The sequence below is a fragment of the Monodon monoceros genome, unplaced genomic scaffold, assembly GCF_005190385.1.
Source record: "Monodon monoceros isolate NGI ecotype Baffin Bay Population unplaced genomic scaffold, NGI_Narwhal_1 Super_Scaffold_7, whole genome shotgun sequence".
Classification (NCBI taxonomy): Eukaryota; Metazoa; Chordata; class Mammalia; order Artiodactyla; family Monodontidae; genus Monodon; species Monodon monoceros.
In genome coordinates, this window is record NW_021703784.1 from 5,778,798 (window position 1) to 5,850,886 (window position 72,089).

General features: G+C 38.0%; 1 long non-coding RNA gene across 1 annotated transcript; it reads left to right on the plus strand.

Annotated features, from left to right (window-relative positions):
* Nucleotides 1–13,812: 13,812 nt before the first annotated feature.
* LOC114887460 lies at nt 13,813–50,475 on the plus strand. The gene is made up of 3 exons (XR_003791553.1): nt 13,813–13,835; nt 15,497–15,550; nt 50,422–50,475. It is a non-coding gene; the product is annotated as an uncharacterized LOC114887460 (long non-coding RNA).
* Nucleotides 50,476–72,089: the final 21,614 nt, after the last annotated feature.

Genomic DNA, 72,089 nt, shown 5'->3' on the forward strand with positions numbered 1-72,089 from the left:
CAATTGTCCCAACATCATTTGATAAAAAGACTACTCTTTACTCATTTCATTGCTATAGAACCCTTGTCAAAAATCAACTCACTATAAATGTAAGAGTTTATTTATGGACCCTTAATTCTGCTCTATTGGTGGGTATCTGTTCCATTGGTATAATTGTATATCTTTATGCCAGTACCACTCTGTCTTAATTGCAGTGACACTATAGTAAGTGTTACAGTTTGGAATTATAGGTTCTGCCACTTTGATCTATTTGGCTATTCTGAATCCTTTGCTTGTCAATGTCTGTAGAAATCCTGTTGAAATTTTGATAAGGATTACATTGAATCTATAAATCAAGTGGAAGACTGTCATCTTAATAATATAGAATTTTACAGTCCATTAATATGGAATTTTGATTTCTGAATTTCAATAATTTTGATTTTTAAATTTCTCTCAGCAATGTTTTATAGTTGTAAGCATACAAATCTTGTTCTTCTTTTGTTAAATTAATTCCTAAGTAGTTCTGTCTTTTTTATTCTACTGTGAATAAAATTGGTCTTTTAATTTATTTTTGAATTGTCCATTACTAGTATATAGAAATACAACTGATTTTTATATATTGATCTTGCCTATAGTGACTATAGATATAGTGATTAATATATACTGTATTGTTTACTATTTTCCTATTTGTTACTCTTTTTTTCAAACTTTCACTCTTTTTCTGACTTCTCTGGTTTTATTTGAACTTTTTAAAAATTATTCTAATTTTTCTCTTATCTTAGCATATCGATTAATTTTTTTAAAAAAATAAATCTTAAATTGCTCTAGAGTTTTCAGTATACATTTACAATAATATAAGTCCACTTCCTAGTGACACTGTCCACTTTGTAGTGTGGGTATAATTGAGTATTCCTACTTATAATTGGTCTACTTATAATTGAGTATCCTACTGTTTCTTTTCATCCCTTATAACATTGCTGTCATTTATTTAACTTATATGTATGCCATAATCACTCTAGATTGTTGCTATTATTAATTTAAGCAAGCATTTATTAGACTAATAAGAATAAGTTAAATAGAAGATTTTATTTTGCCTTCATTTTCCTAGAATTCTCTTTGTGTAGATCCAAATTTCTGACCTATATCATTTTCCTTTCCTCTGAAGAACTTTTAATCATTCCTGAAAGGCAGGTCTACAGTTTAAATTCTTTCAACAATTTAACTATTTCACTGCATGCTTTTCTTGCTAGCATGGTTTCTAAACAAAAAGTTCAATGAAACATTTAAACTTTTCTCCAAGGGTAAGTATGCCCACCCTTATCTATGGCTTCTTTGAAGATTTCTCCTTGTTTGTGGTTTGTGCAATTTGAATATTGTATGCGTAAGTGTACTTTATTTATTTATTTTTTTGGTATTTATCCAGCTTGATATTCTCTGAGTTTCCTGCATCTATGGTTTGATATCTATCATTAATTTTGGAAAATTCTCAGCCATTATAACTTCTCAATTGTTTTCTTCTCCTTCTGGTATTCCCATTACACAGATGTTACATATTTTTAATTGTCCCATAGTTCTTGGATTTTGCCTCTTTTAAAAAAATTTCTTTCTTGTTGATTATCAGTTTGGGAAGTTTCTATTGATATATCTTCAAGCTCACTGATTCTTTCCTAAAGGCATTGTTCATTTTTTTAGTGTTTTTGATTTCTAGCATTTCCTTTTGACACTTTCTTAGAGTATCAAGTTGTCTTTTTTACATCGCTCATCTGTTCTTGAATGTCACTTTTTCATCACTTTTTTCCTTAGAGTCCTTAACGTATGAATCATAGGTGTTTTAAGTTCTCCTTCTGATAACTTCAAAATCTCTGCCATATCTCTGTCTGGTTCTGATACTTGATCTAACTCTTCAAATTGTGTTTTTTGTCTTTTAGTGTGCCTTGTAAATTTTTGTTGATTACTGGATGCAAATTATTGGGTAAAAGGAACTGAGGGAGATAGGCCTGCATTTGTGAGGTCTTATGTTTTGGAGGCTAGAAGTTAGACTGTGTTAACTGTTTACTGTAGCTATAGGTGTCAGAGGCTAAACTTTTCTATGGTGTCCTTGTTTTTTTCTTTTTTTTTTTTTCCTTTTTATGTCTTTGGGATTTCCTGGGAACTTTTAAAAATATGTTCTGAGACTTGTACTTCTTTTATTTACAATACCTGTTACTATACTGGAACCCTACTGATATGGTAGTAAATGTGGGGAATGGGAAATTTTCTATAGTCCTGTGATTAGGTCTCAGTCTTTTAGTGAGCCTGTGGGCTTATTGTGATCTTCACAGTGTTTCTCAGTCTCTCTCCTCCTTCAGTGACACAGGGAAGCTGGAGAGGAATGCAGTTGGGTGTTTCTAGTTCCCCATGTGGAATGCTAGATTTGGCTTAAGTTAGGTATTTCCCTTTCCTTTGGTTGGTTAGGCTCTTGTAAAGCACAAGGTGGTTAGGCTCTGATGAAACAATTTCCCTTGAAGGCAGGCTTTTGATAAAGAAAACAGTATGCTCTGGGCTTATTTCAAAATGGTTACTTGTCTCTTGCTTCAGAAGGAAGCAGCGGGGGAATTTTTCTCAATTCTTCACCCTAACAGCCTGGTGGGGCACCTGGAGGTAAAACTCATGAACATGTGGTGATTCCCCTAAGACTGGAGCACCTGGAGTTTTTAACTCTCAAGATTATATACTGAGCCTCTAAAAATGCATTAATAACAGCGTAAATTCTCCCACCATGGTACTCACTCCAGAGGTAAATGTCTGTTCCATGGCTGCTATGGTAAGCCATGATTGTCTGTTTCCACTGATCTCTCCAATTTGGGGGCAGCGGTTTGAGCAAAGTTCATCCAGGAGGGCCCTGGACAATCTGAGAGCTCTCTGAAGGTATGGAAATTGGACTTCTAGGTTCAGAGTCTAACCATTCAGCTAAAGCACCTTCATTAACTGGGGTATTTCATTAAGTGAAGACTCAGTACTGTAGGGATAGCAGTGAGGTAGCACATGTCTGGTACAGGATACAAAGATGTTGCTAATGTTACCATGGCCACTGTTTGCTCACCAGCCAGTGCTCTGCTGCTGCATAAAGATCATGAAAAGATGATTGAATCTGATTTAATTTCCCAGCTTAAGACATCTGTAAGCATTATAGAAACCCTGAGCACATAATGGGGGTGGGGTTGGGGGTGTTATACTTGGATATATTGAACTTCTGGACTTCTTACTATTAGGGTCATGTGGTTACTTGATTACTTGGTGAATGGTCCGGAACATTCTATTTTTAATCCAGAACTTGGTAGAGGGATATTCCACTTAAATAAATATGTTGTAATGAATTGAATTTTTAAAAATTCACCTCAAGTCAAATTACACAGCTCTGTTTTCGACAGATGAGGAGCAGGCATATACTACAACAAATGAAACACAAGATGTAGGTAGAAACCATACCTTGTTTTCACTTGAGGCAAGGCATGTTGAGGGCAATGCTGGCTTGGTTATAGGACAATAATCCCTTGGGTCGAGAGACCCCATTTGGGTGAAGTTTTAGAACACCAGATGGCATGAGTAAGTGTGCAAAGTTAAAACATCTGCAGATTTTTCTACATGGAATGAAAAGCAAATAAAATTTTAAAAAGCAATGAAACTCATAAAGTTTATGGATTGGCTTTGAAAGGGGACAGGCAAGATATATGGAGACAGTGGAGAAGTTAAAAATGAGTACTTCAAAGAGATCAACAAGTGTTTTCTGGAAACTTCTTTTCCTCTTTTTATTTAAGAGGTTCTTTTTTTTCTGTTTCAAAAGTAATTATAGAAAATTCTGAAAACACAGAAAGAAATAAGACAATATAAATCCCACTCAATCTTAAGACAGTTCCCATTTCAGTGTATATTACTACATCCTTCCAGCAATTTTTTTTCCTTATAATGGGACATAAGCCAGGGGTATCAGGCAAGAGCTCATTGTGGATTTAAGTATTTGAACCAAGACCTGAATGGCATTTTAGTGTTAGCACACTGGAGATAGTACCAGCAAAGGGAATGTAAGTTTGTAAGAGCTTTGATTGAGGGTTCATCTGGGGCTTTGTTGCCTCTGAGGGCATCTTCGATTTAGTCAGGCACTTGAAATTTGGGAATAAAGAGAGCTCTTAGGTAAAACAAGGAATTCCCTCATCTGGCATTTTTTGGAAAGTATGTTCCATGAACAACCAATGCTAAAGGTGTTAATTAGTGTTCACTGGAAAACACAAGTGCCATGGTCAAGAAAGTTGAGAATTCAAGTGGGTTGAATGAAACCAAACAGATTTCTCTACTGCAGAATTTCTCATATCGTTTAATATGCTAGTATGCAGTGCTAATCTCTGAGACAAGAAGTAGAGTATGTAGTGTTTCTCAAATACTGACCGAGAAGGTGACCGTAGAAGGAGATAGTATCCAGAGTACCCACTTCGGGAAATTCTACCCTATATCCTTGTGGAATGATGCTTTGCTCTTGTTTCTAGAGACATAGGGGTGAAAGGTCAAACATGCTGCAAAGGACAGTCATGAGACGGTGTAGCAGAGCTACCAAGATGACTTTGCTGGGCATGGAGCAGGGCACCAGGGACTCTCCATCAGGTGCTCAAGAATTATTAAGAGGATCATCTGGGAAAGCAGTCCAGTGGCTATTGCCCTGGAGGGATTTAGAGAAAGAAGGCAGTGAACCAGGCATGAGTCAAAGAGGACCACAGAACTAAGGCGAAGCAGACTGACCCAACCCAGCTCTGCTTCTGCCCTTTGCCAGGAGAAAACAAAGCCAATAGGCTAATCAGAACCTCTGGGAAGCTAAATTGCTCCTGGGTTATCTCATTGGGATTAGAAGCTGCTTTTTTGCAGTTGAATTTATTCACAGCAGAGGTTCCTTTCTTGGTTTTAAAGAAAGCATGCCTTTGGAAAAGTGCCTTCTAAATTGGACTTTGATGATCCAATTCACTATCCTACAGAGGACTGTGTTGTTTTTAACTTCTACTTACACTCACACTATAATGTTCACGTGGGAAATAAGGAAAATTATGCAGTTTAGAGAGAGGTTAAAGAAATGAAGTCAAGAGTGTAGCAGTAATAACGCAATGTGTCTTCAAGAGGGTTGTAACTATTATTTCATGAACATATACTATCTGTAAAGATGGTCAACAGGTTTGGAAAATGGGCCCTGTGATTCCTATTCAGAGAAGAAGCTTTAGGTCAGGAGGAAACTTTACTGTGGAGGAATTGGCAGAAGAAGAAACAGTATGGACTTTAGGAGACAGATCTGGGTTTTAATACCGCTTTTCTTGAATTTCTTTTGCCTTGCACCCAGGCCAGGCCTGGAGTCCAGCCATATGTACACAGCCATAAATAGCTACAAGATCCCAAATCACTTGCCTTATGCTCTACGTTGGTTCATTAGCAATATGATGGGAGCAGTTTATTGTTCTCACAAAGCTTCAACTCCTCATCTGAAAAATTGGATTAGTGTTATTTAACTCATAGATTTCAAATGGGGTAAATTTTAAATATACATCAAGTATCCAGCAAGGTTCTCAAGTATATACTAAATGACAAGGACTCACAGAGCAAGTCATTGGCAGGCCAGGCTAATTTTGCCTTCTTTGGTGTTCAAGTTACAGGTTACCAATGCTGACATTTTCTTTAAAATGACAATAAAAGACCTTGATTATCAGTCACTCATGTTCCAGGGAAAAGCAATTTAATCTGAGATGGCTGTATAACTTCAGAAAAATTATTTAACAGCTGTTATCTGTCATGCATCTTTTGAAATAATTTCATCCCGTCCTAGAACAAAATAGATTTGGACTTAGGAGACCTGAGTAGGAGGCTCAACTTTTTGCACCCATGGACTAAGCCCCTGAATATTTCTGAATCTCTACTTCCTTATGCATAAAATGCCAGTGATATTTGTCTGATCTATTTCACAGTAATGTAGTCAGGAAAAAATTAGATAAAGTGCTTGGAAGTACTAGGCAGGATGTAGCTTTAAGTTGATGGAGAAAGAGAATTCACAGGTCTCTGCTGTGGGAGGCTCCATTAAGATGCAGGGACCTAGGGCTGGAAAGTAAGAGATCACGGTTCTCATTCTAACTGTATCTGTCTATATTATCTTTGACATGTAGTTTTACCTTCTTGTTCTCCATTTTATTATCTGGTAAAAAGTTTGGGGAGTGGAAGGGAAGGAGATTTGAATAGAATTCTAAGATTTCTCACTGCTCCCCATTCTAAGAGTCTGTGACCATCATAAATTCTCCTTTCTGCCACCATTATAAAGAAGGAGTCAACATTTATAAGTCTACTTAGATTCACTTGTTTGTGGAGAGATACCTGCCAGGACCATATAGTTTGATAAACTGGCTGTGTTTCTGTAACGTTACATCTTTTATATTTTCTTTCAGAGGAAACAAATACACAGGTTGGCCTCGTTCAAAAGAACTTTTTGCCTACATTCTTGCTGGTCAGATACCAAGTGCCAAAGAAGCAAGTGATCCTACAAGAATTTCACTTTGGTGCTACTGAGGACAAAGGGGTAATTTAAAAATTTCACCATCACAGGCAGGTTCAACACCTAGTTTGAAGCACGGAGACTGATTAATTGGGTTGTCACTTCCAACAGCTCTGAGCTTTGGCCTTTCCATGTGCCAGAAGAAAAAAAAAAAAGAAAGCAACATTCCTGTACTTAATTTTCACAAACTTGAGCCAACAGAATGTGACAATGTGGCTATTTCTCAACCATGAGTTCCTTCTCCCTATAATACTTAACCTCACTGGTTCTTTTCAGTTGTCAAATTGAGGTAACATGTAAAACTAAAATATGAATGCAAGAAACCACTCCCATACATATGGTCCCAACATAAAACACACACACACTCTTATAGATAGATGCAAAGACCTACAAATAAGCACTCACAACACCACACACACACAGCTTTGTGGAACAAGAATGTATTATTCTTTGTCGCTCTTTTTTTGGTTTTTTAAGAGACAGAGTTTTTGCTTCCATTATATGTTTCTATTTGTCTTCTTGTTTCATAATTAACTCTTAATAGTAATATTTATGATGACGGTAATGACAACTGGCATATAACAAGTGCTAATTATGTGCAAAGCTTTGCATTAATCTCTTTCACACAACACACTGTGTGAGATCAATATCATTGTTATTGTTTGAACTTTATAGATGAAGAAACCAAAGCATAGGGAGACCAAATCACTTACCCAAGGACACACAGTGTTTGAACTGGATCTCAAACCAAAACATGTCTGATCCCAAATCCTAAACTCTTGGCTACTCGTTTCTACTCCTTCTCATGCAAATGCCCAAATTTAAAATCTCAATCCACCAAATTTTTTTTAAAGCTAAAAGACATTGAAGCCTTAATCGAGCAATAACACTTAAGCACCTGTTGTGAATCTTGAATCGAGCCACTTCCTAGATATGAAGTAAAGAGTTAATAGAATCCATTCTTAGTCTCAAAGGAGGAAGGAACAGTATATTACAGGTTGAACTGCATGAAATGACTGATTGTTGACTATTTTTAACAACAGAAATGGCAATTTAATGTGGATTTATACACCCAAAGCATTCTATGTTCTGCACCAAACCAGGATATTTCAAACAAGAGCCAGGCAGGAAATGTAAGTACGTGAAGCATTAGACAAAAGGCTTGGGAGATGTGTAGCCATGAGAAGACCTGGAGAGGACAGTCATTGAGAAAAGGTATTAATATAAAATAAAAATAAAAGTAAAACCATAAACCAATCTACTGACTGAAAAATACATGTTGTCAGGTTTCCATCTCTCCTGTAGAAAACAAACCTGCTAGCAATTAGAAAAGGAAGAATTAATTGACAACCAGGATTTTCAGAAAGCTGCACAGAAATGTAGAAGGGCTTGAGGTAAGCCCTTTAAGAAAGGTAGAATTGAAATAAACAGAATTACAGAATTATGCAGTGCAATCATCACAGAGCATTTAGTATTTTCAAAGTATCTGGCCCAGTAATATTTTAGTACAATATAAGAAAATATAAATAATCTCAAAATATATATAATCATCTTTTGGGAGAAAGTAACACCACTCGTAATGCAGTCTCATCAGAATAGAGTCTACCCATTATGACAATAAATTAACAAATATTCATTGAACACTTTTATGTGCTCAGTGCTGTGCCAGATATTGGAAAGAGGAAAAAAAGACTATAATCCAGAGTTCTTATGTTCACAAAATCAACAATTTGAAGGTTTTTTTAAAATTAATTAATTAATTTATTTTTGGCTGCATTGGGTGTTCGTTGCTGTGCATGGCCTTTCTCTAGTTGTGGCGAGCGGGGACTACTCTTCGTTGTGGTGCGCGGCTTCTCATTGCGGTGGCTTCTCTTGTTGTGGAGCATGGGCTCTAGGCGCGCGGGCTCAGCAGTTGTGGCTTGCGGGCTCTAGAGCACAGGCTCAGTAGTTGTGGCTCATGGGCTTAGTTGCTCCACTGCCTGTGGGATCTTCCCAGATCAGGGTTCGAATCTATGTCCCCTGCATTGGCAGGCAGATTCCTAACCACTGTGCCACCAGGAAAGACCAACAATTTGATATTTATCCCTGAGTTTTATTTTATATTCTAGCTTGTGGTGATATCAAGGAGAAAAGCCCAAATCCTTCCCGGTGGGGAATTTGCTTCTTCAGCCTTTTGTTAAACTATTGGTCTTTTTTTGTCAAATGGTGTCAGCACTCTATATCCAAGGCCCTGCCTGCCTAACTGGGCAGAGATGACCGCCCAGCTCCTCCCAGCAGCTCTTCCCCAGGGAAGTTTGAGCCCATCTCAGGGTCATTTCTGGGAGGGGGAGGTGCAGTTCAACCCAAATTAAGGCAATGCTGGGAGTGACAAGTAAATGAACGCAGGGCTACTCCGGCTCTGTTCCCCTTTCAGAAAGTAATCAAGTCAAATTATCTATGAGAAGAAGCTAGGCTCATGGTTGAGGGGGTGTGCAAATGAAAACCAGATTCAGACGGAGGCTGACTTGAGAAAGCCCAGGAGCTTTATTTAAGAGAGAGAGAGGGAAAAGAGAGAGAGAGAAAGGAATACGTGTTTTCTCCCATCCCCAGACTCTACTTACTTTTAAATACTTTGCTTCCTCTCTTGTTCCTTTCTCCCCATCTCTGTTTGTTTCATTCTCCAAAGGGAGAGCAGAGTGAGCGCTCTGGCATGAATGTGCCTGGGCTCTGGGTGACCTTCCAGCATGATGGGAATGATAGGAAGGGGTCGGAACTGGTTTTGGTCTGAAGGTGCAGACTGCAGCTTTTGGTCTAGACTGCAGGTCATTGGTGGACCCTATAAAATACACGTGAACTCTTCAGGCCAGACAATGTTACTCCCCAGGGTACATTTGGCAATATCTGGAGACATTTTTGATTGTCATAGAGTTGAGGGGTTTTGCTACTGGCATCTATTGGATAGAGGCCAGGGAAGCTCCTAAACACACCACAATGAACAGTGCAGTCCCCCAGACATAGAATTATTTGGCCCAAAGTGTTAATAGTGTCCAGAGTGAGAAAACTGCTTGACTAGGGACCAAATAGTAGTCTAGAAGTAAAAAAATGGGAGACAGAGGACCCTTCCCAGCTGCCCCTGTGGAACCGTGGAGCCCTCTTCTTTACTGTGTGCTTGGCATCTCCTGTGCCCTCATTCGAAACTGGAGGTTAGATCCGCCTTAGAGCTGACCTCTCCGCTGATGATCTCATCCCCGTGGAGATAAAGCTGTAGTGAGGTAACCCCTCACGTGTGGGCTCTCCCACTGAGCTAGTCTTTATTCTTCCATTTACACCTGAGAACCATAGTTCCCTTTCTGAACAGAACCACCTCCAAGAAGCACCACTCTAGCAGATTTTGGGCACCCATCACATCACCTTCTTCTCCCCTCCCCTCCCCACATTTAGATGTGTGTCCTGGTGAAATCAGGAGGACTTTAAAGAGGAAAAGAGGCCCAGATATGGTCGTGTCTATGAAGTGTGTGGATGAAATGGAAAAATCCAATCACTTTTTCTTAAGGCCACATACTACTTGGAAGTGGGTCTCTCAACCCCAGGCATTGATAGATAGCTTGGTGATAATGAACAAATGTTCACACCAGGCAATACGGGATTAGGGAGTTCAGCAGCGGGAAGGACAGCATAGTGTTGGTGTCACTGCAATGTCCCTTGGTGCCTGATTCACTTTATCTCCTCACACAAGTCCCTTCATATGCCCATCTTTCCTGGTGATCAGCCCCTCTAAATTGTTTTTACTGTACCTAATAAAATTCACAGAGTCAATCTCTGCTTCAGACTCTGTGTATTCTGTGAGGGGCTGACCACCATTTCTATTTATAATAGAACAAACACAGTTCAGCTGGGCTGATGGTTTCTAAGTTCCAGAAGGACAGATAGAGGAAACTGCTTATCTCTGGAGCCTACACAGGGTTTGTGACGATGGAGAAGTGAACTCAGAGGGAAGAAGTGATGGTGTGAGCCCAGGTTCTAAGGGAGAGGATTCCACAGAGGGCTGTGGCAACATCAACATATTCCAGTAATCAAATGGTCACTTATTTGTACCTGATCAGGTGTATCTGGGAATGGACATTCCAACTCTTAGGGATCTCCTTTCCTCACATTGAGTTGGGAGGCACAGCAGCTCATGCCAGACTTTATTAGCGGTCAATGGGGGCAAGAAAACATAGCTTAACCTTAGAAAAAGATAATATTTAGGTGCTAATTCTTATTTTCTCCCTTCTGTTCTTTTTTTCCTTGGCTAGTACTCTCCCCCCTCTCTTTTTTTTTTTCTCTCTCTCACACAGACATTACTAAAGCCCTAGTTCAAAGTGATTTTACTTTGCCATGGCAAAAATACCATTTCACACTTCCAAGAGTCTGAAATGCCTGCAAAGAAGCTCAGAGGGTGGCTTGAGTCCTGACAGGCTCAAACAAATTGATTTTTGGATGCAGTGAATGTAACTCAATCAGAAGCATGCGGATTATATTTCTCTTAAAATCTACACCATTTTTAAATGAAAGGAAGAAGCATTAGATCAAAGAGATACTAAATTTTGTTCAGCCTCAAAAGACTGTGGGCAAGTTCTTCATATCACTTGTTTTCAATGTTTACTCTGTAGGGAAAAGAGGGTCGACTAGATAATCTTGTGGATTGTCTCTAACTCTGAAAGTCTGTGGCTTTCTGAGTCAGAATTCATCCTTTCAGACATTCTTTCAGCTTTCTTTTATGGTGAGAGTGGGGCTCATGATAGGTCCATGATGTCGAGACCTGAGACTAGGTGTGTCCTATTGGACAACTCCCACTGGCCTTTGCGTGCCATAAAAACAAACAAACAAAAAATAAAAACAAATGAAATTCTCCAACACGCAAGCCATTTGGAACTAAACACTTGTTTCGTTTTGTTTTCAAGGGGGTGGGGGAGGGCAGCAAGGCTGTTCAAAACAGCCTCTACGAATTCTGATGGAGCATCAGGAAATTGCATTGTTTTAAAGGGCTGAGTTATGCTTCATTGAATGAAAAGCACAAGGAGTTGAGGAATTTACACCACATACCACCCTGCAGCCTTTTGTTCAGTTAGCCTCTGCTGGCTTGCAAGGAATAGTGGCCTGAATGATTGCAAACAGATGCGGGAAAAATAACAGTGTGGTCTGAACAGGGGGGCAGCTAATATATGAAACTACACTTTTATGGGGGCCACTCACATGGCCTTAGGAGATGAGAAGATGGCATCCCACTTTGCTACAACCATTTTAAACTGGTGGAGAAGATGCTGTTCTGTCCATACGGACTCTAGGAACAAATAAAACCGCAAATAAATAGCTGGGATAAGGGAAACGTCAGTTGCAACCCTGGTTAATCAGCTACAATATCAACACTTCCTTAATTTATTGAAGAAATAATTATGGAGTGTCTATATATATCAGGCAGTGTGCTAAATGCTGGGGATGCAACAGGAAATAAAGCAGAAGTGGTCCATGCCCTCAAGGAACTTATAAAGAAGGAATTACAAAACAAACCCTTAAAGGTTTAATGTGACAGCTTTTTGCTAGGTGCTTGGTAGATCTGTCTTATTAACCTCCCACCAAGCTGCTGTTTTTTATAGTTGAATAAATAGATACTCAAAGAGGTGAAAGAGTGGTCAGCTTGTCAGTAGATTCCAAAATCTTTCAGATTCTTTCAGCCTGCCATGCTTTCACCCACAACATGAACTTAACTCCTCTGGGACCTAAGTTTCCTCATCTCAGTAGTGAAGAGATGGAAGATAATCACTTAGAAAGTATCTTCCAAATATAATATTCTATTTGGCCGCTAGCAAATTCCAGGGGCTCTTCTTCCATATTTGAACTTCTTTAAATGTTTGTCCTTTTTTGGATTCTTTGATTTTTTTCTTTCCTAGATCTATTTCTTATTTCTTGGAGTGTTCTTCAATCTTCTTTGCTGGATCATTTTCTCTGGATCCTTTGAAATGCTGGCATTGCCCAAGATCTCATTTTCGGGTTATTTTTTCCCTACTGTCTACTTTTCTTTGGTGAGATAATCAGTTCCAATATTCCTAGCCCTCTCCCAGGTGCTGATGGCCCCAAGGGTTTAAGTCCAGACACCGCTTCTATTCTAAACTCAAGACTGATGTTTTTAACTTCCCCCAGAACATGTCCATGTGTTGGAGCACAAGCACCTCACTCTTTGTGATGGCATGATGGACTGGCACTCAGCATCCATTCTAATCCTCTTCTGGTTTGCTTGTCAGTACTTCAGAGGCTGGGACCCATATGCAGTATTTTCCCGGGTATGAATCATGTCCTGTCCCACTCATTAGAAGAACTTGCACAATATTTGGAAGGTGGGAGATAGGTGGGGATAGCTTGCTGTTGTTTCCGATGTTACTGCTGATACATAGGCGATGCTGTGACATTTTGGTTTCGTTCTGTTTTGTTTTTTCCTGCAGTAGCATTGCAGTTAGTAACTTCATGGATGTTGAAAGGCATTTTGAGAATGGTGGCATCCTGAAATTTGTATCACAGATCCATTTGATACAAGCTGATACAAGTGATGTTTTAAAATATTTTATTGAAGTAGAGTATACTTACACAAAAGTACACCACCATGCACTTACGACTTGATACATTTCACAGCCTGAGCATATGAACACACATGTAATGGCATCCCTATCCAAAAACAGCATGAAGAAATCATCCCAGAGCCCCTTCCCCAGTCACCACATCTCTCTCGAAGGGATAGCCACTGTCCTGACTTCTGGTTTTGGACGTTATATAGATGGAATCATATAGTATATATTCTTTTGTGTCTGACTTCACTCAACGTTATATTGGTGATATTCAATTACATAGCTGTGTGTAGTTGAAGATCATTTATTCTAATTGCTGTTCACTTCCCATTGTATGAATATACCATAATTTATAGCTAAATTCTACTGTTGATGAGCAACTGGTGGTTTCCTTTTTGAAACCAGTATAAATGGTGTTGTCATGAACATGCTAGTACATACCTTTGGTAAACAACTACATGCATTTGTTTTGGGTATATACAAAGGAGTGGAATTTCTAAAATGCATGTTTAGCTTAAGTATACAGATACTGTCACACCAGTTTCCAAAATGTAATTGGCTCTACCAATTCACATTCCACTGGGTGAATTCCATGTATATGGATGCAGGTTGTTCCCTATCCTTGTCAACACTTATTATTTTCCATCTTTTTCTATTTCAGCTATTCTGGTGGGTACTAGTGAAATCTCACTGTGATTTTAATTTCTGTCTTCTTGGTGACTAAGGTGAGCATCTTTTCATATATTTATTATACATTTGGATATTCTCACTACATAAATGCCTATTCAAATCTGCCTTTTTTCCCTCAGACTTGTAAGAATTCTTTATATATTCTTGAGATTTGTGCTTTATTGAGTAGATGAATACTACTGTGCTTTGACTTTTTCATCTTGCAGTAGTGGTTTTCGAGAAACAGAAGTTAATTTAATTATAGCAAAATTTATTAGTTTCTTTCAATTTATGGTTAATATTTTTGTGACCTATTTAAGAAATCTTTATCCAATTCATGATATGATATTCTCCTGTGCTTATTTCTAAAACTTTATTGTTATATCTCTTATATTTAGATTTGCTACTACCTAACTGGATTGGTATTTGTATATATTGATAAGTAGAGATAAAGTTACATGTTTCTTCATTTAGCTGTCTGATTGACCCATCACCATTTATTGGAAAAATCATCCTTTCCTCCTTACTGGTGGCATATTTGTGATACATCAGGAGCTAAGTATGTGCAAGTCTATTTCTACACTTTCTATTCTGTTCTATTAGTCTGTCTGTGCACTAATACTACACTGTCTTAGTTGTGAGAGCTTCATAATAACCTTAATATCTTACAGTAATTCTCCTAGCTTTATTTTTATGATTCCTGGCCCTTTGCCTTTCCGAATTTTTGCAGATATCAGCTTATCAATTTGCATACACACATACACATATACCTGCTTGGATTTTAATTGGGATGGCATTGAATCTAGAGATAGTTTGTGAAGAACTGGCATTTTTCTTTGTATTGAGTCTTCTGACCCATGAGCATCATACATACTCCATTTATTCAGGTCTCATTTAAGTTGTCTCAATAGTGTGTCGTTGTTTCCAGTGTAGACACATTGCACGTATTTCTTCAAATTTGTTCCTGAGTATTTGATGCTTTTTAGTGCTGATATAAATGGCATCATTTAAAATTTTGTTTCTTATTTGTTTGTTGCTAGTTTATAGAATTGCAATTGGTACTGCACATTGACTTTGTATACAATATTCTTGTTAAATTAATTTATTAATTCTAATAGTTTTGTATTCATTTCATTTTTTACATATACAATCACATTATCTATAAATAATACCCTACTTCCTTTCCCATAATTGTGACTTATTTTTTCTCCATTGCATTGGCTAGAACCTCTGATACAATTTTTAATAGAAGTGGTGTTAGCGTAAATCTGGTCTCATTACTGATTTCAGAGAGAAAAAGTACAATATTTAACCATGAAATTGAAGGATTTTAAAAATATGGATTCTCAGCTTAAGTAAGCACTATTTCTAGCTTGCAAACAGTTTTTCTCATGGATGGGTGTTAAATTTTGTTGAATAATCTTGCGGCATCTAATCTATCAGCATTATAAAATGATTTTTTCCTTTCAATTTAGAGAATTACATCAATTTATTTTCAAATGTTAAACTTCCTGTATTCCTGAAATAAGCCTCAATTTGTTGGGCTGTATTATCTTTTTTATATATTGTTAAATTTAATTTGCTAATTATTTTTAAGGATTTTTTCATCTATGTTTAAGAAGAAGCTTGATCTATAATTATCAATTATTATTGTCAAGTTTTGGAATCAAGGTCTTATATAAGAAGTTGGAACATGCTCATTCTTTCTATTCTCTAGAATAGAATTCACCAGTTGAAAGCATCCATTTCTATTTCTTCTTTGTCGGCTTTGGTAAGTTAAAATTTTTTAAGGAATTTGTCCATTTCATCCAAATTGTTGAATATACTGGCATACGTGTTGATTATATCCCCTGATTATTTTTAATGCTTATAAGATCTATACATTTTTCATCCCCAATTTTATAATTCGGGTACCTCCATCTCCCTTTCATAATCGGTGTTGCATGCTATTAGCTTTTAGATCTGAGGTTTTTCTTTCTCTTGCTGTCCTTTTAGGTTTTGTTGTCTCATAAATTGAGTTGGGAAGTAATCATTCTTGATAACTCTGTAAAGTTTGTATACAGTGAAAATTATTTTTTCTTTGACTATTTGGTAAAACTGGTTCACAAAATCAGCTAAGTATGTAGATTTTCTTGTGGGAAGGTATAAAGTTACATATGGATTCATTACTTGAATAGAAAGAAAACAATTCAGATTTTTAATTATTGTGTTGTTAATTTTTATTTTCCTAGGGATATAGTACATCCATATAAATTTCTGAACTTGTTGGCACAAGGCTGTTAATAATATCATCTTGTTATATTGCCGATGTCTACACTGACTCTTTTTCATTTCTAATGGTGATTATTTGTGCCTTTTATTTTTGTCTTGTTCAATCTCACCACATATTTGGTTTAAAATTTGTAATTGTTTCATATATCAAATTTAGGTTTGTTGATCAATTTGTTTTCTTTCATTAATTTATGCTTTTCCTCTTATTTTCCTCCTTGCTTATGAACCGAACTTTTTAATATTTAGTAAGTTTGTTTTACCTTAAAGTGTATTTCATCTCATGTTAATATAATTAAACCACCTTTATCTTGGTTGAAATCTGCCTAGAATATTTGGGCTGTATTTTTATTTTTAACCTTTCTGTATCCTTACGTTTTAGATGTATATATTATAAATAAATAGCTAGAGTTTTAAAATTCAAATGTGATAATATTTGTCTTTTCCCTGAAGCACTTTATCATTTATGTTAATTATAGGTTCTTACAGATTAGCATATTTATATACAACCAATTATTATGTGCCTTCTATTCATACCACCTTTCTGTGTTTCTTTCATTTTTTTGTCCTCTTTTTATTAATTATGTACTTTTTCCTGATTCTATTCTTACCTATACTAGTTCAGAAAATATGAATTTTATTATTTTTGTTTAATGGTCACTCTAGTAATTACAACAAGCACACATAACTAATCCAAGTCAGAATTAATAGCAGCCTCACCCTCCTCCAGAAGGATCTTTGGTTTCCTTTATTTTAAAACAGCTTTACTGAGATACAATTCATGTACTATACGACTAACTATTTAAAGTGAAGAGTTCAATGTTCAGTATTATATTCACAGGGTTGTGCAACCATCACCACAATCTAATTTTTGGGACGTTTTCCTCCCCCTAAAAGAAACCACTTACTCATTAGCAATTATTTCTCACCTCCTAACACCTTCCCTCACCCCAGACAACCATTAATCTACTATCTGTTGGTATAGATTTGCCTATTTTAGATATTAAATGGAATCATACAATATGTGGTCTTTTGTGTCTTGCTTCTTTCATTTAGAATAAAGTTTTCAAGATTCATTGGTATTGTAGAATGTATCAGAACTTCATTCATTTTTATGACTGAATAATATTCTATTAGAGACATGTCACATTTTACTTATCCATCTGTTGGTTGATGGACATTTGTGTTGTTTCTGCTCTTTAAGTATTAAGAATGTTGTTGTAAAACACATGAAAGGATGTTCAATATCACTAATCATTAGAGAAATGCTAATCAAAACTGCAATGAGGTATCACCTCACACCAGTCAGAATGACCATCATCAAAAAATCTATGAACAATAAATGCTGGAGAGGGTGTGGAGAAAAGGGAGCCCTCTTGCACTGTTGGTGGGAATGTAAATTGATACAGCCACTATGGAGAACAGTATGGAGGTTCCTTAAAAAACTAATAGAACTATCATATGTCCCAGCAATCCCACTACTAGGCATATACCCTGAGAAAACCATAATTCAGAGAGAGTCATGTACCACAATGTTCATTGCAGCTCTATTTACAATAGCCAGGACATGGAAGCAACCTAAGTGTCCATTGACAAATGAATGGATAAAGAAGATGTGGCACATATATACAATGGAATATTACTCAGCCATAAAATGAAACGAAATTGAGTTATTTGTAGTGAGGTGGGTGGACCTAGAGACTGTCATACAGAGTGAACTAAGTCAGAGAGAGAAAAACAAATACCGTATGCTAACACATATATATGGAATCTAAAAAAAAAACAAGGTTCTGAAGAACCTAGGGGCAGGACAGGAATAAAGACACATACGTAGAGAATGGACTTGAGGACACGGGGAGGAAGAAGGATAAGCTGGGATGAAGTGAGAGTGGCATGGACATATATACACTACCAAATGTAAAATAGATAGCTAGTGGGAAGCAGCCGCATAGCACAGGGAAATCAGCTTGGTGCTTTGCGTCAACCTAGAGGGGTGGAATAGGGAGGGTGGGAGGGAGATCCGAGAGGGAGGGGGTATGGTGTTGTGTGTTTATCTGATTCACTTTGTTATAAAGCAGAAACTAACACACCATTGTAAAGCAATTATATTCTAATAAAGATGTTAAAAAAAGAAAAGAATGTTATAAACATTCATGTATAGGTTTTTGTGTGAACATATGTTTTCATTTCTTTGGGGGATATGACTAGGAGTGGAATTGCTGTGGCATATGGTAACTCTATGCTAGTATTTTGAGGAAATGCTAAACTGTTTTCCAAAAAGACTGCATTATATTACATCCTCCCAGCAGTGTATGAGCAGTTAAATTTTTCCAAATCCTCATCAACACGTGTTATTATCTGTCTTTTTTTTTGGTGGTGGGGGGTAGGAGTTTATTAATTAATTAATTTATTTTTGCTGTGTTGGGTCTTCGTTTCTGTGTGAGGGCTTTCTCTAGTTGTGGCAAGCAGGGGCCACTCTTCATCGCGGTGTGCGGGCTTCTCATTATCGCGGCCTCTCCTGTTGCAGAGCACAGGATCCAGACGCACAGGCTCAGTAGTTGTGGCTCACAGGCCCAGTTTCTCTGCGGCATGTGGGATCCTCCCAGACCAGGCCTCGAACCTTTGTCCCCTGCATTAGCAGGCAGATTCTCAACCACTGCGCCATCAGGGAAGCCCCCTATCTGTCTTTTTGATGATAGCCATCCAAGTGGGTGTAAAGTGGTATCTCATTAAGGTCTTGTCTTACATTTCCTTAATGGCTAATGATGTTGAACATCTCGTCATGTGTTTATTGCCTATTTGTATATTTACTTTGAAGAAATATCTATTCATATCCTTTATTTATTGATTTTTTATTTGCTGATACCATACTGTCTTGATTACTAGAGCTTTGTATTAAGTTTTGAAATTGGAAAATGTGAATCCTCCAACTGTATTCTTCTTTATCTAACATTATTTAAACTATTCTGAGCCCCTTGCATTTCTTTGTGAGTTTTAGGATCACATTGTTGATTTCTTCAAAAAACCAGCAGGCATTTTAATAAGGATTTTGATAGGAATGGTGACATTAACCTGAGGTGAGGGTGGAGTTTTGGCCCTCTCAGGTCAAAAGGTCATCCATCAGACACTTGTGCAGGACCAGTTGAATGGTCCGTGGCCTTGACCAGTTTTAACTGGTCAGGACTAACTCCGTGTTCCTGAAAAGCAACTTAAGAGATCCTTACTATAGTGACTCATCTGTCAGAAGTGTTATCAACAGGGGGTGCTCAAAGGAGTCTTTTGATATATTGTCTAAGCTACATGAAGCTTGGAGGGTATGTGATTTGTAAGAACAATTAAAGCAAGCTTGGTCATTGAAGACAAGTTACAGGATATTATTTATTAAGCAAGTTATAATTTAAGGGATCTGACTGATGACTGCCCTTGGTTTCACCCTCAGCCATCACTGCCTGGAATAGGGCTTCTGCAACATGGGTCTGGAGGAAATGAGAAATGAAGGCAGCCTGACCTTTCTGGGGTGAATATGTTAGCCCCAGACTGTAATCTGCAGGGAGAGAGACCTCCTGTCTTGTGGGTCTCACCTGCCCAGAGTAGAGGGCTCAGGTAAAGCGTCTATAACACAGACGTTGGGAGGGAGGAATAAGAGAGCAGGACATGGTTCAAAGGCAACAGACTGGCATCGTTCTTACTGACACTGAGTAGATTTTCTTGAATGAATTTTTTCATTTATTCTATGTCCTTAAGACAATTTCCAGATATTTAAAATTATTTTTAAAATCAAATTCATCAGTTAAATTGTTTTGCTGTGGGGAGGGTCTATTGAGCTCTTTATTCTATCATTCCCCAAATCCTGACCCCTTCTTTAGTTCATTTTAAGCTTCATTCACCTTCCCTTGCTTTGTATTCTAATGTCTTGAAATTATATTTTTCAAAACCCACTAGAAAATTTTTTTCTAATCCGTTTGTCTTTGTATCATCCATGTATTTATCACCCTTTCTGCTATATATTCATTCTTACATCTCAAACTGTTCCTCTCGGAACACTTCATTCTGCTTAAAGAATATTTTTAGAATTTCCTTTTGTGAAATCTGTTGATGGCAAACTTTCTCAGACTTTATTCACTTGATTTTTCTTGAAAGATATTTCCACTAGGTAGAGATTATAGGACGGTAGTTATTTTCTCTTCTTATATTGAAAATATTACTTCCTTTTCTGGCTTTCATTGCTGTTGATATGGAATCAACTTTCAACTAACTGTCTCTTCTCTCTGTCTACCTATTTCTTGTCTTTGGAGTTCTACAGTTTTACTGTGGAGTACCCAGTTTTGCACTTCTTTTCATTTATCCTGATTTGGATTCATCTGGCTTCTTGAATCTATTGCTTTGTACCCTTCATTGGTTTTAGAAAATTTTTAGCTGATGGATCTTCAGATATTGTCTACAACCTATTTTGGTCTCCCTTCTTATTCTTGGTCTTTGATAAGACCTTCTCATTCAGGTCTCTTAATCTCTCTTTCTACTCCCATTTCTCTGTTTACCTTTACAGGGTTTTAGGCAATTTCTTCATCTCTCTCTTTTAGTTTAATTCAACAATTGTGCTTAAACTTTAGTTTAACTTATACTGTTTTAAATTGCAATACTTATGTTTTTATTTCTAAAATTCCAGTAGGCTCCTTTCAATTTATCATATCCATTTCTATATTTCTTTTTTCTTGCATATATTTTCAAACTTGTAATTTTATTTCTTTAAAATACTAAGCATAATCTCTCTCTCCCTTCTCCTCCTCTTCCTCCCTCTCTCTCTTTCTCACTCTCTCCCCCTCCCTCCTTCTCTCCATCCCTTGGAGTATGTGTCTGAGGATTTCATTTTATGAAATTTGTACCAATCTGTTTCTGCTGTTTTTTTAATTTTTTTGCTAGTCCCACTCAAAAATACTTCACTTACTTGTAAGTTCAGTTATTTTTGACCATGAACTTCTTATTTTCCCTAAAATAGTTTTTAATACAAATTCTTTGACACATTAAATGTCTCTTGGTTCCTTCAGAGTAGATTTCATTCACTTCTGTTAGGTACTTGTGGACACTATACAGTCTCAAATCACTAAATGCTGAGTTTGCGATTCTGTATATTACCTGGGTGTGTGCATATGGACTACAAATCAGCATGAGGCTAGTTTTTCCAAATCCTTAGAGGAATATTTTTCTTCCTTTCACTCATTGCCAAGTTTTGAGATTGCTTTTTTTCCCTTAGCCTTGGGACAGGGATGGTGAGGGGCAGAACATTTCTTGCACACTCCGCTCGTGGTTTCAGGCATCCACTGGGGGAGACTACTATACTGTTTGTCTAATTGTCATTTAATTGCAAATGTATCTCTCTCATTCTCTCCTTTAGGCATTTAGATTTTCTGTTTATCACTGTTGTTCTGCCAATTCACTAAAATATGCATTGGAGTGGACAACTGTCTTTTTATTTCTTTATACACACCTGGACAATTCCCAGCTAATATCTCTTCAAATAATGCCTCTCATCCATTCGGTCTATGTTCTCATTCTGGGACATAGTTTAAGTATGTTAAAGTTCCTTATTTTATTCACTGTGTCTATTTCCCTCTTATATTTTCTCTCCCTGTTTTTCTGTGTTCCATTATGGTCAGTTATCTGGATCTACCTTCTGATTTACTAACTCTCTTTTAAACTTTCTCTTTTTTTAAACCTCCTATTTTGTTTTAGTATAAATTTATTATAAATTATATTTATTATAGGAATAGAATATTAATATAAACAAAAATTTAACATAAATATAAAAGTTCTATTGGTTCTTTTAAAATCTAAGTATGTTATATGTTCTTTTAACTTAATTGTTGTTTTATTGTTTATTTCTTTAAACATTTCTTATATTTTATATCCTGTACTAGATAATTCAATATCTTAAGTTCTTAAGTGTTTAAAATGATATTATATTTGTTTCTGCCAACTATTAGTGTCACCTTGTTTCTTTGGATTCCTCATAATTGATGAGTATTAACTCAAATTTGACATTCTAAGAGCTAAATTTCTGAATGGTTTACTGTAGAAACAGTTTTCATTTGACTCACCCAAGAGCTGGGGGGATAGTGTCAATCCAGGACTGGTTTAACTTCTTATTGGACAAAGGATTAATGTGGGAGTCCCTATTCTCCACCCATGGTGAGAGAGCTAGAACTTATTTTTCCATTTAGGCATAAACAGTGGCATTTATCTACAGGTCAATTCCTGATTTTGCATTTGCTTATTAGTTTCTGTTGATGTTGTTGGTGGTGGTTGGTTTCTGTTTTCTTTTGTTGCATTTGTATATTTTCCTTACTTGTTTGAGAGTACACATTTTTATTTTAGAAGTTTGTTTATTATAATTTATTTAGGCTCTGTTTTTATTGTTATAGGAAGATCTATCAGAGTTTCTGATCTGTGTATAATAATGGAAACGTCTGTATCTCCCTACACTTGTAGAAAATGGCCAGCTTCCATAATCTTTTCATTTTATAACCTTACTAAATATTATTTGGTGAATATTTATTTTACATAATAATTTCTATCTATATTTTAAAATTTAGCTTTGGTGAAGCATTAATCCAAGATAACTGAAGGCAATAAACCCTTAGGCATAAAACCACCAATATCTCCTTATTATAGTCTGCATAACTACTATGAGACAAAGATTGACTAAAGTGACCTACTTGTGTTTAGTAACTTGAGTTGACACTAGCCAACTTACTATGCTCAAATTCTACCATTTGTACAATACCTGTTAGTAACACTTGAGCTTGAATTAGTTAATGAAAAGCAGTAGAATATGTTATGATTAGAGAGACTATTGTATATTCTAATAAACCAGACCAAGGTGAAAATTCTTTCTAACATTTACTAGGTATATTATATTGGGCTTCAGTTTTTTCCCATTTGTAAAATGAAGATAATATAAGATCTATCTTGTAAGATTAATGTCAAGATCATGCATTTAAACACATAAAACACCCAGCAAGATACTTGAAATATAGTAAAAATTTTTAGTAGACTTTAACCATGTGTTTATTATCTCTGATTATCAGGCAGTTCAGGAATGGGAAACAGTGTAGGCCAGTCTTTAAGGAAATGGAGTTTGGAAAGTTAAGTTCAAAAATCTTCAAGGAAGACTGGTCACCTGCTAGAGAGTCAGGCAACATTTATGAAGGCACCAGCTGTCAAAAGGAAAGGCTAAGTGTGTGAGTGGTGCAGAGAGATTAATTCCACAGTTTCTCTGGGGCTAGTCTAGGAAAACAAAGAGCTTAAGGTCTGAGGTTCCTTGGGATGTATGTTCATACAAAAACAGTACTCTGATGACTTTCTTCAAGTGATAGAGGTTAGGTTCACATCTGAACAAGTACCTGGTTGATATTGCCTTATACTCATTTCTGCCCTTCCAGTCTTTGAAACATAACCCTGAGGAGGAGTTACTGTAAATTCCTATTTTAAGATGTAAAGGTAGGTGGCCATAGCCACAGGGGGAAATGGGGACAAAAGAAGAAAGCTGAACCGACACAGAAGTACCTTGGAGTGTGTGTGTGTGTGTGTGTGTGTGTGTGTGTGTGTGTGTGTGTAAAGCTTTAGGGATACTTCTAGATATGATTAACTACAAAGAAAAACATATCAATGATTGTAACTAGAGCCAGAATAGTGGCTATTTCTAGGGGAGACGGAGTAGAACAGATTGTAGGACAAGGGAATCCAGTTGTTTTGGTAGAGTTGTTTCTTACGTTTTGTGGAGTTACACTTATGACCATTTGTTAAACAGTATATAAGTGTTTTATTCACATTTCTGTATTATCTTGTGTTTCTAACTTTTAAAAATGAAAAGAATTAAAATGTTAAAAATTTAAAATATTTAATAGCACTTGTTTTTTTGTAAAAATGTATTACACATAAAGCTAGTTTTTAGTTATTCTCATGTGATTATCATCCTTAGCATGATTTATGAGGTTCTGATCTCCAGCTGGTTTATCCTTGATAACTGGCATACTTCCATGCTGTTTCCCATACGTTTAGATGCTGGAAGCAATGCCTGGCTTTTACCCATTAGCCAATTGAAAAGATAATATTCACCATCTTTCTTATACCAATCAATAAAGTAATCAACGTGAAAGATTTGTTATTATAAATCCAAAAAACCCTTATTATTGAGTCACGTCTATCCTACACCCTCTGACAACTTGCACTAAAGCCCTGCAGTGGGGAGGCTCAGGCGTTTGAGTTTGCTCCAAAGGGAGCCTGGCCTAACCAGGAATCTGGGAACGATCTATCAACAGAGACAGGAAGCAGCTAGATTCCCTAAGTGCAGCTTTTTTACTAAACGGGTTCAGAGTGTGTCACCTCAAAAAATCATGCCACTCTGGCATAGGGATTATTTTGAACTGAAGGCAGTTGACAAGAAATAGAGTCAAGCTCTCTGCCTTCCCCCATTTGCCTAAATACAAGACATAAATACGTAAAGGTGTCCCGCCTACCCTCTCTACCAGGAAGGACAGAAGTTTATCACTGGAGACAACTATAGACCCTTATCACCCCAGAGATGGCAGCAGAGAAATCTACAAAAAAACCCTTACAAAGTAGGCCTTATCTTCCATGAGTTTCCCTATAAATTTACCTTTCCACAGTTTGCCACCGAAAAGCCTAAATCCTCCTTCCTTTGTCTTGTCACTCCTCTACAAAATTATTATCTTTGTCAAGGTGCTATATAAGCCCCAAGTTTTAATCATCCCTTTACCTATCACTGAGTAAGCCCCTGTGTATGCATGATGCACATGCTAATAAACTTGTTTGTTCTTCTCTTCTTAATCTGTCTTTTGTCAGTCTGATTTACAGAGCCCTAGTTAGAGAATCTAGGAGGTTACAGGGAAAAGTCTATTTTTCCTCCCTTACACTACCTACTCCTAACAGATGTCCTTTCAATTCCCATTTTGCTCTAGTTTCTGGAGTTGGTGTATCTTTTTGGTTTACTACAAAGATAGGAGCCTATGGCTGGGGCCCCCTCTTGCCCCCTCTTACCCCTCATTGTCCCTCATGTGGAGTGTTTCTCCTGGCTTTTATTCCTTGGCTCTGCTCTTGGAATCAGTCCTTCCCTCTCTCAGTCTCTCCACTCTTGCTTTTTGAAAAAATTTGCTCCCCAAATTAACAGCCTACTTTTCCCCTCTCTTCTGAATTATTCATTCCATCAGTACACAGGCTGTAATAGTTTCCATCTCAAAAACAAAAAAAATCCTCCCTTGACTCCTAGTAAACCCTACAACCCCATCCTGTCTCATTTCTCTCCCTAATTCACATCAAAAATCTTTGAATGATTTGTCCATGTTTATTCCCATGACTTCCTTAAAATACTGCCGCCCGTTTATCCACCCGAATCAAAATTTCTTCCCACTACGGTATTGAAACCGTTTTTGTCAAGGTCAGTAAAGACACCCATCTCACCAAATCCAATGATCAATTCTCTCTCTTCCTCTTTCTCAATTTCTATACAGCATTTGACATGGGACCACTCGTCCTTAAAGGACTCTCTTCATCTGACTTTGGGAACACCTCACTTCCCTGGGTCTTCTCCAAATGGCTCTCCATTCCTTCCCATTTTTCTTTGCTGCCTCCCCTTCTCTTCCTGACTCCTAAGAGCTGGCCTGCTCCAGATCAGTCCCTAGTCTACTGCTCTTTATACGCTTTTTCTCTTTCCCTTGGCAGCCTGACTTCATAAACCATCGCTATGGTGATGTATCCCAGAATGACATTTCTAGCCCTAAACTCTCTCAGGAATTCAGACTTGGAAATTTAATTGCCTCCTTGACATCTCTATTTGGTTTTCAAATTAGGCATATCAAACCAGTCTTACAAAAACAAAACTTTCGTTTTTCCCTCCTAAGCTTGCTCTTTGCTCTACTGCTTCCAAATCAAGAAACATTTCCCTCATCCTTCCAATGACTCAGGCCAAAAGCTTTCTCTTATTCGCTGAACATAATCCATCAGCAAGTGCTGTCGGCTCTCTCTTCAGAGTGAGTTATGTCTCCAACTGCTTAGCAGCTCTACAGCTGCCTCTTAGTCCAGGCTGCTCTGCTATTACCTGGTCTCTCCTCCAGCTGCTGCTGTCTCGCCTGGTTCTATCTGGCCTATCTGACCCTGCTAGTGATTCCCTACAGATCTTTCTACACAGAGCAGACGCAACTATTTTTAAAAATGAATATAATGTATGTTTCTTTCCTTCATAAAATCCTTCAATGGCTTCCCCTTATACTTGAAATGCAAATTCCTTACCGGGGCCTAGAAGACATTATATGGCCTGTCCCTCACCTGTATCTCCTACTAGTTTTTCCTTTCTTCATTATGTTCTAGCAACACTAGCCTTCTGGATTTTTCTTGGATATGCCAAATCTCTGCCCATTTTGCAGACTTTACACTTTTGTTGTGCTCTCTGTCTGGTAGATTCAACCCTAATCGTTGCATGGCTACACTCTTCTCTGTAGAGGATTCTTTTCCAGGCTTTCCTCTAGAGTTTTTCCTTGACCTTATTTAACATACAGCTTCCCCTCCACTCCTGATGCTCTGCTTCTCTTTTCCAGTAACCTGGCTTTTACTAACTTTGTACATACTTACTTTGCTTTGTACATTCTTAGTACATGATCAGTATGTATCATTATCTCAAATTATATTATAATCTATTTTCTAATGGACTACTGTCTTCTTTAAAACATAAACTCCAAGAGTATTGTGTAGCATACAATAAAAATGATACAATTTCTTCTCAAAAGACATTGCAGACTCCTGATAACTCCACGGTGATCAGTTAGATCTCTAAGTTATATTAGACCCAGAGACCTCTTGCTCCAGGGAGAATAGTTTCATTCTCCTTAGTGCTATTCAGATAGACATTGGCCAAGATATTAACCTCTGACTACATCCTTGGACAAGAAAATGGAGTGAAATCAGTTGGGTCTTAACTCTCCCCAGGACAGATGTTTTCCAACCCAATGAAAGGTTTATTTACAGGTCTACTGAAACATCCTTCTTCCCTCTATACTCCTTGGGAAATACTGAAACAAGGTTGGTTTGAAAAGTTGGTGAACTATTTTAATAAGTCATCTTCAGGTTTGGATTTGAAGGTAAATTCATCAAGAGTAAAGGTCAGACCATGTTCCCTGAAGCTACTGGAAACCAGACTCCAGTGCTAACCACTGATAAACAAATGGTTTAAACCAAATAGCTCAGAGGTTAAACTTTGCCGTGAAAAATATGCCACAATATTCTAGGTGACTCAAAAAATATGAACATTTTTCTCACTTACTAAACCAAACATTTGGCCCACTAATTTAAAAAACAAAAACAAACAAAAAAACTAAAACCAATTTAAACTAAACTCCTATCTACCTTCCTTTGAATGAAATAGTGATTTTTTTTAAAGTGTACATATCCTCAAAAAAATTATAGAAGTTCAGAGGCTACACATAGTACCAGAAAGCAAGTAATATATTTGTGAGGCAAAAATCTTTACCACTTTTGGTGCTCAAACCACACTCTATTAAAACTCATAATTTTCAAATAGAATATATGAACAGGTTTCTCTGTTGAAGTTTGCATAGTGCTAGCCCTGGATTAAATATTAAGGAATCAGGAAGGAAGTAGAATGAGGAGAAGCTAAAAGCCAAAGGCAATCCACTCTCATAATATGTTGCTGGAAATCGCATTGTATTGAGTTTTGGGGTAAATGAGCAACTCTCTCTCACATTGATCACTATTTACCTCATTTTAAATAGGAGAATTTCAAATGGACTCTTCTGTGATCTTTTTCTAATAAGAAAGATTTCTGGAGGAAATCTTTGAGGTACACAGTGAGTCTTCTTAAAAGATAAAAAAGAAACATTTTTAAAAGTTTAGTTTTTCTCCACAAAAACTCTGAAACAAATCTATTTCATATTTTTTTGTCCTGTAGCACACATCCAGTAACTAAAATACATTTCTGAAATTCGAGCAGTTATTTGGGAAATACTGCAAGTATTCACCCAATGTGAAAGTAGGGTGTGTTACTGTGCACAAGTATTCCTAAACATTATGTTCCTGACACATCAAACACTTAATAATGTTTTATTGCATAAATGAATAAACCCTGTGACACATAAAGTCATCAAGAAATAAAGCATATGTTTCTTTCCAAAAAAAAAGCAGGAATAAATCAGTAGTTAGGCCATTTTTATTTCTAGTTATGCCATAAATGTATGTCAAAGTCTTGATCAAACTATATATATCCTTTAAAATTTAAATATCCCTTTTAGAAAAATTTTTACATTCATATAATTATGACTTTAACGTTTTTTTCTAGAATGTCTTTCCTGGCATATATAGAAGATGCAAAGATTAAAGGTACAATTCCACCTTCAAGGAGTTCATATCTGGAGAGAGAAAATAACAAGTAAACATAGAATTATAACATAGTGTAGTGGGCACTACATGAGAAGCATGAAAAGATTTCCATGACAGTACATCAGTAAGATGTCTTATCCATCCTGGGGAATCATGGCAGGCTTCTAAGATAAAGTGGGGGTCTAAGTCAAAATTTGAAGGACAAATAGTAGTGGCAAGGAAAAGAATGAGTGAGAGAGGAAAAGATATTTCTAGGAGAGGCACAAATATAGGAGTAAGAGAAATCACAGGGCAGGGAAATGAAAATAGTTCTACAGTGGCTGAAATATTAGTTGGAAATAGAGAAATGGCAAACTCAGAAGCCTTCCACGCTCAGATGGAAAATTTAGAGGTATGAAGGGCACAGCATAAAAGAATGGGAAATAATGAGAACTATGGCAGCTGGAGATTGCAAGCCAGGCTAAAAGCATTTATAGTGAAATGAATAGACAAGGAACTGCATAAACAAAATATCTACAGGTTGGAGATAAAGTCCGTGAATCAGTAGTGTGTGATTCCATGTTAATGATTTGATTTTAAAAGGCTTTGCATACAATGGTAAATCATTTTAACTTTATCTTCAGACCACGGGAAAACACTGAAGAATTTTAAGTAGGGCAGTGACATAATATTTATAATACAAAATAATGGCAAAACTACACTCTAGGTTATGGAGGGTATGGTAGGTTAATTGAGTACGTACATCTAAATGTCCATGTCCACAGTTCTCATCAAAGTAACCAAAAAATACATATAAAAATGAAAAGCTCTGACCTTCATTCTGAAAATTAGAAAAAGGAGAATCTTGATCCTAGAAAATTTAAACATTTGCTTGCAACATAATAAATATTGAACTGCAGTGGAAGAGTTGGCTGGTTATTGACTGTCCACTGGGAGAGGAAGACTTTGTCTCAGAATTAAATGTCAAACAGGAATGTTTAACAGGAATGTTGTCAGGAGAGACTGTGGGAGATGAAAAAGGAACATTTTTACATTCAGTAATTGTAATTGATTCAATGAACAAGAATTTGGATTTTGATTAGAATTGAACACATGACATAAGCATAACTTGAAAAATGCTTGCAAAACTCAGAAAAAAATAGGAGCAAAAATAATGAGAGACTATATAGTGTATATTTGGTTTTGGATATTTTATATAAAATTAGAATTTCAAAAGAAACAAGCACAGCAGATAAAGAATGAGAAGTTCTAAAATAAAAAAACAAAAACACTTTCCTAATCCAAAGATTTGAGTTTTCATAATAAAGTGGATTACTAAAACCCAGATTTTTAAAAAATAGAAGTGTTAGAGGTTTTATGTGAAATTTTTAATAGTGGCAACATCTTTAAAAATTCAAATAGAAAAAACTATGCTTATAAATGTAAAAAATTCATCTGATATCACTCTTCTCTGCAACATGTTATTTCAGAAACAATGGAGTAATGATACCCATAGGTCTTTGGGTAGAAAGAAGATGACACAAAAATTCTACATGAATTGAGTGCATAAATGTGGGCAGAGAAAATAATTTTAAGTTGTAATAATTCTGAGAAAGTATTCTACTCAATTCTGGAACTTTCTAAATCAAAACTACTCAAAGAACTACTTTTGTTGACTAAGAGATGGATTAAAATAAACTCAATAATGGGGAGGTTGTGCTATTATATTATTCATAGTGAGCAGTGGTACCAGAAAACAGTAAATGATTGCTGTTAATATGGCTACAATAATGAAATTTGTGTCAAACAAAAGTTTTAAAATAAAATATACATTATAAAGAAATAATAAGAAAGATCTAAAATAAGAGGTGGTAGTAACCAAAATTGAAAAGGTGTGGAAGGGAAGTTGGATGTATTACTGATTTCTTACTTCAAATAAACAGAAGTCAATATATTTTTTACAAATATAATTTTACACATTGAAACCAGTAAGTTTGAAAATATTTTTAAAATCTTAAAACCAACTTTTAATAGAATTTTAAAAACAATGCACTAAATAACTTTGAAAATGTCAAAGGAAAGCAAAAAGCAAAGGAAACACTGTTATAAATGACATGAATATTAAAAGAAGAAAAAAAGAGAAGACACCAGAGAAACCTAAAAAGCAAGGTATCATGCAAGTAACAAAAACAAAAACATAATTTAATTAAAAACTCTTCAAATAGAGGCAACGCCCACTTGGGAGAAAAGCAAAAAACCCAAAATAACAAAAAAAAGCCCCACAAACTTGTGTGCTATTTACAAGAGATACAAAATAAATAAAAACAAAACCTCAAGTCCACCCAAAAAAGAAAGGAAAATAGGTAATATTAATGGCATCCATAATCAAATTCAAAGAAATAAAGTTGTTTAAAAAAGTTATTCTTTATTAAACACTAATATACTTTGAAGATATAGTAGGTTATAGTGGCCATTATCTTTTATGTTCTCAACAAGAGCTAACTTATTAAAAGCAAAAGTAAAGAGAAATAAAAGGATTTGGCTAAATCGTAATTATAACGGAGGGTGTACATTATTCTCATTCTTTGTCACATCAAGTAGGAAAGTAATAAAATGGGTGGTTTGGGCTTCCCTGATGGCGCAGTGGTTAAGAATCTGTCTGCCAATACAGGGGACATGGGTTTGAGCCATGGTCTGGGAAGATCCCACATGCCGCAGAGCAACTAAGCCTGTGCGCCTCAACTACTGAGCCTGCGCTCTAGAGCCTACGAGCCACACTACTGAACCCCGTGCACCTAGAGCCCGTGCTCCACAAGAGAAGCCACCGTGATGAGAAGCCCATGCACCGCAAGGAAGAGTAACCCCGCTTGCCACAACTAGAGGAAGCCCACACACAGCAACGAAGACCCAGCACAGCCAAAAATAAAATAAATAAAAAAAATTTTTTTAAAAAGGTGGTTTGAAATATACTCTTAGATATGCTTATTTGGATAATGGGAAGTTGATTTATGAAGAATTTTACTTAGCATTCTATTTCAACTTTGTGCAGCTCACAGAGGAGCTCAAAACTGAGAGCAGAATAAAACAACTATGCAATCACGTTTGCAGTGTTATACTGAAACATGGTGGTTTAACTTTCCTCTCACAGTACCCGTGATTTGTTTGTAATCACGTCACATATCACTCTCTAATAATTTCATATATCAAGTTCCTAAAATATGACCTTTTCATTTATTTCTTTCCTTTCTGTTTTTATTATTTTATTTTTGTATTAAAGGTTGAATAATATGTTATGGGTATTATACATTATATTTTGTTTACATGATTTTAGGTGTATGGTAAGCGATAGCTACCAATGAAAGGAGAAAAACAGCCATAAGATAGAGTACTTAATTAGATGAAAAGTATCTATTAAAATTGTGTTTTATTTGACTATTGAGGGAATTATGTCCATTTAATAAGATTTGGTAATAATTTAACAAAAATTAGCATTGATATTGAATGCAGTTTTTCCCCATTGAAATGAATACTATTGACCTGAGATACTTAACCTATTACAGGGCTTTCATGAATTTAATATGTTTGAAAGGCAGAGAAGAAAATATGTGTACCTACAGTAGACATCCATAATTTCCCAAACATTCATAGAGCATTTACAAAATGCTTGCACTTAATTTTAAAAAATCATTATATTCCCCAAAGTAAATAATATTATCTTCTCTGGACACAATAAATTCAAACTAGAAAGAAACATAGAAAAACAAGCCAAAGCAAACTTAGACCTTAGAAAATACTGTCCTTGTGTCTTTGGATCATAATGAAAAACAATTCTAGAAATACATACCAATGAGGAAACAATATATTAAGTGTCTATCAAAACGTCTAGAATGCAGACATAGAAATGTTAAGATAAATCTTCATATTTCTAGATACTTTTATTCTTACTTAAAAAAAGGTGAAAATAGGGCTTCCCTGGTGGCGCAGTGGTTGAGAGTCCCCCGGCCGATGCAGGGGACGCGGGTTTGTGCCCTGGTCCGGGAGGATCCCGCATGCCGCGGAGCAGCTAGGCCCGTGAGCCATGGCCACTGAGCCTGTGCATCCGGAGCCTGTACTCCATAATGGGAGAGACCACAACAGTGAGAGGCCTGAATACTGCAAAAAAAAAAAAAAAAAAAGTGAAAATAATGAAACCAACCATTTGGATAAAGACATAGAAAAGAACCTCAAATGAGTCGGGAAATAACAGTAGGAAATTTCCTCACTTTGGCAAGAAATAATAAAAAATGGCATAAAGGGTAAATATTTGGGAAAATATAGAAAACATTCTATCTTTATTTTAATATAATGTTACATTCCTAAAGAAGATTATTGACAGATTAAATATAAAAACACCATAATATATTGTGAGGTATATAAATATGTAGAAGCAAAATACATGACAACAAGGTTACAGTGTGTGGGAGACAATTGTAACTAAGGTTTTTACACTGTGACATAGTATAATAGTTGAAGGTAGATGTTGCTATGGTAAAGGTGCATAATGTATTCTATTGAGCAATACTAAAAATAATAATATATTTTTAGCATATAGCTAAAAATGCTAAAGGGGATAAATACTAAATCCTCACTGATTCAAAAAGGGGCACAAAAGGAAGAGGATGACGAAACTGATGGGACAAATAAAATGAATACCAAATGGTAAGATTAAACTCAATCACATCAATAATTAAAAGAAAATAGACTAAATACACCAATTAAAGGACAAAATTCATCCGACTGGATATCAAAGCAAGATCCAGCTAAATGCTGTTTACAAGATACACACTTTAAATATAAGTGCCGACAGTTTGAAAACACAAGGATGAGAAAAATGTATAATATATTTTATATAAATATTAATCATAAGAAAGTTCTTATAACTACGGTAGAGTCAGGAAGAGTAAATTTCAAGATGAAGGGCAATACCAAAGATAAAGAGAGACATATGGTCAAGAAGATACAACAATCATATGTACATATGAAGCAAAAATAACTCTTTAGATATAAAAACAAATGAAAAGAATTAAAGGGAAAATTAGAAAAAGACACAATTATATTAGATGATTCTAACACTATTTGGTTAAAAATAGCAGAAAAATAAGTAAAGATATAGAAGATTTGAAAACAAATATTCATCAACCAAATTGTTCATTCAACCCAACTGGCATTACAGAAACAAAGAAACAAAATCAAAATACTTCAAAATGCACACTTCTTGCAAGTGTGCATGCAGTGTTCACCAAGACAGACCATGCACCAGGTCATGACACACACACCAATAAATTTCAAAAGATTGAAATCATTGAATATGTTCTCTAACCACAACATTATTAAAGGTAAAACCAAAAAGATATCTTTTAAAATCCTTAATCCTTGAAAATTGATTGTTGAAACAATCAAGAGGTCAAAAATAAATATTTTTTGAACTGAATTATAATGAAAAGCCAGTATGTCAAAATTTGTGAGATGCAGCTAAAACAAGGAAATGTACAAGAAAATGTATAATTTTAAGTGCCTATGTGATATTCATACCAACTAGTGTGGCAGCTGAATTCAATAAGACTGATGATATCAAAGGTTACTGAGAAATTGGATACCTTGCATAATGCTGATGAGGGTCGTACATGTCTGGAAAGATGTTTGACAGTTTCTTATAAAATTAACTCTACTACTCAGCTTCCACTTCTGGATATTTATTCAAGAAAGTCCTCTAAAGGACTTTCCTAAGAATATTCATACCAGTCTATTCATAATGACTAAAAACTGATAGCAATCTAAGTGTCCATCAAAAAGAGAATAGGTAAAAAATTTGTGGAATCATCACATGATGTAATACTACTTGACAATAACTAAGAACTGCTATAACCTGGTTGAATCTAAAAAACATTGTGTAAAGTGATATAAACCAGACAGAAAAGAGTATATACAATATGATTCCACCACACATAAAACTAACCTATAGTGATAGAAATAAGAAAGTCATTGCCTCTGGATATGTGGGTTGAGGGTGAAAGGTAAGAAAATTGCCTAGACAGGGGCAAAATGAAACTTACTGGGATGATGGAAATGTTCTATATCTTATTTTGGGCGGTGGTTACACAGGTGTATATAGCTGTCAAATCTCGTCAAACTAAATCCTTAGGAACTAGGTATTTTATTGTATATAAATTATAACCCAGTAAGATTTTAAAAATATATTAATGGAGATTTTCTATATCATTGTTAAACTTTTTCTGAAAAAATCCCATTTACTAAATATTTTAGGCTTTGATGGCAATACTGTCTATGTTACTCAACCCTACCATTATTGCAAGAAAGTGGCCATCAACAAAGGTAAACAATGGGCATTGCACCATTAAACTGTATTTACATGTTAACTAAAATTACTATGGTGATCTTTTTGCAATATATATATAAGTATCAAATCATTGTGCTTTACACCTGAAAGTAATATATTGTTATATGTCAATTACACCTCAATAAAATTCTTTTAATTTAAAAATTTAAAAATACACACACTTATATTTACAAAAGCAGGTGGCAGGTTGGTTTCATAGGCCAGAGTTCCCACCTTTGTTCTGTATTCTTACTTATTTTTTCTAATTGATCAGTTAATTATTAAAAGAGGTATTAAGGAGAGGTATTAGTGAACTTGTCAAATTCTTCTGGCTGTTCTGTCAAATTTTACTTTATGTATTTTGAGGGTTTTTTTTTATTACATGAATACATTCTATGTACTTGTAAACATACTGGTGAATTGACACTCCAAACTTTATTGTTGTTGTTAGTGTGTTCTTTATCTGTAGGACAGTAAATTATTGGCCTTAAGGTCTAAAACTAGTTAAGCCCTGTTTCTAATAGTAAAACACTACATTTTTAAAGTAAAATATATCTGATATATATTTTTCAATTTTTTTAAATTTTAACTTTTCTGTGCCTTTGTATTTTTAGAAGAATTCCTTATAAGCAGCATATAGCTGGATTTATCTTGAACAAGTTTGAAAAAAATCTTTTAATTGGAAAGTTTAATCTATCTATCATATTATTTTGGTTTCTCTATGTCCCTCATTTTATGTTTATTACTTTCGTTTCTGACTTTGTGTGCATTTATTGAACGTTTATAATCCATTTTGCCACTGTACTGTTTTATAAACTACACACTAATTCCATTCTTTGAGTAGTTTCTAAATACATGCGTATTTTACAAAAAATCAAATTTTAGTCATTGCCTCTGCAAAATAGGTTAATATAACATATTAACTTGAATTCCATTACTCCATCTTAGCATTTTATCCTTTTTCAATATTTTAATGCTATTATGTTTTATCTCCCAAATTAGACACGATTGTTATTATTTTGTAAGCCAATTTATTATTTTTCTTATATCTCAAAATCTCCTTTAAAATTATTTCCTTCTACCTGAAGCATTTCTTTCAGAAATTATTTATATGAAAGTCATTTGAGTCAACTCTATCAGTTTTTGTTTTAATAAAAATGTCTTTATCTTACTCTCTTTCTTCAGTAATAGTTTAGTTGAGTCTCCCTCAGAACCTTGAAATCATTATTTTACTGCCTTTTTCCTTTCACCTTTGCTGTTGAAAAGTCTTCTCCAAGTCTGTCATTTCTTCATAGGCAATTTGTTGTTTGTTTGTTTTTTTATTCTGGGAGTCTATGATATCATCTCTTTAACTTTCATTTTTTTAAAACCTTCTTAGGATTCATTGGTCTTCCCAAAGCTGAGGGATTTTTTTTTTTCCTTCCATCTTTTCTAGACAGTCTTTCTCTTAGCAAATATTGCTTTTCTTCCATTCTTTCTTGATCTTTAACCAACTATTTGATAATGCTTTTCATTCCTTCATCCATCTCCTTACCTTATAGTCAGACTTCATATTTTGCTCTCTGTACAAAATTCTGATAATTTCCCTAGATTTATTTTTCATTTCACCAACTCTGAAATATTGTCTAATCTGCTATTTGAAATATCCACTGATTTTACAAAATTTCAATGAAATAAAATTTTTCATTACTATAATTTCCTCTAAGGTTATTTTAAAATCTTTCTATAATTTATTTGTGTTTTAAATTCCCTGTTAAACTATTTAAACTACTTTGATTTTGATTACAACTATTCCAATATATGAGGCTCTTGGAGGTAAAAGTGTGCTGTTTATTATTTTGGCTGTCACTCATGGTGGCTAGTTTCCCTCTGTTTTGAGATCTGACATTGGAGGGGGGTTCTTCCTCTGACCTTTTGTCCTATGTGACTTATAATTCAACTTCCGCCTTACTACCAGTGAGAGCTCAGCCTGCCTGGTTCCCCTTATTACTCACTTGAGAAATAAGTACCTAAAGAAAATCAAGTTTTATTTATTTATTTTTTCTCCCAGAGACAACAAATTATAATCCTCTACTGCTGAAAGAATATTTCTCCCTTGACCATGTTTTTAAAATTTTAAATTTATTTTGCCTCTGGAACGAATACCTCGTCACATTATTCATGTGTGCTGTGTTTGGCCTTTTCCTACCCCTCCAGAAGGCAACTGCATGAACATGTTGGCATCACTGCTCTTTGCTACTGAGTAGGAATGACACTAGCTCTAATTAGATTACCTTTATTATAGAAACGGACAACCCTAAATGGCTACTTGTGCGTGTTTTTTAAGCAACGGTTTCTCCTACGGAGTGGCCTGCCTCATTATCTTATCTAATCGTATCTGGGCTTCTCAGTTCCCACCTCCTCAAGTCACCATCACCTCTTCCTTGGGTTAGAGCTGACCTCTTGACTCCCTTCAGACACTCCTCAAATCTGTTCTTCTTACAACCACTTCAAAAACCAGTTCTTAAAAATATATTTTTTTATTTGAGATGACCAATAAAACCAAGAAGAAACTGAAGGCTTTACCAGGCACTTTAGTCATACAGTAGTCTCAGTCTAAAGAAAAGGTCCTGGGCAGAAAGAATGAAAATTAAAATGGGGGTGAAAAGACATAAAGAAGAAGAAGAAGAAGGGTAAAGGGTTGCAAGATGCAGGAGAGAGAAAAGATAAAAGGAGAACTGAGAGCTGTTTGGAGAAAACACTATCCATTTTCATCAACTATTTTTTTTTTTTTTTTTACTTTTCCATTATGGTTTATTACACGGTACTGAATATAGGTCCCTGTGCTATACAGTAGGACCTTGCTTATCTATTTTATCTAGTTTGCATCTGCTAGCGATATTTGGCATCATCTCTTCTTTTAGTTAGAACCCACGAACTGAGCATAGGAATGGTGTGGAAATCACAGGGTGGGAGAAAAGGAAAACCCAATGCCTCTCTTGCTCTAAGCAGGCGCAGGTGTGATAAATCACATGCAGTCTGGCAGTATATCCCATTAGACCTTGCCTGGGCACTGGCTTTTGGGGCTTGGACAGGGTCCAGTGGCAACCCACGAGCACCACAAACCTCCCAGGCTGTGCTGTTTGCTTGAGCGTAAAACTATTTGCGAGAGAACAGGAGGGTGTCTGAAACAGCTGAGCTGTTTGGGGGCTGAACTGGCTTCTACTCAGGAAATCTGGGGAGAAAGAAGGTGAGAAAGAGTAGGAGGAAGAAATATACATGTATTGCCTGAAGAGAGAAACAGGACTGAGGCCCTGACATGATCTGATCCCTCTAAGTAAAACCCTATTTGCAAAACATGCATGGTTTTCAGAATTTACTAAGCTAAAGAAGTGTAGAGTATAAGGTCACACCTACCTGTCATTCTCTGCTGTCTAGACTAAGAGAGGGCAGATGAGGGACTCAGGAATAAGAACAGAGATATGGGGGCAAGGGAGGAGAAATAAGAAAGACTTGATTCTTCTGTATCTCCAAGTTGCTTCTTCTAACTCTGAGTGGTACAACAATGACTTTTGTTGCACCTCCTCCAATGCAGTACATATTTATCTAACTGAGCATTAATTCCAAATATTACCTGAGGGCAAGTCAAGAGCATCATCAGCATATTCCCTGAAAAAAGGTTTGTGGTGGAGCGGAGGGGGTCTCATCCAACATTCGTACATTCTTTCTTTTTCTTCAGCATCTAATGGATGTAAATCCTGCCTCATGGAAACGAGAGGCACAGATTCTGAAGCTTCACTGCTTGCGTTCTGTATCCTGGCCCTTCCTTTTACTAGTTCTGCTATCTTGGATGGGTTACTTAACCTCTCCTTACCACAGTTTCTGCATATGTAAAATGTAAGAATTCATTTTGTTAGTAAATATAAGTTCTTGCAACAATTCCTGGCACATAGTAAGCACCGTGAAGTGTTTGCTATAATAATCATGCCTCCCAACCCCCAATGTCAAGTCAAACCTGGTTCCAAGGACTCATTCACCAAAGTCCTTAAGATATCTAATACAAATCACTTTGGTGTCTCCTTCTTCTTTCCATGGTGGTACAAAGACTCGGAGATTATGCAGTCCAGGTGAGGATAAGCAAGGAGTCATATGGCTGTTAATCCATGCTCATCCCAGTCATCACTCTTCTGCCACACGATGCCCTGGTCAAGCAGGTCAGGGCTCTTCAAGGTCATTGAGTACACAGAGATGCTGGTCATAATCAAGTTCATTATGTGGATCCTTACCACAGCTCTCAAGGACATGATGCTCAGTGCCCAGCCTCCACAAGCTCCAGAGAACCATCCACAAGCTGAGGTCCTGGCGCCTCCAGGTGGTGTGCAAGGGAGGACAGGTGTTTGCCGTTTTATGTCCCATGGCCTGTCCTTCCCAATGAGCAGTATATCACCTCTGATAAGTCCATTTTTCCTCTAATAGCACAAGTTTACATCCCTTTCCTCTTCGGGAACATCCCTCCCAATCCTCTACATAAGTCTAGGATTAAAGCACTAGGGTTCTGTTAACAACCCTATGGGTCTGTGGGAAGCACAGACCTCAGCAACACAAAGTTACCCTCTTAAGATATTTTTGCCTATACCATTAGTCCATGGCAGAAAAAAATACACTACTTATCAATCTTAAATCACTAAAAGTGGGGAAATTACATATTATGTTACTCCTGCTAATGTAGTAAAAGGTAAACAGAAACACCTTTGAAGTATTAATGCCAAAAATATAGTTTGTGTGTTTGGGGATGAATGGGATACAGAGAGGACAGGAACAGAACCCTTTCCCTTACAGAATGTAGCTTCTAGTTTGGAAGTCACAATCTTTAAACTCAGCAGGCATGCCTTAGAATAATGGCATGCAAATACAGAATAATTCTGGCAAGCCACCATGAGCCATGTTGCTTTTATAACTCATACATCTATTCATCCCCTGTTCTGCTTTACTCCCTAAACTGACCCTTGTGATCAGATCTGTGGACAACAAGATAGCCTCATACTTGAGTGGTTTCTTCTCCTATTGGTATTTGTCCCCAAATCCCTATTAATAGAAACTGAAGCTCTGAGAACAAAGCTCTGGGAAGGAATAGACAGGTGTCTACATTTTCATAGGAAATTCACTGAGCTGCAGCCAAGGGAATTATTCAAAAACCCAGGTTAGGGCACCGCAGTCAGAGCTAGGAACACCAGAGTATCCGAAGAAGACTTTTATTTACATCTGAATACAATCTCCAGAGCTGCCTGACTTGCTTTCAGGCTGCTGTGAATATTTTGGTGGGAAAGTCTGCTTCGAATTCAGGGTAGCAACACACAGCTTCTTGCACCTCCCCTCCTGACACCTACCCAGGAGCCACTGAGAGAGGATTCCTGAAAAACAGGGCCGGCCAAAACCTTTTAGGCTTTGTTGCTATGGTAAAATGGCCTTTCCTCTGTGCTGCAGATATGGGAAAGGAAATACAAGGAAGTTTAAGAAGATGTAGTTTAAATAGCATTGGATTGATTCCAAATGGCTTCATTTTTGCATAAGAGAGTCCCAAATCAGATCTAAAACATAATCACTGCTATAGTTGTAGGCTTTCCTTCTAGCTATCAGCTTCTGCTAATTATACTCCAAAATGTGAGAGAGATTTGCTTTGTTTCTTGAATCAAAGCACCAGTCTTTCCTAAGATCAGTGCTGACCATTTCCAAATTCCTCATGTGGATCAAGGAATTTTCTCTGCAGAGGCAATATAGTAGAGTCGTTATGAAAATGGCCTTTGGGTCAGAACAAAAGCTGAGTGAATAAAAATTCTCTGCTGGCCTTGAGTAAATTACTTGCTCCTCACTGCTTCACAGGTTTGGATCAGAAGTGTGCTCTAAAGGCTAAATGCTATAATGAGTAAAAAGTGTTTGGTACAGAGCCTGGTACGTAATGAAGGGTTAATAAGTTAATGATCATTATCTCTATGTTGTTGGCTCACATCTAGTAAGTGTATTTTCCATTCTGAATTGCTAGACTCATCCCCACTCAGGAAAATAAAGTCATGAAGATTTTATTTATTTATGTGTTATTTAGTCAGCCACATGGCTAACATTTGAATCACAGACTTTGCAAATATAATTAAAGCCATGGATCCCCTTCTCCCAAAAGAAGAAATACAGTACCAAGATACACCAATGTTCATAGCAGCATTATTCACAATAGCAAAAAGGTGGAAACAAGCCAACTGTCCACCGATGGATAAATGGATAAACAAAAAGTAGTATATACATACAATGGAAAGAAAATACATTCCTTTAAACGGAATGAAATTCTGACACACACTACAGCATAGATGAACCCTGAAGACATTATGCTAAGTGAAATAAGCCAGACACCAAAAGACAGATATATGATTCCACTTACTTGAAGTACCAAGAGTAGCCAAATTCATAGAGACTGAAGGGGAAGGGTGGTTGCCAGGGTCTGGGAGAAGGGGAGAATTTGGAGTTATTGTTTAATGGGTAGAGAGTTTCAACATAGAATGATGAAAACCTTCTGGGGATGGATGGTGGTCATGCTTGTACAACAATGTGAACGTACTAATTGCCACTGAATTGTACACTTAAAAATGGTTAAAACGGTAAATTTCATGTTATGTGTATTTTTCCACAATCAAAAAATAGTAGTACCAGGGGACGCTGGTTTAGTAAGTCTAGAGGAAGACAAATATTTTTAAAGCAGCTTTATTGAGTTATTATTTACGTACATACCGTAAAATCCACCCACTTTAAGAGAGCAATTAGTTATTTTAGTAAATTTATACAGGTTTGCAACCATTACCATAATCTAATTTTAGAATATTTTCATCACCTGAAAATCTTACTTTGTGTCCTCTAGTTGTGCCTTTTCTACAAATTTCATAAAAATTAAATCCCACAATATATACTATTTGTGTCTGGTTTCCTTCATTTAGTATGTTTCTGAGATTCATCCACATTGTTGCATGGATCAGGATTTCATTTTTTCTGTTGCCTAGTAGTATTCCATTGTGTGGATAATTGTTTATCCACTCACCAGTTGATGGACACTGGGGTTGTTTCCAGAGTTTGGCTATCATGAATAATGCTGCTGTGAACATTCACGAACAATTCTTCACATGGACATAAGATTTTATGTCTCTTGTGTAGATACCTAGAGTACAGTTGCTAGGTTATAAGGTAAGTGTACGTTTAACTGTTTAAGAAACTGTCAAATTATTTTCCAAATTATGTGTAATTTGGAACTATAATTTCCAAACTATAGTTTACATTCCCACCAACATATATGCAAGTTCTTGCTTTTGATGTTGTTTTGTTTTATTGTTTTCATTCCATTTCAGATTACATTGGCATCTGATGAGCATCTGTGTTTGTGGGCAGAAAGAGTATATTGAAACCAGTTGATTATGTATTTAGTTGTTACCTAAAATTTTGTGGTCTATGTGTAACCACTGATAAAGAAATTCTTATTGCTCTCACTGTCCTTTTTTTCAAAAGATAACAGAAATTTTGTATTCAATCCTACAAGTTTTTTTTTTTTACCTTGCTCTTTTAACCTTTCTCTTGTCCCAGATCCCGGGGGTCTGTAAGTCTGGGTTACACCAACTCATAAGGAAATGTTTAATAGCTAATGTGCTACTTTTTCAGGATTATCTCGATATTTAGGAATAATTGCAGATTGGGGAAGAACATGTCTAGTTTCAAATTCTGGCTCCACCGCTAACCATCTCTGTGTCTTAGGGGACATTATTTAACCTCTCTATGTGACATATTTTTTTAACTTAAAGTGAAGATAATAATAGTTTTACCTCATAGAGATGTCATGAGAATTGAAAAAGAAAACACATGTAAAATACTTAGAACAGTGTCTCATATATTTTACATACTTCATTAGAGGCAGAATCCAGAGATATTGTGGCTTTGGTTCCAGAACATTCCAATAAAGCGAGTCACATGGATTTCTTTTTGTTTCCCAGTGCATAAAAAAGTTATTATACAGCATATTGTAGTCTATTAAGTGTGCAATAATATTATGTCGCAAAAATGTATACACTTTAATTAAAAATACTTTATTGCTGAAAAATGCTAACCATCATCTGAGCCTTCAGTGAGTCATAATCTTTTTCCTGGAGGAGGGTCCTGTCTCCATGCTGATGGCTGCTGACTAATCAGGGTGGTGGGCACTGAAGGCTGGGGTCACTGTGGCAATTTCTTCAAATAAGACAACAGTAAAATTTGCTGCATCAGTTGACTCTTCCTTTTACAGATGATTTCCCTGTAGTCTTTCAAAATTGGAGTCAATCCCCTCAAAGCCTGCCCCTGCTTCATCAACTAAGTTTATGTAATGTTCTAAATCCTTTATTGTCATTTCAACAGTCTTCACAATATCTTCACCGGGAGTAGATTCCATCTCAAGAAACCCCTTTCTTGGCTCACCCATAAAAAGCAACTCCTCATCCACGAAAATTTCATCATGAGATTGCAGCAATTAAGTCACACCTTCAGGCTCCACTTCTAATTCTAGTTCTCTTGCTGTTTCCACCACATCTGCTGTTACTTCCTCCACTGAAGTCTTGAACACCTCCAAGTTATCCATAAGGGTTGGAATCAACTTCGTCCAAACTCTAGTTAAAGTTGACATTTTTGACCTCTTCCCATGAATCACGAATGTTCTTAATGGCATCTAGAACAATGAAGATCAGAATGCAAGATTTCTCTGGTTCTCTAATTTCTTTGTTCCTTCACCCTAGAGGCACTCGTAACATGATCCTTTATCCTCCTCTGCTACTCCTGCTGCTCTGTCTGCAATACAGACACACACATGCACACACACACACACGCACACAGTATGGGATTGTAAGATCTAGTACCTATTCATTGGAAGGATGCAAGTGGGATAAAAATTCAATGGAAAAAGAGAAATGTTTTAATGATGCAGATTAATAAATGAGGATATTAGGTTAGGATAATTTTAAGCTTAATTTCACAAGATAAGTAAAGATCTATAGTATATGCAGGTTTGTATAAAATGATGGGACAAAGCTGTGGATGACTATTCTTCTTCCCACCCCCTCCTCAGGTGGTCACTATAGTCAATCTAGGCTCCAAAGACAGCAGAGAAAATCACCACCTGTTATGGAACAATTCTTTGTAGGCTTACTCTCAGTAGAACTCACAGGAATTCAGGGATTTAAAAAATTCAAAAGTCCAACCATCTCCCTTTACTAATGAATAAAACTGAGGTCTAGCGAAGCTAAATGATAATTTTGAAAAGACTGATTTGAGCAGAACTAGGGCTAGAATGCTGAAAAAAACTCTTTCTACTAAACCATGGTAGGTCAGCCAATCTTAGCCTCTTTAAACCAGAAGGAATGGTCATGAGAAAGGAAATAAGCAGGTGCAATTTTCTTTCCTATATCAATCTGACGCTTGTATTGCATCAGCTCATGAGCTCTCTAAGAGTAAGGGCCATACTTTCATTTAGGGGTCAAGCTCTCTTGTCCCCACTGGAACCCAGTTCTGATATTGCACCCCGATAGGACTGTGGCACCCCTTCATGCACACACTGCAAACATTAGGCAGCCTTAACTTCTGACCTCCTTTCATTCCACCCTCCTTTTAGGAGCACCTGCAAAAGGCCTCATCCCCCTCACTATCCTATCCTATTGTCCCCAGCCTCTAACTCCTGAAGATCCCGGTGGGAGGTTCATGACTAGGTCAACAGCAATAAGAGCAGCAGTTTCTCTGAGGCCCAGCCCAATTCTAGTTCTTCTGGGCTTTGTACCAGAGTATTTCTTGGTTAATGGCTTCTGTGAGAACCCAGTGTGACTGAGTAACAGGGAGGGATGAAAGACTTTAGTCTTGACATGAAACTTTCCTCCGAGATAGACATTACATGGAGATATTAAAAATACCTTTAAAAATTTAAGTATATTAAAAATATACTTAAATTAAAATACTTAAATTAAAAATACATAGCCTGAAAATACAAATGTATTATCCAAACACTAAAGCAGAGTGATTGACAGGATGAATGCCAAGGGGTGTTTAGACTTCTCGTGGCTCTACAACTATATTCCAGATCTATCGTTCTCTTACATTATCATCAATTTGGGAGTGCAAATCCTTCTAGTCCAAATCTGGGTTCATAACACTACACAAAAGAAATAAATGCAGAATAAGGGACTATATATAGTTAGCATTTATGAAGCACTTAAAATTTGCCAGACACTCTTCTAAATCTTTTACCTGGAGTACCTCATGTATCCTTCATAACAGTCCAAGATAAGGCAGTTTTGTTATCTTTATTTTACAGATGACGAATCTGAAGTTAGGTAGTAAGTGGTACAGTGAAGCATGAGCCCAGGATGCCTGGCTCTAGAGTCGGTGCTCTTATAACCGCAATATCATTGGTGCACATAATATACCTTAAATGCTATTCATAGTACTTGAATTTCTATAATCAGTGCAAGTCTTGCCTCTGCTTTCTGTCTTCTTCATTCTTTTTGCTATTCTATCCCTGACATATTTCCTCTTTCATTTTTTTTCCCTTCTGTGTCTTATCACTACTGTGATATCAGTAGACATACTTTAATCTTGGGCTGATAGGCAACTGACCCTTGCCTGAGTGCAATGTTGGCTGTCTTTTTTGAGATCTGTATGTTAGATGTTTCTCTATCCAACCTTTCATATATATTTCTTCATCTGTTTCCTCCTTTCCTCCCTTCCTTCCTTCCTTCATCAAACTATCAAGTTAAACTATATGCAAAACTGATCTAGATCAGTGGTTCATATGGGGTCGATTTTTGCTACTGCTTACCCCACCCCCAGAAAGAACACTTGGAAATATCTGAAAACCTTTTTAGTTGTAACAAATAGATAGGTCAGAGACAGTGTTTTACTGACATGTAGTGGGTAGAGACCAGGGACCTGCTAAAGATTCTACAGTTAACTCAAGAGCCAACCCAAACCAAAGAAATACCGGTCCAAAATGTCAGTAGTACCGTTGTTGAGAAACCCATAACAAGATGGAGAATAAGCAAAGATGTCACGAACAGTTCATTGGCTAGAGGAAGGAAAGATAGACAACAAAAATATGACAATAGTACATATGGTTAATTGCTGCAATTAAAATATGTTCAAGTTAGGAGATACAGAGGAAATAAGTGTGAGAATAAAGGAGATTGACTAAGAAGGCTTCACAAGGCATATACTAATACAACTGGGTCCTAAAAGTTCAATGGAATTTTCCCGTGGTGACAGAAGGAAGAACTCTGGCAATAGAAAGAATGAGGAATAAGCACAGTCATTTGGGGGAAACTCTCAATAATTTGGGTTGCTGGAGAATATATTACAAAGACTTAGGTTCCACATTACAAGTTTACTCTTTATTTTATAAACAGCAGAGAATCATCCCAGGGCTTAAACAGATATGCAGAATCAGATGTGCTCTGTGGATATTATAGTTCACAATGTAGACTCTGGCTTCTGTGAAGAAGAGACAGAATGCAATACTAGAGAGGAAGAAATAACTAGAGCCTGGGAACACAATATTGAGGACATCAACAATGACAGTGGGATCTGGGGTAGAGAAAGTGAGTGAAAATAAGAGAACCTTAATAGACAGACCCAACAATGTTTAATAAGCAGATAGATATTGAGAAAAAGTAATCGAGAAAGCTCCCTAGGTTCTGGCTTAGGCAGTTATGCAGAAACCATGCAATGCAATATAAAGAGAGGAGCTGGGGTTTATGGGGTAGTGGGTGGAAAGCATCTTTGAATTTTTTAATTGAGTGTATTAAGTTTGTGGAAAGTGTGAGTCGTGGAAATTGAGGCATTCAGGAAGCTGTTGGTTAAGCCTGGAGCACAAAGGAGAGGTGGACATTGCATAGGCAGGTGGAGAATAAGGGGAGATGGAACTGGGACATAGGGAGGTCCCTGAAGGGGACAGTCAGCACTTCACTACTCAGTGTTGAAGGAAGGAAAGCAAAGCAAGCTCAGACCTAAGTGACCTTGGTACCTATGACTTTCCATTCTGATGGTGACACCCCAATAGCACGAGTTTTCAGAAAGTAAAAGATGCTGAGTCAGGCTGGGAGATAGCATTAAGGTTCTGATTATGGGTGAAGAGTCAAGTGGCAAGAACTAGACCCATGACTCAGGCCTAGACAAGCAGGGTGTTTTGAGTAAGAACTCTGGGCTCAGCAGGAACTGAACAGAAGGACAACAGACCAAGACAGAAGAGCAGGCCAGGCTAAAAAGTTAAGGTTGATTGTGCACACAGATAGTGGGGCTCCAGCAATAATACCAGCCCTAGAACCACCAGCTGGTAGGTTGGCGAGTATTCCTTGCCCTGTGGATAATGGACTCAGATAGTGGGCAGAGCTGAATCTCTAAGAAGACAGCTTTGGGGCAAACAGCTAACGGGTCTGGGAAGGCAGGGCTAGCACATGTCACCCAGCCAAACCACGTGGAGTCAGAGGTTCAACCTGCATCAGAAGAGCGCTTTTCAGAGAGGGTCCCCTTCCATTATGTCTCACGCTTGTTATTTAGACTTTGTAACTTAGTGTCACTAGAACCTCCGTGTCTTTTGATCTGCCTTGTGAAACTGCATAACTCCTAAAGGGTACCAGCTCAAGATTCATCTTAAATGAATCTACCTCTGACAACCCTGGGAAAATTCAATCACTCTGTTCAGAGGGGACCCCAAATATAATTTTCCCATTATGTTATTATAAATGTGTTCTCCTGAATTGCAATTATTAATTTAAATGGCATGCTGTATTTTTCTTGATATTCCTGGTGCCTTGGGTGTAGTGAGAAATCAATACATATTCGTTGGTTAAAAATAACAATAATGATGTTCTCTTAATCTGCGTGTTGATTTGTGTGTCCTTGTCATTGAGTTTATTTCTTAATCACTGGTCTGTCCCTGTTTCTTAAATTTGTTATTCATAGACATACACACACACACACACACACATTTGTGTTTATTTAGCAATGAAAAACATTCCATCTCTATGAGGCTGGTACTTTCCTGTTTTAATAAGCTGTCTCATAACCATCATCCTAATATTATTTGACTGGTGCATTGGGGGGATAAAAAATGTTTAAGCTGAAATTCTCAAATTATATTTGGCAGACTATGACATGTTTTCCCTCTCTCAGCACCAAACTATACAGAAAAATACCTGATCAAATTTCTAAAATAATGTGTTTTAAAAATGATGTAGAAGTGGTCTCGGCTTGAGCCTGAGCTGTACCCACCACTGGGACTCAGGTATGTTTGGATTTGACTGGCAAATTAGTGGGACAGGCAGGGCTCTGGCATCTCACTGAATGTGAGAAAGGAGCCTACGGGAGGAAGGATAGGTGTGAAATGTCCAGAAGACAGAGTTCCCTGGACCAGAATTAGTGGCTCCTAGTTGAGCCCTATAGGAGACAAGGTGAAGGTATAAGATAAGCTGTTTGCACAATATCATGGTCTCCTGCAGGCTCTAGAGCACAACGAGTTCTGCATCAATGCTCTGGTGATACAGTCTAGGAGAGGAGCTTCTACTGAAATTTGTGCAAAATCCAACATAGGCTTGATGAAGTAAGAGCTCTACTCTGGTATCAAGAGGGCGTACAGATTTTCTGGCACGGATAGAGATTCTCGGTGGTGGGCACTGTTGGAGGGGCAAGAGTGTGGCTTTCTGCACTGGCTTACCAGGAAGCAGACACTGAAGAGGGTACTGAGGCAGGAGAGGAAGAATCTCACTGATACCATGTGGCCATTGCAGCCCAAGAGATTGTTTGCAAGCACAGGTGACAACCCTCCAAGTCACTCCTGGAAATGACTGGATTAGATTTTGAAGACTTTTGGAGATTTTGTGGGAGCAGGTGGGAGATGGCATTTATGCAGCTATTGCTATTGAGTCTTTACGAATTATAATCACAGCTGGAAAAGCCTGTAGAAATATACATTAAATTATTTGATATAGCTGCATTTAGATTCTAATCTATCAATAGATATATAAGTGATAGGTTAGTTTTCTCCCTCACTTAAACAATTTGTTCACTTATATTTTTATCTTTTCCACTTGCAGTTTTATTTTTTTCACTTATGGTTTTTCTTTTCTTCCCTAGATGTTTTAAAATGGGTATTTGGAAATATTTATCCATTTATTCAGTAAATACCTTTTCATAATCTATGAGACATAATGGGTAATTTATAGGAATCCAGATCAGGCAGCTATGGGCTTGAATTCTGTCCTTGCTACTTACTAATTTGGTGACCATAGTCACATTTCTTAAAAAATCTGTACCTCAGTTTCCTCATGGGAATAACACACACACATGCAGGCACCTACACACAGTTACCTTATTGAGTTGTTGGGAAAATATACGTAAGATACTTCAACATCTGACATAGAGTAGGTGCTCATCTGAGTCATAATTATGCGTAATTATAATTATTACCACCCTCAACATTATCAACTATTCTGTGCATGGCATCATGTTATGCCCTGTGAGGAAAACAAACACCTTCCAGTCATTGTCAAGGAACTCTAGTCCTCTTTTTACCTGGTTAAGTCTTCTTTTTTTTTTCTGGAACAATCATGTTGTCATTGAAAGATGGACTTTCTATCTATGATTCTTCTCTTCACATCAATCCTTCCTCCTTGGCGTTTGTGAATGAAGAACAGAGCCTTCCTTGCTAGTCTCTTTGGTCAGTAAAGTAGGGACTATATGGTTGTGCTTTTGCCTCACTTGGTTGTATTTCCTCTCGTTAATGTTTTCCTTGATTCCACCGGGGAAAATGCTGATAGAGATGGAGAAAAGAAAAGCCTAGAAAGAGTGACTGATCTGTGCTTTCTCACCAGCTGTATGCAGCGGAGGACCTTTTCCCCTCTGGTGTTCTCCAGTTCTCACCTGGGACATGTTCAGGACATCATTCTGGTTTTAGGGAAAGGATACGCATGAATTAATTTTTAATTACACTTATGAAGGAATTGGTCAAATAATCAAAAAGGAAGAGTAAAGAAGTAGAGGGCCGTACATGCAATAGGATCTCCAACTTCTGGAATTTGCTAATTCATCTAGGTGGCTTCCCTGTGATAGGAAACTGAGGCAAGAGGTGGAGGGTGAGTTAACCAGGGTCAGTTAGTGAAATTCTTGCAGAGTCAGGAGCAGAAGTCAGGCCTTCTGAGCAGCAAGTCCTGGACCCCATCACTTGGACCATCACTGTCGGCAGCTCTGGTCCAGGAGCGCTCAGGAGGCAGCTGACTGATGCAGGAGAAACAGGGTAACATGTTGTCTGACGAGTCACTGTGGCAGACTTATAACCACTTTTTAATCAGATAAATCTATTCTTTTCCACTCAAAGGAAAGCATAGGAAGTCAGGGAATCAAATGAGAGGAGCCGTAGCTCTGTTCAGAGAAAGAAGAAAGGGTGAGACGTGGAGGGAGTGAACATTGACTCTGCATTCTTTTCATATTTACCCCTTGAAATGCTCCCTAGAGCAAAACCAAATCCAGGCACTTTAACATATGTTATTTTGCCCGATGCTCACAAAATCCATGAGCTGAATCTTACATTCATTTTACAGCTGTGGAAACTCAAACGAAGAGAGGTGAAATGATTTCCCAGTATCACACATGAGAAGGTGAGAAAGAATTGAGTCCATATCTTCTGATTTACCTTTTCTTTTACTCTCTAACTGTAGTTTCTAATAATTTCATGAAATATCACAAAATATCTTCTAATTTTCTCTAAATATTTTAAATAGTTCATGAGATTCTTTACTTCAATTTATAATAGTTATCCCCTTTCCTGAATTCCTAAGCTCTCATTATTTAAATAGCTTGAGATTTCAATAATATTTTGTCTGGCCAATGAGAATAGAAGTACCCAGGGCAGGAGCTGTGCTCAGGGTTCCCTTCTGTCTTTCAAAATACCATGGGCATGTATCAATTCATAATAGGTGTTCAATAAACATTTGTTGAATCAAGGAATTCTTTCAGATACTTGTCTATTTTGTTCCTTATTGTCCTTGTGTCTCTCACTTTGATCAGTTTTCCTGTGTTAAACACTATGCTTAGCACAATTCACCCATTTTCTCATTTAGATACAATTATTATCTTCCTTTTTTGGTTAAGGAAACTGAAGATATGGGGTCCCTTTTCATAAAGTCGCAAAGTTTGAGCCTTCATCAGCCTGATCTCAGGGGCCAACCTCTTAATCACGACAGTATTTTGCCTCAAGACCACCTATCTGTGTGGTAATGGGACCTGACCCCAAGAGTGCTGGCTTCTCGGTTGTCAGAGTCATTATTAGACCCTCCACCAGGGGAAATTAACCAGTCAAAAAGCTGTTCATTCCCTCCCAATAAGCTCCCTCCACCTGGACTAACATGGTAGCTCCCCAGGGTCACTTTCTACCCTGGCATACACACTGCAAGTAAAAAATCTGGGGAATCAAACTCCAACATTAGTGCCATAAACACTCCACCTAATCACCCTCCTAAAATCAGCAGACCGAGTCCCCAGAATGCTAAATTCTTCTCTTCATTCCCCTCTGCCTCTTCTGAGGCTTTCATTTGAGCCTTTCCCTCCCAACTCAAACCAGATATGTAAGGATGGCATTATGTTTCTTCATAGCTAATAGCTAGACTATGAAATCATTCAGCAAGCAACTCCCAAGCCATGGGAATCCGTCGTAACAAATTTCCTTCATTTTTATAACCCTGAAGATAGAAGAGGGGCCAGGAGGTGGATGAAGGAGAGGGATATTGCCAGGTATTTTTAACTTTGTCCCTGGGTAGTTGAAGTGAGAGCAGCCCAGGTCAGATTAGAAGCAAGATCTCCTTGGAAATGCTGGGGCATGACAGGGGCCTGGTCGACCCATATTGGATTGATTATGAAGCAGGAAGTGAAATCTGACATGGGTGACACTTAACACCTTCACACGCATCCTGTCTCCTAGATGATGAGAATAAAGATATTGTATTTTCAGTGGCACTGACATTTTTATACCTCTTAACGAAAGGGGAAACAACTCTTTGGGCCAGGTTGAAAGGATAAGGAAGCAGAGAATGCCTTCAACAGCCTTTGGGAAGATAGGTGATGTGAGTAGGAAGTTGTATACGGAAGGAAACATCAAATCCTATATTTTGGGTGAATAAAGCAAACAAGTTTGCCTCAGCCTGGCCAAAGAATGGTTTGGGTGAGAGCAAAAAAAAAAAAAAAAAAAAAAAAATGAAATAGGAAGTCAAAATAAAGAAATCCAATATTGATTTCTTTATCACCTGAAATAGTTGAAACTTTTTTCAATGTTTTCACTCCCAGTATATTCAACAATTTCCAGAACTGAAAATATTTTCAAAATTGCATTAACCGTTTAAGGCTACTTGAGGATACATGGAATTGAAGCACAACTGTAAGTGTCTAGATCAACAGCACAACCTGACTTGATAAACTGACAACCACTTATAATAACACAGTCTGGAAATTTGAACAGACCCCCAGAATCACCCCTTTCGGCAACACCTGCCCCACCTCTAAGAGCTTTCCTTCTAAACATCTGAAGGCAGGCAGGGAACTATTTCTACCAGCTCTAGCAAAGAGATACCTCTACTTCCCTCAGTAACCTTTTTCCATGCATAACAGCAGGAAATTATTTTTTTTATTCCAAACTTAAATCTCTCTTGTTGTAATTTATGACCGTTTCTTCATATTTCATATCGGGTGAAAGTGGGGAAGAACCAGCCCACTACTATTTCTTTCATGGTAAGATGTGTGCTTGATTCAGTAGCACCATCCATTCTACTGTCTCCAGAGGGCTGGATGGACAGGCCTTTATCTACAAAGAGGAGCCACAGCCCCCAGATATGATGGGGCTCAGTACATCACTGGGGCGGTGAGACAGGGGTGGTACCATAGGAAACACCATCAAGTATGATATCAGCAGCAGTAATAGCTACGATGACGTGTGGCACCACAACAACATTTCATAATGTTTAGGGTATTTTCACATAAATCATCTCATTTGACAGCCATTTTAATTCTTACTTAAAAAAAAAATACTTTTAATTTATGTGCAACTCTTGCCTCACCATCACAACAGCCCATTAAAATTTCCAGAGAGAAAATAGAAATTTCTTGAGACTCTCTAATATCTTTTTTAGTAGATTTCATTCTTCTCTTCTCCAAAGCAGGTTATCCTCATAACCTCATATTCTGCTTTCAGTTCTTTTCTGTGCTCTTTTCTACAACTGTATGATTCCCATGAAGTGATTCTCTCTTTCTTCTTTCCACTTTCATTTTGTAAGATTGCATAATTCTTTTTGTAACCGTTGTTTTCCTGCTTTATATCCATTAAACCTGCCCCACATCTCCCACAAACTTCCGTACCACACACACACATACACACACCAAAAAACAAAACAAAAAAACAATAGAAAAAGGAAGAACAATCTTTTGGTTACCTGGATCAAAAATTTCTTATTTTTCACCAGAGAGTACATGTGATGGGTTCTGCTTCTCCTCATTATTATTAAGAAGGTACTCTTTTTCTTTTTTTGCTGTGGTTATTCCTACCAGTCCTGTGTGCCTGCACTTGCTTGTGTGTGCATGAATGTGTGGGAAATCCCTCCTAAGCTCACCTTACTATGCTACAGAGACATAGCATGGGTCCCCACTTGGTGGAGAGTATTTGAATGCATTATTGAAGACAACTGGCATTAGGAATTTGATCAGTTTTAACTTAGTTTTTGGTTGAGTTAACAGCTACATTGTGGGAAGGTCATAGGATTTGGAGTCAAAAAGACAAAAAGATTTAGGTCAAAATGACCTACCCCTAACTGTGGGACCTTGGGTAAGGCTCTAGGGCTCCCTGGGCATCTGCCTCTTTCAGCAGCAACATAAAAACTGTTCTCTGTGCAATTTTACTCATTATTGGTTCATCTGATATATATATATATTTCTATTTAACCTTTGCACATGGAATTCTAGTCATATTATAACACCTATGACACACAGTATTTCTGCATTGTCTTGGAAAGGAATTGTTTAATCAATCAGATCTTTATAAATAAGTAACCTTGATTTCTTGCTTTGGGGTTATTCTATATTACCTCTGTAATTAAAAAAAAAAAAAACCTTCTCCTTGCCCCTCTGTGCTCTGGCTGCATTGTCTGTCACTTCCATTATTCTGTTCTGGCTTCATGGCAAGTTTCCTGGGCCAGCTTTCTAACAGGAATTTACAAAGCATATTGATCTTCTCTTTACAGTATCATTCTCTTGCTTCTCTCAAAAAAAAAGTCCCTAATGGCTTCTTTCCTCCTTTATACTAATTGTTTTTGTCTTTCTCCCACTTGCTATTAGCAGCCAAAGGTAAATCCCATCCCCCTTGTAACAGAGCAGCCTCTGCATTGAGAGTGGCCAGCTCTTCTCCAGGAATTTCTCCCCACCACTTAGTTTCTAAGCTGCCATGGCTATGGCTACATTATTTTACTCTTCCTTCTTTGATTAATAACCATATTGTGTTCAGCTGTTGTTTACTTTGATTTTTTTCTCCTTCTCTTGAAGGAGTTCAACACAAAAGCTCCGCATCACCTCTTCTTTAGGTAGCCTTCCCTGGCTATCTTGTCTCCAAAGCCCCTCACCACCACCCCTTCTCCCTCACTCCTAGAGGGCTGGAGTTGGAGCTTTGATTCTTCCTTAAACTCTTCATCATTCATTGCTTTCATCCTGTCTTCATGAACCTCTTCCATTTTTGGTCTTTGTTTTCTTCTATTTCTGCTCAAATTTCCTCACCTTTTTTTTTTTCCTGTTCAAGAATTCTATTAAATTATTCCACAGCTGGAAATATCTATTCACCTCTTTAAAGCTGGTGGCTTTATATTTTTTTCCTTCAAAGCTTTCTCTCCCCCTCCCTCCCTCCCTCCCTCATTCCCTCCTTCCTTCCTTTCTTTCTAAATGTTCATTGCTTTCTGAAATTTTTGGAAGGAGTACAGGGCATTCCTTATTTCTCTTATAGTTTAAATTTGTTCTTGTTTTAACAAGAACTTGCTCACCTTTCGTGTACTTCTGTCAATTTTTTCATGCCTGAGAAATTTAATTTAGCCTTTACCAAAGCTTGACTAAAGCAGGTACTATTATTCATTTAACACTCCTCAAACTCCACCTCTGTGTCCATAAATCCAGTCTAGTCTGTTTCTCCACTTTTCTTGGTCAGTGTATGTCATTGTTGGGTCATTTTCACAAGCAGCCAGCCCATTCTTACGAGGTGTGTTAGAAATCCACTGACAATACCATTTTTTTTGCCATGTGTAAGATTTATAATATACATAACAAGTATTATCAACACTATTTTTCAGATAAAAGTAATATTTTATGAGAAGTTGTAGTGTTAGGCATTATACTATATATTTTCTCACATTAACTCTTTTTATAGCTGTAAAATATTTTTTGAGGCAGGTAAGTAGCCAAACAATTTTATAGGGTTTTTTTTTTTGTAGATACAGATTTTTATAGATAGAAACAAAGGATTGACAATGGTCATTACTATTGCAGCAGAATCAGAGATCAAATGTATGTCTCCCAATTCCTCCTATGTCACACAAGTCATTTTTTACCTTAACTTTTTTTGTCACTAAAAAAGGTCATGAAGTCATGAACACACTGAGAAATGGAGACAATAATCCACATAATTGATTAAACGTGAATGTTTTACCCTATTTCAGAATTGTCATTAGTTGTAGTGCTGGTATGTGTTGTAGCAGTAACAGTAGTAGTATTTTACATAAATGAAATATTAAAATTGCAGTTGAAGACCTCTAAGCACTCCAGTTCAACCCTCTTATACTGAATTTGGTGAATTATTATTATTCTCAACCAATAAAGCTTAGATATAGTGTTGTGCTGAAGGAAGCATTTAGTGTTTATTGAATGATTTTATTTGTGTTTTTGTTTGTCTTGCTTTATGTTCCTAAGGATCGTGTGTTTTAATTGGTGTCTTATTACATTTCTCCCTGCAGCATTCAGAGATGGCTGAGGCCAGGGGCATGTGTGGAAGTTAATGATTGCTCTACTCAATACACTGGTAGAGATGGGAAGTCCTGCAGTTCCCAGAAGCTGGAGAGTCATTTGCATTTCATAGTGCTACTCATGTCATTCCTTATTTAACTTTCGTGATTTTCTCATTTTTGAAGAATGGGATAAACTGGGTAGCTTCTTTGAGTTGAGTTTGAAGAGCTCTTAATTATTTATTGAACGCACTTTCAATGAACTAAGTGTAATTGTAAATGTGGCTTTTGTTTTTCCAACTTATGACTAAAGTGAAATTAATGGAAGAGTTGGTACCCTATTCCTAATTGTGGAATTGGGTCTGGGGAGAAATAGAGTATGTGTTGTGTATTAATAGAATGCCTGTGGACAGGGCTAACTGGGACCATCCCCAGATGTGTTAGTAACTGAGGACTAGATGATTATGCTTCTAAAAGCCACGGACCTGAGCTCTTGTATTTTAGAAGACTGATGGAGAACTTACCCAGTTAGGGTTTCCATAATTTATGAAGGATATTGGGAATTTCAATAAAAGGAAAACATTTTCACAAAACTAATATTACAGCAAAGCATCAACAAATAGTATCTTTGTCACAGTAAAGCTAATTATTATTGTATGCCTACTTGGATCAGACACAGTGGAAACTACTTTGAATATATTTCCTCATATAATCCTCATAATTGCCCTATTAAGTATTCTTAGTCTCATTCTATAAATAAGGCAACTGAGGCTTAGAGAGTTTAAGCAATTTATACAAAGCACCCAGTTATTAGCAAATAGAAAAAATTCTGTCTAATTCTCGTAATAGGAGCTGAACTTTCTCCCTGCAGAGGCTGTCAAATCATAGTACTTAATGTATAAAAGTTATCAAGCAAAGTAGGAAAAAATTAAATGAAAAAGTGAAAGATTTATTGGCTCCTTTATGTGTTTCTACAGCAAACACTGCATATTAGCCATCCTGTCCAACTTATATTGAATTTTCAGTCATTTGACCTTTTATCTGTTTTGTTATCACATCACATCGTTTTAGTCTTGTACAGCGCTAAGTACTAATAAAGGGAAGTTCAGAATAAAACATTTTTTTCCTCTAGCTTAGCAGTTCCCAAGCTTCATGGAACTACGTAGCATGTTCTTTATTTTTGCACAACATACCTCTTCCCAAAGGAGTTATGTGAATGTTTGTTTTTGTCTTCCAAATAAAAGATAATAGTGATTACAAAATGAATACTGTTTCAAGAATGTCCTTATGCTCTTAGGATATTGAAGACAACAGGTAGAGTTAGTCTCTGCTAGCACAATGCCCGGTACATAGTAAATCATCAATCAATGCTATTTAATATAATTATTATCTTTAGTAAAAGAAATCATGACAAACATAGCTGCAATAGTGCGAGCATGAGATATATGGAGACAAAAACCCATAATGACAAAACTTTGACTTTTGATCTAGTTATCTTGGCACAAAAAAACATGACTAGTTTTGAGTATATGGCAAATTTTTCTTAGGCAAAAAGACTAGTTTAATATTTGCAACATGGCATTTCTAGTAGAAATTACACTAACCAGGTTCTTATTTATTTCTGTTCTAAAAGGTAACCATTCATGAAATGAAGGAAGAACCTCTGCTTTCATAAGAACTTATATTACATGACAATATTGCCTGAGCCTCAGATCCTGTGAACAGTCATTTTCATAGGACTTACCTAGAATTTTCACACACGTTATTCTAGCCTTTAAAATGCTCGAATAGGGTAGCTGCAGCAATTTACAGACAGGGAAACTGAGCAGAGGTTAAGTGAGTTACTCAAGGACATGGAACAAACAGCTCACATTTTCCATCTCCAAATAAGGGTGTTTTGAAAATTCAACCTCCCATCTGTGGGTGTGGAGCACACTACCAGCACTAATTACCATAATAAACTGTGGGAAATCCAATTCAGAACAATGAATTATTAGGCTTGGATAACAAACAATTAATCACTACCAAATTAATAAATATGTAACATTTGTGTTTTAATTGTTTCACTAGAGTTTCGCTTGTGTGCTTGGCCAAGACAACGTACCAGGCATTGTGCTAGTAGAGACAAACTCCACTTGCTGTCTTCAATATCCTAACAGTGAAGTTCAGATCTCCTGCTGTGGGGAGTGTAACAGACTAACCACTCTATCTGCTGATCTTTTGGACCTCCCACTGTGGTCCCTATGCTCTTGAAGAACTATTTTTTTAATATGCAAAACAAAACTATAATTTAAGGGTTACGACTTACATAGTATTATTGTAATACATGCTATTTTTTTTTCCAGAAATTGAGCTATCATAATTGCTTTGGTGTTTGTGTGTATAGGATGTGCCTAGCATTACATGTTGCATTTTACTGCAAATTTCCATCAAGACCATAGCTGAAAATTGTGTTCATCCATCACAACATTAAATCCCACAAAGGTTTATTTTATCCAAAACACTTTCTCCCTCATCTAAATTAAAATCATCTAAAGATAAATATACCCAAGACATTGATTTGGGCTAAATAGAATTTTATCACACCCGATTTTACAGAGCAGAAATTGTGGGGTGTAAGAAGGGATTTGAACCAAGGTGGTTCAGTTCTTAACCACTCTGCATTATTACCTCCCAAAGTCTTGCCAACCAGTTAAGCAGCAAGATTCTAAGGAATAAGATGGGAAGTTACAAGACAAGAAAACTTTGGTTTCAAATTCTGACAGAGAAGATTTTCAATATAAAATTCTTTTCCCAGACAAAAGATCAGATGTGGTGATAAATATTTCAGGTATGCTGAGATTGAAAAATCAACTTATTACCACCTTTTCTCAGGATGATATTAAAACAAAAAAAACGATTTTCAACAAAATTTAAAGTAAAAAGGAAACAGGAAGAGGGTGTTACATCCAGCAAACTGGCCATCCAACACAGGTGGTCATTAAAAGGAACGTTCAGGATGGTAGCTGTGTAGATCTAGAAACAAAACAGTATGGACTAGAACAGAAGGACCGGAACCAATGTCTCTGGGAGTTTGCCAGAAAAAAAGAGATGTATTTGAGTACATGGAAAATAACATTGTTAGGCTTGTAGGAGAAACATTGGAACTCTTGAAAAGATATCAGTTAGTTTGTTCATAGAAAACTAAACAAATGAAAAATTATGGTAATGATGAACTCCAAAAACAGCAACAACAATAACAACAGCAAAAGGTTTATAAGAAAGGAGGGACACAACAGCGAACAATATTTGGAAGGTTCTAAGAATATAAGCTATTCATTTACTTAAAAGTTGTGATATAATTTTCTTGGAAAGCCGGGAGTAGGTGAATTTAGGATGACTGGTGTGGAAAAGCTAAATCCGTATCTTCAATGGCAGGTTGTCAATACAGAAGGCTTAAAATTAAAAACGATACTCAAGGCTAGTAGAATCACATGCTGTTCAGAGATATGGAAGCATCGGTCATGTGAAATAGCTAGAAGAGTTGAGTAGTTGATTTGGGGATAAAAAATCTGAGGAATGGGATGGGGTAGGATACTCTTTCACTTTAAGACTTTAAGAATTATTTGACATTAAAAACTATTTACAGTTATTACTGATATAACATAAAAATTATTTAAAATTTAAAAATAAAAATACTTTTGCTACACGTTTCCCAATATATCAAGGAAGATTCTGGAGCAGGAACAGAACTGGGGAGAAGAGAGAGCTGTCTTTCCCTTGACCCTAGAAGTGAGTCTTCTACATCTTTGCCTCAGAACTGTTAAGATCAAGGTGGATAGACTCTGGAGGAAGGAACGTGACACATGAGTTTGAAACATTGGTTATTGGTCCTCAGATCATGAGCCATGAAAAGAAGGTCACCAAAGGTTTTTTTGTTTTGGTTTTGTTTTGGTTTTTGCTGCTCCCATCAATGCAGGCAAAGACCTGAGTTCCTTGAGCTTCAGCTCTGCTATGGACATGGGGAGAGCTGCCTGCCCCTCAGTCCTGGCTCCCTCACCAAGAGTGGGGAGCTGCCAGTTGAGTTGGACTACGGACCCGTTAATCATGCACGTGACAGGCATTCTCTCTCTTCAATCTCTCTGGGTGACTGAATGAGCCAACGGAGCCCTGGCTATTTACGGCGGGTTTAGTGCTCTGCATCAGCCTGTGTGACCATCCTTGAATTTCCTGCTTTTGTGACACTGATTATTAGGAGTAAGGTCCAAGGTTTTGATTTTGGCTTTGGGGGGGGGGCACATGCCAGACTTATGACTTGGCTCAATTTGGACATTGGCTCAAGCCAGGTATGCCAGCTTTTCGAAGAGCCCTCCGTCAAGGTGGGGACCTTCACCCAGCTTGCAGTAAAGTAATTTCCTTTTTCTTATTTGCCTACTGAGCCTTTTGCATCTATCCCTTGGCAACCCTACTGGTGGGGAGGTGAGTAGATGGGTTGCAAGGCAAGATTCAGGCAATCCTGGGTCCCTGATTCTAATAATCATAAAACAAACAAACACAAAACACTTAAACCTACTTACCTTCACTTCTAACAGCAACCATGAAGAACAAGCAATCACACTTATTTTATACAAAAAACAGTTTTTATGTGTAAATGTAAGATGCCAAGAACACATTGTTTGCAGTCTGTTGTATCACAAATCCTACACAAAAGATCAGCCCTTGCTATTGATTAAAGACCTAGGGATGCTCAGAAAAGCCTCTTCAAGCAGCTGTGGAAGTCTATTGAAATTATATTTTCATGTGCTTTTATAATAATAGTAATAATAATTCATTTTCTAGTGATGAAACAGGAACAAAAGAATGAACAAACAAAACCAAAAGAATAAAAATGGAAGGCTTATGTTAGGTAAGGAATTAATAAATACTAGAAAAAGACCCAGTGTTCCAGTTTGCCAGTATTAGGCTAAGAGTTGTAGCTTTTGTAACACAGATAATTTCATTTTAAAAAATGAGGATCATATTCTCTCACTCAGGTTGTGGGGCTCTAGTCCTTTGCAGCTGAGTCATCACTTATATTCAGTAGATGAGACACTAGCACAGGGTTGTTTCCCTATAGGTACTTGCTAAATCCCTGTGAAATAGTTTTGTATGGATTTGTGAAGGGGTTGGATAGAAGTATTTACCTTAAATTCCCTAATTCTCAGAAAATCAACTTCTGTCACTTAAACATCAGTTTCTCAGTAATTTCCTCATGAGAAACTGGGAATCCCAAACTTATCTCTCTCACCTAAAATTTTATTTATATTTATTTATTTATTTATGTTATTGAAGTACAGTTGATTTACAATGTTGTGTTACTTTCTGTTGTACAGCAAAGTGATTCAGTTACACAAATATATACATTCTTTTTTATATTCTTTTTTAAACTTCTTTATATATATATATATGTTTTAAGATTTTATTTTATTTTATTTTTTTTATGGCCGTGCCTTTTGGCTTGTGGGATCTTAGTTCACCGACCAGGGATCAAACCCGGGCCCAATGGCAGTGAAGGCATGGAGTCTTAACCACTGGACCACCAGGGAATTCCCTATATTCTTTTCCATTTTGGTTTATCACAAGATATTGAGTATAGTTCTCTGTGCTATACAGTAGGTCCTTGCTGTTTATCCATCCTATGTATAATAGTTTACATCTACTAACCCCAAACTCCTAATCCATCCCTCCCCAAGGCCCCTCCCCTTTGGCAACCACAGGTCTGTTCTCTATGTCTGTGGGTCTGTTTCTGTGTCATAGATAAGTTCATTTGTGTCGTATTTTATATTCCACATACAAGTGATATCATATGGTATTTGTCTTTCTCTTTCTTACTTCACTTAGTATGATAATCTCTAGGTCCATCCACGTTGCTGCAAATGGCATTATTTCATTCTTTTTTATGGCTGTCATTCACCTAAAATTTTGCTTGCAGAAGCAGACCCAACTCAGAGTGATGCTCAGTGGAAATAGGCAATGTGGGATGGGCTTGTTGGTAACGTCTGTAACTACAGGGTCTCTAATTTTTTTGCTGTGAAATTATTTAAGTTGAGTGGTTTTTCTCTTGGAAGCTCCTGTTACTTATCCAGCTTCATTTTTTAAGCCTAAACATTTTTACTGCAAGGAAGTTATAATGTGTTGAAATATTAGTCTCCCAGTGAAGACTCTTAAAACAACATATTATTTCAACACTCCCTGCTTCAAGGACCAGTTGTTTCAACATTCCCTGAGTCTCAACCCATATCACAGCCAAGTCTTTCTTCTGCATGTGTCTGAAGATTTACATTTCCATCCACTTAGAAGGGGAAGTCTTTGATTTCGGCCCAGCCATGATGGAGGCAACGTTGGTGCTGGTATCTGAACGTTCTCTTGTTGGGTGAGGCGCCGTTTGGTCTTCCTACTAGTGGTTTCATTACTCTCATTACATTCATTGTTTCATTCTTTCCTCATACTGTTCATATTTTAGAAGAAAGGTTAACACTGATTACCATGAAAATCCACGTGGAAGTTCTGCTTATATTGACTCACATAAAAATCTCAACTCTCATCCAAAGCATGTTTATCAAATGACACAAATGATCATTAATTCTTTTCCTCAAATAATAAGAAGGTTACTCTTTTATCATAAATAACACCTTGTTCAGAGCATGGCACCTTATTCAAGATTCAAAATGTATTCTTTCAACTCCCGAATGTTATTTGTTTTACGCATTGACTCCTCATAATAAGTGTCACCAATGAATTTTGCTTTACCTTTATGATGATAATACAGTTACGTAAGCTAAACAAATATCATTTAGCACGGAAAATATAAGTCACTATTGTAGACACCATGGAGGAAATGCAGACCAGTAAATGACAATGCCTGCCCTGCCAGGTTGAATAACTAATGCATGACTGACTGTCATAAGTACTGTACAAATGTATGAATAAAATACTCGGGGAATATGGAGGGAGAAGTGATGGATTCAACAATTTCTAACACACATGTGAAAGAGATATACTAATGCAGCCTTACAGAAAAATCACCCTCATCATATCCTCTCACCTTTTCCCCACTTTTTCTTACAAAGACAATCTATTCTGGGAGCATGTGAAGCTCTTCAGCACCCTCTGTCACCACTCACACTCAACTCTCTAAAAATTACGGTCTGCATTTTGAAACGGGTTTCACATGCCCTCTCTCCCCAGCTACCCACTCACCCTCTCGACGGCCTCATCGCAAAAGTCATGAGGGGCGTTGCCCGTGTGGTTAGCTGAGTACAGGCCAGGCCAGGAAGCCTCGTGTGAAAGAGGAGTTGCTGGTGGTTTGGCTGAGAGAACAGAAGTCTTGCCAAAGATGGCTTTGCTGCTCACTTTAGAAGTGATGTGTGGTGGCCACAAGACTGTTTTCCCCACAAGGCTGAAAAACAGTTCATGAAAAATGACATGATGGCACATGGAGATTATCTTGGTGCCCCCTCCAAGCTCACACACAGAGTGTACACCCTCCCTTGGCCAGAGGACTTAAACATCATTTCCACCGACCGCAGACTTTGAAGCTCTATGTGCACTTGTAATTGGCCTTTAAAGGGCTTCCTTGAGCAGATTCTGTGATACTGAAAGCTTTGCACACACAAGTCATGTAGACCACACCTCCACTGTAAACCACAGATTTGGCCACATCATTCACTGACTCATTGTTCTGTGTTTACAGAGTCCTTGCTCACCCTGGGGTCTAACGTCGAGAAAGACAAGAGTTCATTTCTAGTTGAATTCCCAGAATATCTTCGAAACTTCTCTTGCTTATTCTTCAAGCTTTTCCCTCTATAAAAGGAAGAAGAATATCTTATCCTATGAGATATTCAAAGAAGTTTTGTGTAATAGATGTAAAATAAACCAAGAGAAACAAAAAGATACGATGTAGAACAAAATCCCCACTGCCTTCTGCACTACTCATATAACCAAGAAAGAGACATATATCTGACTTTGAATTTAGAATTAGAAAAATCAAGGTATGTAGGATTAGAAAGTAAATTGATGATCTTTTGGACCCACGTTGTTCCAATTCACCAAACATTTGTGGGGCACCCTCTGGGCACCAGGCACTCGACTAAATACATACTTGGGATTCAAAGATCTGTAAGATGTGGTCCCCAACCTCAAGGAGCTCACTGAATATGCAGACAGGAGAAAGTCAACAGTCACTGGAAATGTGGCGTGGTGAGTGTTGAAACAGCTGGGATGGCCATCACCTTGGGAGCACAGAGGCCGGACACAGCTCTGCTGCGCAGGGGAGATTGAATAGCTTGAGGGGAAGAGAAAATATTTGCGGTGGGCATTTAAAGATGAGTCCAACCATCTCTTCAGTCTACACCCAGAAAGATGGAATCACTCGCCTTGGGGCCTTCAGGTAACAGGCCAGTGTCTCCATAGTCAGAGAAGAGCAAAGATGAGGGAAGGATGGGAAGGCAGACAGCTCAGCGGCTCCGACAGAGTAGAAGTGCCGGATGCAGCTGGAGCAGGTGAGGGAGGAGGTGAAGGCTTTTTAACAACAGCTGCGACAGCTAGGATCCTAGGATCCTAGGATCCTTCGAAAGGAAAGCCAAGCCCGTGAAGACATCAGAGGTGACCCCAAGAAGGGCATGTCAGGACCCTTCAACTAAGCTCTGCAGGAGAATATATACCTTTAATTTACTTTTTTTTTTAACATCTTTATTGGAGTGTAATTGCTTTACAATGGTGTGTTAGTTTTTGCTTTATGACAGAGTGAATCAGCTATACATATACATATATCCCCATATCTCCTCCTTCTTGCATCTCCCTAATTTACTTTTAATTATTTTTGTTTGTAAGAAAATGTATTGAGTTCTTATGCATATTTCATCCTGGCTTCAGATTGAAGAAATCCTAGTTGGTGAAATAACATTTGAGAGATCTGGGATCCACAGTGTTAACATGGCGTCACGGACCATCTTTGATGCAATCAGTCTGTGGATTCACCACTTTGGGAACTGTGCTTCTCTAAGGCTGGCCATTCATAAAAAAGTACATGGTTTGAGCTCTTAAGTTTCAGGCTGAGATGGGAACTAATTCATCTGCACAAATAAGTGAAATGAAATGGACATGGGAAAATGGGTCATTTGAAGTATAGAAGGAATTTGCATTTTTCCCCTGGAAAAGCTTTCCACTCATGGTACTTAGTGGCTTCCTTCACTCCTGTCTGCTCTTTTCAATCTTGTGTGCCGGTACCCCTTCTTTTGCCAGCAACCCAACCCTCCGTTCCTCAGACCATCTCTCCTGAAGCCGCCTCTCCCTGCAAGTTCATCTTCATCGACAATACTTCCCAGAGCTCTCCTTCCCCTAGGGCTGCCCTCAGCTCCAGGTGCACCACCTACATCCTGGAGGCAACTCACGTCATCCTATCTGAAAACACAGTCATTTCTTCCTGAATTATGGTTCTCTTCCTGAACAATCCTCTTGTTAAACGATGCTGCTATCGTACCTAGACCACACATCTGGACATCATCCCTGTCTTCCCTCTTTCCTTATTCCTGCACACCTAGGCAATCCACATCCGGTCTGTGGATTCCACAGTCTTATCTTCTGTCTCTAAGACTAAAGTTATTGATGGAAACAAACAGAAACTCACTCAAGGTAAACCATGTCAGAGGAGTTTGTTGTAAAGTCACAGCAGATAATTCGAAGCACCCCCGGGGGATGACAGAAGCCAGCAGGCCAGCACAAGGACTGTGACTGAAACTAGAAATTTAGGAAACGAGGATTCTCTCTCCCTCTCTCTCTAGGGCCCGATGATCTCATCTCGCTCTTTGAAAATCACCTTCTCTCTGACGCTTCCCCTGCCTCTGCAGTCTGCAGATATGGATACCAGGTCCTCATCTGTGTGATCACAGCACTTGGTTCAGAGCACTCTTGAACAGTCACAGTGATCACCACGGTGACCATCAATGTCTGCAGACATGTCTAGCTCACCTGTCATAGTCTCCAGTGATTGTGAATTCCTTGAGGGCTGTAATGTGTTCTCTTCATCTCTGTATTCCCCAGGATTTATAACAATATTAGGCACCTAGTATTCGTCAAAAAATGCTTGCTGCATGGATGCCTACCTCCACCTTCAAGTGCACACATTTGTTGTGACCTTGGTACAGAACTCAGCATCTCTGGGTTATTGCAGTCCTCTCCAGCTGGTCTCTGGCTTCTACCATCTCCTCCCTGATTGGAGTCCCCTGTTTCCCTGCTTGCGTGTACAATACGTTCCTCACAGAGCGGCTGCATTGATTATTTTGAAACAGAAGTTAGACCACGCCAGTGCTCTGCTCCAGACCTCCCAGTGTCTTTCCATCTCAGCCAACGTGAAAGCCAAGTCCTCACACAGGCCGGCGAGGCTCTGCGGGATCTGACTCTGCGCGGCCTCCTCCAGTTTAGCTCCCGCCTCGCTCCTCTCACTCACTGCGCTCCGGCCACAGCAGCCGCCTGGCTACTCCTCCATCGCGTCCTCCCGGGACCCATGTTTCCTGTGCTTTGCCAGAAACCCTTGGCTCAGATACCTTTGTGGCTGCTTCTTCAATTCCATGAAGTCTTGACTCACACATGAGCCTATCAGAAAGACCTGTGCCCCAAGCCCCCTGTGAAGTGGGAGCTGCCTTTCCCAAACACCCTACACCCCTTTCACTGCTTTGGTCTTTCTTATATATTTTATATTAATTTTATGTTGCGTGTCTTAAACTGCTTGACTATCTGTTTCTTTAAGTCAGAGACTTTTAATTTTTTGTTTACTGCTGTATCCCTAACACCTAAAATAGTGCTTGTCAATAAATGCTGAACGATGTTTTCGAATGAGTGCATAAACAAATAGAAAGACATTTGTAGTGATTTTCCCATTTACTTCCCCCCGTTTTAACCAGTTCCTGTGGCTTTCTTCTTCTGATATTGTAACCCTATTGTTTGCTGACTAATTGGCCACAAATCCTCTATTTCTTGGAGTCAACTTTTGCTTTAACATTTATATCAAAAATGGAGTGCACTTCCATCCCAGGGGGGCAAGAAAATATTCCTGTGCAGATAGATGGGTATTAGAGGTATCAATAATTCCAGACTTCTAAACCCTGCATATGTATGTGCACTCCTCCGGTGTATGTACGTATGTGAGTGTGTACATTTGTGTGCATGTGTCTGTGCGTGCAGACAGTTCCTACCTCTGTCAGCTGGAAGAACCCAGAAGTAAAGATATTCCTAGAGTAATGAGTTTATTGAGTGCTCAAATCTTGATGTCTAATATTGAAAGGAAGCAAGAATCCTGAGAAGAATGGCTGATAGGGTAGGAGAAGAATCAACCTAGAATATTTTGTTGCGTCAGAAAGCAAGATAGCATGAAAACCATAATGAGAACATGTCACAAGGACACAGGAGCCAGACTGAAAGGGCTCCCCTGGGCGACATCTGGGACACTTTGAGCGTCACAGTGATTATGCATGGTATGCATAGTAGTGAACTGTAAATCACTGAAAACAATTTAGGTCTAAGCAGATAATAAGTAGAAAAATAAACAGACGGGGAGAAGGAGTGCTTCCGATTACAAGAGAATGCTGGGTGCTGACTGGTAAATGGAGGGTAGAGACAGGAAGCTATCATTTGCAATCATCGCTGTAAAGATTGGATCAGGGAAGACTAATTAATGGATGCTGGATCTTGTGGGAAATTTTGAGGAAGAGCAAGACATTTGTATAATTTTAACTGTCTCCCTACAGATTGCTTACTGTTGTGAGGGGAAAGCGTAGTAATTACACAATGAGGGAATCATGCACCTTGAGCAGGTGATCAAAATTAACATCCCCTGCGAGGGACAGTTGGATATCACACGTCTCACGGGGGATACCCTGAGAAGAATTCAATATGACCTGTTCTGTATTCTGGGAGAAAATACATAATCTGAATGTATGCACGAAAATGTATCAGGCAAACTCCAAATGAGGACAATTCTATTTTTTAAAGAGGTTGGTAGGTGGCGTTCTTCAAAAATATCAGTGTGATTGAAAAACATGAAATGCTGTTCTAGACTAACTAAGGCTAAAAGAACATAAACAACAAACTTAATAACTCACCTAAACTACATCCATCCTGGAAGAGAAAAAGTGCTATTCAGGACCTCACTCGACAGACTGTAAATATGGATGGCCAGCTAAACTATTTCATCAATATTGAATTTACCGAAATTGGTAACTATACTGCAATCATGTGAAAGAACATTCCTGCTCTTAGGGAATGCACACTTAAGTATTTAAGGGTGAAGAGCCTTGATGAATACAATTTATCCTGGAAAGTTTCTGGGGAAAAAAAAAAGTGAGGGTATATAGATAGACATATAAAGCAAATGACAAAGCAGATAAAGTTAAAAGTTAACAAGAGGTGAATCTGCGTAAAGGGTATATGGCTTCTTTTGTATTACCAGTCAGACTCTGTATCTGCAGGTTCCGCATCTGTGGGTTCAACCAAACTCATATACAAATGGGCCGGCTGTAATCCACCATTTTATACAAAGGATTTGAGCATTCGAAGATTTTGGTGTCCTCTGGGGGTCCTGGAAGCAATCCCCTGTGGATATTGAAGGATGACTGTACTCTTATTCTTCAATTTTCTTGAAGTTTGAAGTTATTTCCAAATAAAATGTTTAATTTATTTTATAGGCACTACCACATATTAGGGAAAGGTCTTTTCCCTGAATTTCTGCAGACCTCTAGAAGAGTCTGTCGGCTGCACTGCTGGGATGCCTACCATGAACTCACTCTCTTTGGGACTTGCGGCTACCCCTCCCCTCTGCCCCCTGAGGGATGGCAGCCCCAGCACTAATAACCCAGTAGGTGTGCAGAAGACCTTTGTGGAAGGCCTGGAGATAGAGCAATCACATCATGGTATAAGGAACAATTCAAAATTATTTATGGTACCCTGTTCTTAACTTTTCCTGGCTGTCTGAGTCCATGGAAATAGCCTCGCTCCGGCTCTGTTCCCAGGCCATTGGCCTCCCACCATGGGGTTCTAAGACAGAAATGGCTACAACCAGATTTTGGGTCTGAAATATCTTTTTTTTTTTTTTTTTGCAGTACGCGGGCCTCTCACTGTTGTGGCCTCTCCCGTTGCGGAGCACAGGCTCCGGACGCGCAGGCTCAGCGGCCATGGCTCACGGGCCCAGCCGCTCCGCGGCATGTGGGATCTTCCCGGACCGGGGTACGAACCCGCGTCCACTGCATCGGCAGGCGGACTCCCAACCACTGCGCCACCAGTGAAGCCCTGAAATATCTTTTTTTTTTTTCCTCCTGCTGCTACCTGCCCCTTACTGCGCTACTGCGGTGTTTAAAGAGGAGACATTGCAAACATATTGACCGTTTATTTTCTCTCCAAAACTGTGCAAAGCACTTTACAGAAATAATTTCATTTAAAACTCAACACCCAAGACATAGGTACAATTATGATTCCCATTTTCCAGGTGATGGAATCATCATTTATCAGTTATCTTGGCTAAGGTCTCAAGCCCCTCTAAGCTCCTACTACATGTTTCGACCGAGATGGCTGACTTCCAACTCCAGAGAAGCCTGTCGGAAGTCTGCAATGAGAAATAAGTTTGTGTAGGTGTGGTGTTCATATTTTTTAAAGTACTTAGGTTGCCAGGCTTTATTAACATCCCTGGGAAATCTGAAGTAACGTGGGAAGAACTCTTCTGCCCTCTAGTGGACATTCTTCACTATGACGCCCATCAAGATGTTAGCAATGTGGTTCCGCCAGTGTGAAATCAATACCCGAAAACATCCAGAGGTACGTATAGAATCCATTTCGTTTTTATGTCATATCTGGGGGAAGAGCCTTTTTGATCCCAAACCATGCTACAGCTTCTCCTGGAAATTAATCTGCGGTGCCAATTGGCTGTCACCAAGCACACCCTCATGTTGGAGCAATCGTTTTTTTAAATGATTTGAACCTCAGGAGGTTTTACAAAGTGGGTTTTTTTTTTTTAACATACTCTAAAATTTTAATCTTTATAATATTCCTGTGGAGTAGATATAAGTAGCCCCACTTGATAAATGAAAAACCTGAAGCTCAAAGATGTAGAGAGACTTTCTCAAGTCTCTACATTTAGTTAACAGCAAGGCTGAAATATGAATATATTTCCTCTTAATTCAAATCCAGACTTCCTTTCCTCCCTCCCTCCCTTCTTCCCTCCTTCCCTCCATCTTTCTTTCCACTCCTCCTGTCTTCTCCTTCCTCTCTCTCCCTTTCTTCTTCTTTCTCTTCCTTTGTTTCCACATCTATACGTTGTCCTCTGGGGCAGGAATAATTGTCTGGCTGGTGCCCCACCAGCGCCCGGCCCTCTGGAGCACATTCCGGTCTGTGAGACACCAGCAGACACATGATCTGGGGTCTGGGGTGCCCTTTGTTCTCCTGGGACAGGGCTCTCCTTGCCTCCCTCTCCTCCTTGTGTGACAACAACACGTGACTCAAGCTGTAAGATGAGACTTGCTGGACTGGGGCTGACACAGCTGAGCTGGTGTACACCAGCCGCCATCCCCTGGGAGGGCTTGCTCGCTGTATAAGAAAAGGATCCTTCTGTTTGTTTGTCGCTGTAGGCAGAGCTTTTGAAACGTTTCTGATGGATGGGGTGCCCATCAACCGACAGCGCTGGGCCAGGACCGAGTCCCAGCCTCCTGAGCTCAGAGTCTACACTGCCTGGGCTGCAGGGCCCATGGTTTTCAGAGATGATCCCAATTCCAGCCATCCTTTCCCCAGGCTTTCCTCAGCCCTCCCTTTAGACAGTCCCACTTTATTTTCTATAGTTTTCCATCAAAAACACTGACTAGTTTTGAAAGAGGAAAAAAAAATCAAGATGTAGAAACCATTAGGGGAACAAAAAGCCCATTTTGCCTTAAATAATAATCTGCAGAGTGGGTTCGTTGGTAAATCATTTTCTGAAAGCCCGAGACCACAGGCTTTTGAGCCAGGCCGGAAGATAATAGCCTTGGCCAGAGCCCCCCACTTCTTCCTTGATGCTCCTTCGTATCAATTCTTCTTCATGAACACCTCACTGATACTGAGGATGGGCCCAAGCACCTCTGTGCAGACACCCAGTACAATCTCCATCCTCGCCTCCCTGAGAGAGTCACACAAGGCACCTCTTTCATCAGACCCACCTACTTTCTGATAGGTCCTCAGTGTCTCCACTGGCTCAGTGACCATCCCCAGCCTCTCTGTAAAAAGCCCTTGAAGCCCCCTCCAGCACTCCAGGGCCTCTGTCCAGGGCTCACCTCCTACCCCTGTTCCCAGCCCCATCTGGAGCTCAGTTTCCATCCCGTGCTTTGTACTTTTTCACTCCTCTTTCCAGGCCCCGTAGACAGATCCTTTGAAGGGATCAAATTGCTTCATCTCTTCCCTGGAGGCCTTCTCAGCTCTCCTTGGGCCTCATGCCGCGTGGTGCTAGGTGCCCTGGCTGTGCCTGGAGTGGACAAATGTAACTCCAGACCCAGATCCAGGTCATGGGGAGTTCAGACACTTAGCACAGCACGTGGGAGTTTTTTTTTGCAGGTGGATTCACATGCATTAAAATAGTGCGTCAATCCTACTGAATCAACTGCCTCTAATTCTTTCAAACACCAGGATGTTACTGCTGGGAAAAGCCAAGTGCAGAAAAAAAAAAAAAAAAAAAAAAGCCAAGTGCAGGCATCTGTGTCCAGCCCTCGAGAATTTCCCCTTTCCCTCTTTCAACACGACAAGTGTCACCTGGAAGTACAGCAGGGCTGCATTTGACCCAGTGGTAACAGCTACAAGACACTGGGTCAGTGGTTCCAGCCGGCAAACTTTTGGGTTCAGCAGCTGCCAGATGGGCAAAGCTTAGCAGTAATTCCTACAGTGGCTCTTGGGAAAGGTTAAGTCTTTCTTGGAGAACTGAGGTCAAGAAACTTGTGGCTGATAGTAAGAAAAGAGTTCAAACGCACAGTGTAAGGGAACAGATGGCAAGAGATTCTTCCCTACCCTACTGGGAGATTCTATCCTCTTCCAAAGGCCCGGTCTTATAAGCATCAATAAACTTGATTATTTTCTTCTTTGCTCTCAATATCTATGCAGCTGGGCCTCTGTTAACCACACCCCACCTCCCCGGTGTTTGCTGGGAAAGATGCAGTAGAGATCAGCTGATGGAATATGTGTGGGGGTTCTTTGGCTAAAGAGCTTGTCCTGGTCTAGATGGAATGTGA